The 72,089-nt window shown below is 40.7% G+C and overlaps 1 protein-coding gene across 4 annotated transcripts; it reads right to left on the minus strand.

Moving 5' to 3' along the window:
• Positions 1-22,765: 22,765 nt before the first annotated feature.
• LOC133754841 (nucleoporin p58/p45-like) lies at positions 22,766-59,855 on the minus strand. Of its 4 annotated transcripts, none has more exons than XR_009865305.1 (8): positions 59,719-59,855; positions 56,983-57,103; positions 55,122-55,180; positions 48,864-48,950; positions 47,086-47,133; positions 32,328-32,529; positions 24,178-24,273; positions 22,768-23,058 (listed from the first exon to the last, which is right to left on the minus strand). XR_009865305.1 is itself a non-coding variant. In XM_062185225.1 (7 exons), exons 5-7 carry the CDS (start codon positions 32,494-32,496, stop codon positions 22,889-22,891), a joined length of 435 nt encoding a protein of 144 aa, XP_062041209.1. In that variant the 5' UTR covers positions 32,497-32,529; positions 47,086-47,133; positions 55,122-55,180; positions 56,983-57,078; positions 59,719-59,855; the 3' UTR covers positions 22,766-22,888. The 4 variants fall into 4 exon arrangements, 1 of the variants encoding a protein (XP_062041209.1); XR_009865306.1 differs by having other exon boundaries at positions 22,770-23,058; positions 47,092-47,133; positions 56,983-57,078; XR_009865304.1 differs by having other exon boundaries at positions 22,771-23,058; positions 56,983-57,078.
• Positions 59,856-72,089: the final 12,234 nt, after the last annotated feature.

Here is a 72,089-nt window from a genome sequence, read left to right on the forward strand (position 1 = left end):
GGCACTCTACATTTTTAAGAAAGAAAAATCATGCAAATTTCCCACACTCACCCAGAGTGGAAATAACTGAGAAACATTTAAAAATTGTTTTGGAAAGCAAGATCAACTTGCAATTGGATCAGGACATGAAATTAAAGAGCATCTCTTTCATAGATTAAATGTTGTAAATAAAATATTATTATATGCATTATACTATACATGGAAACACAATAGATCAATAATAAGTGAGATAAAAATGCATGAATATTTACCATTCCCAAATAAATCATGGAAATCTTTCATGTATGAAATGTAGGTAAAAATTACAAGAAAGCCATGTGTTCATTTAAATATTTAATGAAATATTACATTAAAAATAATGAATTCCTTAATCCAGTCAAGTTTATCTAAAATGAACATGCAAAAATTGATACAAGATCAATGAATACATTTTTCTCTGAGTGGACTCAAAGTTCCTCTCCTCATTAACTAACTTCCGCATAGAACTGAAAGTGTAGTCATGGAACCAACAACAAAAAGGAAATGCAAAAAGTAAGGCTCTATCTTTGAGCAACCACACATGTGTATCACACCATTATACACAAAGATAACCTGACAATATCTAAACAAAATACAATAATTAAGCAAAATTGACCCAAGATCAATAAATAAAACTAACAGGATTACTATATACCACCAAAGAAGCAATGGAACTATATTAAAGAACAAAACAAAAATTAGGAAGAAAATATCTAAAAGAAAAATGAACCAATAGAAGATTAAAATATGTAATATTGTTCAACATTCTTAAAAACAATATTTTTGGGGGCTGGCGCTGTGGCACAGTGGGTTAAAACCCTGGCCTGAGGCACTGGCATCTACAGGGGCACTGGATCTAGTCCAGCTGCTCCTCTTCCCATCCAGCTCTCTGCTATGGCCTGGGAAAGCAGTAGAAGATGGCCCAAGTTCTTGGGCCCCTGCACCAATGTGGGAGACCCAGAGGAAGCTCCTGGCTCCTGGCTTTGGACTGGTGCAGCTACAGTCATTGCATCCATCTGGGGAGTGAACCAGCAGATATAAGACCTCTCTCTCTATCTCTACCTCCCTCTGTAACTCTGTCTTTCAAATAAATAAAATAAATCTTAAAAAAAACCAATATTTTTTAAAAAGACCTGACAGATGGGGCCGGCACCCTGGTGCAGTGGATTAGTCCTCTGCCTATGGCACAGGCATCCCATATGGGCTCCGGTTCTAGTCCTGCCTGCTCCACTTCCTATCCAGTTCTCTGATATGGCTTGGGAAAGCAGTAGAAGATGGCCCAGATCCTTGGGCCCATGAAACCACATGGGAGACCCAGAAGAAGCTCCTGTCTCCTGGCTTCAGATTGGCACAGCTCTGGCCATTGCGGCCTTTTGGGGAGTGAACCAGCAGACAGAGGACCTTTCTCTCTGTCTCTCCCTCTCACTATCCCAGATTGGACTTACCAACCCAGGGACTCAGGGCTACAGATCTAAGACAACATGATCTCATGCCTACTGGTGGCTATGGATAAGAACAGCCATAAACAGGTTAATTATAAGAAGATCCAAGAAGTTACTCAGGAATCCAATGATAATTCTGCTCTGCTTATGTCCTGTCTTACAAAGGCAATGATAAATTATATTAACACCAATCTGAATTCCCTGAAACAGTTATTTTAAATTTCCATTTTATGTCTCAGTCAGCTCCATATATCTATCACAATCTTGACAAATTATAATATGGTTCACAAACCCCTCAGAGGGGCCTCATAGATGTGGCTTTTTATATTTTTAACATTGGATTTCAGGGATTAAGTATTCAGAAGGAAATAGAAAACTAAAGTTTCAGATGCTTGCCTCTGTAATCCATCAAGATCCCAATTGTCAGCTAAGTCCCAGCCCTCAGGGTCCCTGTTATCAATGTTGCAATGCTGGGCAGTGAGCAAAGGCCTGCTCCAACTCAAAGACCACCTTAGTTAAAGGATCTAGCTCTCCTGGGGCCTGTATTAAGTGTGGCAATACTGGACATTGGGTCAGGAGCTGCCCTATCCCAAGGCATTCCCCTGTTTGATGTTCCAAGTGCAGACAATGAGGTCACTGGAAGATTGACTGCCCCCAGAGAGGGAGACTCCCCATTTCTAGAACAGCCCTCTGCTCAAACCCCTCTGGCATAGGAAAGCTCATCTCAAACTTAACAGAATAAAGAGGCCCAGATTCCACAACCTCCATCACAAATGAGTCCAGGGACTGAAGAGTAATAGGGACAGTGTCCAGCAAGTGAGTTTCTTTCTTGGTGGAAATTTGGGCTAATTTTTTAAAAATAAATATTGTGGTCCACTCCTTCCTTCCTCAATCTCTATTGTTGGCAAGAAAGTCTTAATTGAAATGCCTAATAGACCTCCTTTATATTGCTCCTTCTGAGATGTTACTCTCCTGCATTCCTTTCTCATCCTTCTTAACTGCCCCACCCTCCTTTTAGGCAGGGACCTTCTCCAATGCTTGAGGTCATCTATATCCATTTCCACAGGGATAAAGCACGAGCTTTTATATTTCACATTATGGACCTTCCTCTCCCCATCTCTCCACCCCCAGATTCCTTCCCTTCCCTTGGTTAATCCTGTAGTGTAGGATACCTCCCACCTAGTAATTGCCACTCCAAATACCCCCATTCACATCTTTCTACAAGACCCTATAAAAACTATTGTTGCCCAATATTCTTTAAGCCCAGAAGGCCATAGAGGTCTAAAGTCTGTTATAGATCACCTCATCCAAGCTTCCACACTCATTCCCACCCACTCCCCCATAACACACCTATACTTTGAGTTAAAGAATGAGATGGCTCAAAGTAGGAGGTACCTTTCTCTGAAGGGAGGAGAGAACTTCCACTTTGACTATGACCCTGTCGGAATAAGATCGAAGTCGACGAACCCTAAAGGCTTCCATAGCCTTGGCAACTCATGACTAGAGCCTAGGGAGATTGCTGACACCATAAACAAGAGTGTTAAATTGTTAAATCAGCATCAAGAGTCACTGTGTACTTACGTCCCATGTGGGATCTGTCCTTACTGGGTTGTCCAATGTGAAGTAATGATATAGCTAGTACTGAAACAGTATTTTTATACTTTGTGTTTCTGTGTGGGTGCAAACTGATGAAATATTTACTTAGTATATACTGAATCAATCTCCTGTATATAAAGATAATTGAAAATGAAAAAAAAAACTTGGTGTTAAATTGGAAATTACATAGAAAATTAGTCAATTTAAAAAAAAAATCATGTAGGATCTCTGTCATTAATGTGCTGTACACTGTGATTTAATGCTATAACTAGTACTCCAACAGTATTTTTCATTTTGTGTTTTTTTATTTTTTATTTTTTTAAATTTTTTTATTTTTTATTTCATAAATGTGAATTTACAAAGTGCAACTTTTGTATTTTTGTGGCTCCCCCCCCACCTCCCTCCCTCCCATGGCCCTCCCCTCTCCCTCTCCCTCTCCCATCCCGCACTTTATCAAGTTTCATTTTCAATTACCTTCAATACTGAAGATCAACTTAGTATACACTAAGCAAGGATTTCAACAGGCTGCATTCACAAAACTGCACAAGGTATAGGGTATTGTTCAACTAGTAGTGTTTTTAAGTTTCATAGTAAAACACATTAAGGACAGAGATCCTACATGGGGAGCATGTACCCAATGACTCCCATTGTTGATTTAACAATTGGCACTCTTATTTATGACGTCAGCAATCACCCAAGACTCTTGCTATGAGCTGTCTAGGCTATGGAAGCCCCTTGAGTTCACCGACTCTGAACTTGTTTAGTCAAGGCCGTATCACAGTGGAGGTTCCTTCCTTCCTTCAGAGAAAGGCGCCTCTCTCCTTGATGGCCTGTTCCTTCTGATTGGGTCTTTTTAACCAGGGTCTTTCATTTAGATTGTTTTTTGCCACCATGTCATGGCTTTCCATGCCTGTGAGACTCTCATGGACCTTTTAGCCAGATCTGAATGTCCCAAGGGTTGATTCTGAGGCAGGAGTGCTGTTTTGGGCATTTGCCATTCTGTGTCTGCTGTGTGTCCTGCTTCTCCCGCAGGATCATACTCTCCCTTTTAATTCTATCCTTCACTGGTCTTATTTGTGAAATCTCTTCAACACATACCCTATCTTTTTGATCATTTGTGTATTTATACTTATCACTTTACCAAGTGCGCTGGCATTGGTACCTGCCTCCTTGGTATGATTGAGTTGAAATCCCCTGGCACATTTCTAGCTCCACCATTGGAGGTAAGTCTGAGTGAGCATGTGCCAACCTATATATCTCCTCCCTCTCTTATTCTCACTCCTATGTTTAACAGAGATCACTTTTCTGTTAATTTTAAACACCTAAGAATGATTGTGCATTGATTACAGAGTTCAACCAGTGGTCTTATGTAGAACAAACATAGCAACAACAACACCACCACCAACAACAAGAATACTAAAAGGAATAAAATAGTCAGTTGTTCCTCAACAGTCTAGACAAGGGCTGGTCCTGTCATTGTCTCTCATAGTGTCCATTCACTTCAATGGGTATCATTTTAGATGCTCGTTTAGTTGCCATCGATCAGGGAGAACATATGATATTTGCCCCTTTTGGACTGGCTTATTTCACTCAGCATGATGTTTTCCAGCTTCCTCCATTTTGTTCTAAATGCCAGGATTTCATTGTTTTTTACTGCTGTATAGTGTTCCATAGAGTACATATCCCATGGTTTCTTTATCCAGTCATCCGTTGATGGACATTTAGGTTGATTCCATGTCTTAGCTGTGATTTGAGCTGCAACAAATATCAAGGTGCAAATGGCTCTTTTTTTCTCCCCTTTAACTCCATTTGGGTAAATTCCAAGGAGTGGGATGGCTGGGTCCTGTGGTAGTGCTATATTCAGGTTTCTGAGGACTCTCCAAACTGTCTTCCATAGTGGCTTCACCAGTTTGCATTCCCACCAATAGTGGATTAGTGTCCCTTTTCTCCTGCATCCTCGCCAGCATCTGTTGTTGGTTGATTTCTGTATGTAAGCCAATCTAACCGGGGTGAGGTGAAACCTCATTGTGGTTTTGATCTGCATTTCCCTGATGGCTAGGGATCCTGAGCATTTTTTCAAGTGCCTGTTGGCCATTTGGATTTCCTCTTTTGAAAAATGTCTGTTAAGGTCCTTGGCCCATTTTTTATTGGGTTGTTTGTTTTGATTCTGTGGTGTTTTTTGATCATTTTATAGGATTTTAGTTGTTAATCCTTTATCTGTTGTGTAGCTTGCGAATAACGTCTCCCATTCTGTCAGTTGCCTCTTCACTTTCTTGACTGTTTCCTTTGCTGTAAAGAAACTCTTCAATTTGAGGTAATCCTATTTGTTTATTTTATCTCTGATTACCCATGCCTCTTGGGTCTTCTCCAGGAATTCTTCTTTGCCTGTTCCAATATCTTGAAGGGTTTCCCCTATGCTCTCGATTAGTTTCATGGTGTTGCGGCGCATCTCTAGTTCTTTGGTCCACGTTGAGTGGATTTTTGTATAAGGTGTAAGGTAGGGGTCTTGCTTCATACTTCGACATGTGGACATCCAGTTTTCCCAGCACCATTTGTTGAAGAGGCTGTCCTTGTTCCAGGGGTTGGTTTTAGGTCCTTTGTCGAATATGAGTTGGTTATAGATGTTTGGATTGATCTCTGGTGTTTCTATTCTGTTCCATTGGTCTATCCATCTGTTTTTGTACCAGTACCAGGCTGTTTTGATTATAACTGCCCTGTAGTATGTCTTGAAGTCTGGAATTGTGATGCCTCCAGCCTTGTTTTTATTGTAAAGAATTGCTTTAGCTATTCTCGGTCTCCTGTTTCTCCATATGAATTTCAGCATCATTTTTTCTAGGTCTTTGAAGAATGACTTTGGTATTTTGATTGGTATTGTGTTGAACTTGTAAATTGCTTTTGGGAGAATGGACATTTTGATGATATTGATTCTTCCAATCCATGAGCATGGCAGGTTTTTCCATTTTTTTGTGTCATCTTCTATTTCTTTCTTTAGTGTTTTGTAATTTTCATCATAGAGGTCTTTGACATCCTTGGTTAAATTTATTCCAAGGTATTTTATTGTTTTTGGGATATTGTTTATGGGATTGATCTTAGAAGTTCTTCCTTGGCCCTGGCATTATCTGTGTACATGAAGGCTGTTGATTTCTGAGCGTTGACTTTGTATCCTGCTACTTTACGAAACTCTTCTATGAGTTCCAATAGTCTCTTATAGGAGTTTATCGGGTCCCCTATATATAGTATCATGTCATCTGCAAATAGGGATAGTTTAACTTCCTCCTTTCCCATTTGTAACCCTTCAATTTCTTTTTCTTGCCTGATGTCCCTGGCTAACACTTCTAGGACTATATTGAATAGCAATGGTGAGAGGGAGCATCCCTGTCTGGTGCCAGTTTTCAATGGAAATGCCTCCAACTTTTCCCCATTCAATATGATGCTGGCCATTGTTTTATCATAGACTGCCTTAATTGTGTTGAGGAATGTTCCTTCTAACCCCAATTTGCTTAGGGTTTTCATCATGAAAGGGTGTTGTATTTTGTCAAATGCTTTCTCTGCATCTATTGAGATAATCATATGATTTTTTGTTTCTCAATTTATTAATGTGATGTATTACATTGATTGACTTTTGAATATTGAACCATCCCTGCATAACAGGGATAAATTCCACTTGGTCTGGGTGAATGATCTTTCTGATGTGCAGTTGGATTCGGTTTGCCAGAATTTTGTTGAGTATTTTTGCATCAATGTTCATCAGGGAGATAGGCCTGTAGTTTTCTTTCTCTGTTGTGTCTTTTCTGGGCTTAGGAATTAAGGTGATATTGGCTTCGTAGAAAGAATTTGGGAGGGTTCCCTCCCTTTCAATCATTTTGAATAATTTGAGAAGAACTGGGGTTAGTTGTTCTCTAAATGTCTGGTAAAATTCGGCAGTGAAGCCATCCAGTCCTGGGCTCTTCTTTTTCGGTAGTGCATTTATTACTCATTCAATTTCTTCCATGGTTATGGGTCTGTTTAGATTTTCTTTTTCTTTTCTTTTTTTTCTTTCTTTTTTTTTTTTTTTTTGACAGGCAGAGTGGATAGTGAGAGAGAGAGACAGAGAGAAAAGTCTTCCTTTTTGCCGTTGGTTCACCCTCCAATGGCCGCTGCGGCCGGCGCATCCCGCAGATCCAAAGCCAGGAGCCAGGTGCTTCTCCTGTCTCCCATGCGGGTGCAGGGCCCAAAGACTTGGGCCATCCTCCACTGCCTTCCCGGGCCATAGCAGAGAGCTGGCCTGGAAGAGGGGCAACTGGGATAGAATCCGGTGCCCTGACCGGGACTAGAATCTGGTGTGCCAGTGCCTCAAGGTGGAGGATTAGCCTGTTAAGCCACGGCACCAGCCCTGTTTAGATTTTCTATATCTTCATGGCTCAGTTTAGGAAGGTTGTATGTGTCCAGGAATCTATCCATTTCTTCCAGGCTCCCCAATTTGTTAGCATACATCTCTTTGTAGTGGTTTCTAATGATTCTTTTTATTTCTGTTGTTACATTTCCATTACTATCTTTGATTTTACAGATTTGGGTCTTCTCTCTCCATTTTTTGATTAGTTGGGCCAATGGTGTGTCGATTTTGTTTATTTTTTCAAAGAACAAGCTCCTGGTTTTGTTGATCTTTTGTATTTTTTTGGTTTCAATTCTGTTTATTTCTTCTCTGATCTTTAGTACTTCTTTCCTCCTTCTTGATTTGGGCTTGATTTGCTGCTGTTTTTCTAAATCCTTGAGGTTCATGGAGAGTTCATTTGTTTGGTTCCTTTCCAGCTTCTTGATGTAGGCACCAATTGCTATAAACTTTCCTCTTAGTATTGCTTTTGCTGTGTCCCACAGGTTTTGATAGGTTGTGTTATCATTTTCATTTGTTTCTAGAAATCTTTTGATTTCTCTTTTAATTTCTTCAATGACCCACTGTTCATTTAGGATCATGTTGTCCATTCTCCATATATTTGCATATGGTGTAGCGATTCTTGGGTTGTTGATTTCGAGTTTCACTGTGCTATGGTCTGAGAAGCTGCATGGTATAGTTTCAATTTTTTTTAATTTGTTGAGGCTCCCTTTATGGCCTAGCATATGGTCAATCCTAGAGAATGTTCCATGTACTGAGGAGAAATACATGAACTCTGTGGCAGTGGGGTGGAAGGTTCTGAAGATATCTATTAGGTCTATTTGGTCTATAGCGTCAATTAGCTCTGTTGTTTCCTTGTTGAATTTCTGTCTGGTTGATCTGTCCATTGGTGAGAGTGGGGTGTTGAGGTCCTCTGTTACTATTGTATTTGAATTTATATCTCCCTCTAAGTCCTTTAGTAATTCTTTCAAGTAGCCAGGTGCCCTGTAATTAGGTGCATATACATTTATAATAGTAATGTCTTCATGTTGGATAGATCCTTTAATCATTATATAGTGCCCTTTTCTGTCTCTTTTAATAGTTTTTATGTTAAAGTCTATTTTGTCTGATATTAGGATGGCCACACCAGCTCTTTTTTTATTTCAGCTAGCTTGGAGTATCTTTTCCATCCTTTCACTTTCAGTCTGCGTGCATCTTTGCTGATAAGGTGTGTCTCCTGAAGGCAGCATATAGATGGATTCTCTTTTTTGATCCAATCAGCTAGTCTATGTCTCTTGGTTGTAGAGTTAAGACCATTCACATTCAGTGTGACTACTGTTAAGTACTGTCTTTTCCCATTCATGTTTCCTGAAATGAGCTGTTTATGTATTTTGAATTTTGTATGTTACTCTACATTCACTTTTTTTTGTAGTGAAGTTCTTGTTTTTGTATTTCTGTGTGCAGCACGTCTTTGAGCAAGTGTTGTAGGGTTGGATGCATGGATACAAATTCTTTCAGTTTCTGTCTTGGAAAATTTTTATTTCCCCTTCATTCATAAATGATAGCTTTGCAGGGTATATTCTAGGTATATTCTAGGTTGGCATTGTTTGTCTTTTAAAACTAGAAATATATCATGCCATTGTCTCCTTGCCTGTAGCATTTGCAATGAGAAGTCTGGGGTGAGTCTAATTAACTTACCCCTGAATGTGATTTGTTGTTTTTCTCTGGCACATTTTAGGATTTGTTCTTTGTGTGTCACTGAGTTGAGTGTTGCCACAATGTGTCGCGGTGAATTTCTCTTCTGGTCTACCCTATACGGAGTCCTGGTTATCTGCTGAATTTGGGTGTTGTTATCCAGCTGCCTTTGTTTGAAGTTTTCTGATATTATTTCATTGAAAACACCTCCCAATCCATTCTCTCTTTCTGCCCCTTCAGGGACTCCTATTATCTGAACATTACACCGTTTGATTGAATCTTGTAGGTCTCCTACCATATTTTTTAATTTTTTAAATTTCTTCTTCCTGTGTTTGAACTGACTGTATTATTTCTGGAAGTTTGTCTTCAAATTCTGATATTCAGTCTTCTATTTCATCTGTTCGATTTCCAAGGGATTCCGTGGTATTTTTTATATGGTCAATTGAGTTTTTCATTTCTAGTATTTCATTCTGGCTTCTCTTTAGGATCTCTAATCCTTGGGCCTGTTTTTCATTCAGCTCTCAACATTGTTTCTCATTATTTCTAAGTAATCTGATTATTAATTTTCTGAATTCTTTTTCTGGCATGGTTTCAAATTCTTCTTCTTCAGCCTCTGTTATGGTTGGTTTAGTCTGCTCCATTGGCGAGTTTATATGTTCTTCTATATTCTTATTGTGGGTTTTTGTTTTGTTTTTTGGCATTCTGTCTGGGTGGTTTTTCAGGTTGATTTTCCTTTGCTATAGACTGCTGTGAGTCTGTACCAATATTCAATGTAAGCAGGCTGCTCTGCCTTCTAGAGTTTGTTTATTTGTTTTTTTTATTTAATTTTATTAATTAATTAATTAATTTATTTATTTTGTAGCTTGTGTGAGTTGGTGTCAGGGCTTTGAGGTGCCAATCTTAGCCCCTTAGGGGCCGGTTTCCTTGTTCCTATGTTCGCCCTTACGTGTCTGTGCCTGGGGTTCATTGGTCAGCCACTCTCTCTCACTGCACCTCTGGCGGGAGGAGTGTCAAGTAGCTCCAGACCACCTTTGGACTCCGCCCCTGCTGCTTTCCCCTTTGGAGCAGAGGCCAGCCTCCTTTAAGCCTGAATGTAAACAAACAGGATGGCTGCACTCTGCCTGCTGCAGCTCTGATTGTGGGTTGGGCCCTTCCTAAGGATCCTGGCGTTTTTGATCCCTCAGTTCACCCCTTGGATCCTGCTCTCTTCCCAGGGGCGCTACTCAGATTTTTTTTTTCTGGTAACTTGAGTAGACTGGCATCAAGGCTTTGAGCTGCCCTCCCTCACTGCCTGCCCGCCCCTGGTGATGCTCCATTCCACCTTTGGGCTCTGCCCCCGAAGGTTAGTGTGGTGGGGAAGCAGCTCTCCTTTAAGCCTGAATGTAAACAAACAAGATGGCTGCTTCCCGCCCGCTGCAGCTCCGATTTGGGGGAGGAGGGGATCCTGGATTGTTTAGTCCCTCAATTAGTCCCCCTGAATTGCACACTCTTTCCGTAGGTGCTACTCACTCTGCTCCATTTTCTATTTCCTCCCCCACTCGGTCGTGTGTGTCTCAGTGTCCGTCCCAGGGTGGGCTAGGGGAAGGGTGGCAATGGCTGGTGCAGCAGTGCCCAACGAGCAGCGGCTCCCAATGAGCGGCGGCTCCCAACAAGTGGTGGCTCAGCGGGGCTGGGCTTCCACGCGGTGGGCGACCTCGTTCTCCCCATAGGTCCTGCGTGTCACATCCACTAGATCCGGGAGAGTTTCCTCTGCAATTTTTCCCTGAGCCTTTTCCTGAGGCTACAGTAACTCCACTTTTATTAAACTATCTTTTCCCAGACTATCGGTGTGCGCCCTCACTATTCCACCATCTTGGCTCCTCCTGCTGTTCATTTATCGGTGATTTTGTTTTAGTATATAATCACTCTGGTTAAATTTAGTTATTTGTTTTTATTTTTTAAAGATTTATTTATTTATTTGAAAGTCAGAATTACACATAGAGAGGAGGAGAGGCAGAGAGAGAGGGGTCTTCCCTCCACTGGTTCACTCCCCAGATGGCCGCAACAGCTGGAGCTGTGCCAATCCAAAGCCAGGAACCTCCTTTCGGGTCTCCCACATGGGTGCAGGGGTCCAAGGACCTGGGCCATCTTCTACTGCTTTCCTAGGCCACAGCAGAGAGCTGGATGGGAAGAGGACCAGCTAGGACTAGAACCGGCACCCATATGGGATGCCGGCGCTTCAGGCCAGGGCATTAACCCACTGTTTTGCCTTCAGGACTTTGAGTCTCAGTACAGTTTTCCAAGCATTTGCTGCCTTGATTTGCATCTGCTCTGCACATACATGGTCAGGTACTTTATTCTCCAAATGGCCGCAGCAGTCAGGGTTGGGCCAGATCAAAGCCAGGAGCCAGGAGCTTCCTCCTGGTCTCCCATGTGGGTGCAGGGGCCCAACCACTTGGGCCATCATCCACTGCTTTCCTAGGCTATTAGCAGAGAGCTAGATCAGAAGTGGAGCAGCTGGGACTTGAACTGGTGCTCATATAGGGTGCCGGCACTGCAGACAGCAGCTTTACCTGCTATGCGAGACCCCTGTTGGACTTTTAGTCAACTGAGTTGTACCAGTCAGGTATTGGGGATTGGCCTTGGGGAAAAACATTGAGGGAAAAAAGTGTAAAAGCAAGGAAAAATCATCCCCCCCCAAAAAAATGTGGGAAATAGCCCCTGTGGAGTTCTGTAAATTTTGACTGTCTTCCACAATCTGCCTGTTAAAGACAATTTTAAAAATCCTCAATTAGTTGTTTTTGTGTTTTGTCCAGAATTTATATTTGTAATAAGCAGGAGAGATGGACTACTGGAGGGAACAGGCTGAGAGTCTCCCCCTCTCCTGATACTGCTCTGTAGCCTGGTCTCCCATCTCAGCACTGCAGCCAGCTGCACTTCTCAAGGTGAACAGTAAGAAGTTCTCTCCTCCTTAACAGTTAACTCCATTCTATTTCTCTCTCCTTGGATGGTTTAGGTCTCCGCATGGCCCTGATTTTTCCATGATGGAAAGTCCCAGAACTTTGCTAAGTCACTCCTTTGTTGATCATCTTGCCTAATGAGATTCCCAAATTTTTATCATTACCTTTTTCTGAAATGCAGTACTCAACATGCCTACTTGTATGTCTAAAGATACCTTAAACTTCACGCGTCTGATCACACTCATGATTCTGCAGGCTTCTCTCCACTGATTCCTCCATCAGTTTAACCCTTTTCAATTAATCCCAACTCCATTTTTTCTCAACAATTAGACAAATGTCCTTGAAATCATCACTGAACCTTCTCTATCATTACCCTACATTTCATATCAACAATTTCCATCAACTCCAATTTCAAATGGGCAAAAAACATAGGATAGTAAAAGAATGTTTACAATTCTTAGTCATTAGGGAAATGCAAACCACGAGATACTACTTTGTACCTTCTAAGATGGCTATAATAAAATAGATCCAAAATCAAGACATGGAGGAGTTCGAACATTCTTATATGACTGGCAAGAATGTAACAAGAAGAATCCACTTCAGGGACCATTGACAGTTCCTCAAAATGTTAAATATAGTGTTGTCATCTGATGCAGCAATTCTATTCCTGAGTATATACCCCAAGATAACTGAAATAATTTGAACATACAAAAATCTGCACACAGCAATATTACTTATAAAAGCCAAAAAATGGGAGCAATGTAAATGTCCATGAGCTGGTGAATGGATAAATTAATAAAATAAAGTACTGTTACATGCTGCAATATAGATGACCCTTGAGCTCATTATGCTAAGTAAAAGAAGGCACGCACATTCACATGAAATACCCATAGTGGGAAAATCTATAGAGAAAGGGCAGATTAATGGTTACCTATGACTTAGAGTGGTAGTGATAGGGAACAGGGAGTGAGTGCCAATGAATACAATTTTCTTGGGGGTGATAAAAAATTTTAAACCTAAACTGTGATGAGACTGTATATAAAACTTTATGAAGATACTTAAAACCATTGTATACTTCAAATGAGCGAATTGCGCAGTATGTAAATTATATCTCAACAAATCTATTTTAAAGTGAATTGTATAATTAAAACAAACAAATGTTTAATTAAGTATATTTGGTCAATTTTATTTTTTATTAATTTTTCCTACTCCATTTGTGAATTCTCCACAATAAACAATTGTGTAACTCTGTTACAATTCACAATTGTATAACTCTGTGTAACTCTGCCTTCTGAATAAAATAAATAAAAATATTTTTCAAAAAGGTCTCAGACAAAAGGAAAAAAATCTGTGGTATGAGAATGTAATGGTATGTGGTATGTGGTAATGTAATGGTAATGTGGTATGGAATGCAATGTGGTATGAATGGGGGTAGTATTCCAGATGGCCTTGGAGTGTGAAAATATCAGAAGGGGTGGATAGGAATACTAGAAACTGGACTGTGAGTTGCCTTCTATATCATGCTAAAGAGTTTGGAACAAAGAACTCCAATAAGTATGGACTCGATATAATCCTATTTGTATTTTGAAAAGATAACTACAAGAACTCTGATGATGCATCAGGTAGAGACAATGAAATCTGAAATACCAGATAAGAGGCTGTCTCAACAGATGACATGAGATTTTTCTTTATAAGAAGCAAATAAAATATCTGCAATTTATGGGGCCAGTGCTGTGGGTTAAAGCCCTGGTTTTATATGCCGGCATCCCATATGGGCGCTGTTACTAGTCCCGGCTGCTCCTCTTCCGATCTAGCTCTCTGCTTTGGCCTGGGAAACAGTAAAAGATGGCCCAAATCCTTGGGCCCCTGCACCCACGTGGGAGACCAGGAAGAAGTGCCTGGCTCCTGGCTTTGGGTAGGTCCAGCTCTGGCCATTGTGGCCATTTAGGGAGTGGACCAGAAGATGGAAGACCCCTCTCTCTGTCTCTACCTCTCTTTCTAACTCTGTCTTTAAAATACATAAAATAAATCTTTTTTAAAAAAAACCTCAATTTATTTAGATAAGCTATAAATGATTTCAGGTCCATGGACAGCACTGTGAAAAGCCGTTCCGTCAGAGAGCCACATATAAAATTTCAAGTTTTATACTAATTACATTAAAACAAGTAAAAGAAACTAGTGAAATTAATTTCATTTTATTTTACAAATATATTATCATTCCAACATGACAAACATAAAAATAATAATGAATTGTTTTGCATTTTTTCTTGCACACTAAATCTTTGAAATCCAGAGTAAATGTTATATATAGACAATTCTCATTTTGAATGCTAATTTTCCTTGAAACTACCTGACTTAGATTTCATGTAGTCTCACACACCATGTTGTTCCAAACATCCACAAATGTTGCCATATTTTATATGCCCAGTCACTGCCTATGTTAGACAGCGCAGATTTCACCACCATCCAGCTAAGGCAGAATGACTGCCCAAACACCCCTGGCTGGCTCACTATTGGTATCCGCTCAGTATGTGTGCAATTATCAGTGGGCACAGGATTTTAAAAGTAGGGAGTCACTAATTCTAAACCAACTGAAAATAAAACACAGGATATAGGAGCAAAAGGAATCCTGAGACCAGAGGAATAGATGCCAGATGCATTATTAGTTTTGGCTGAGTTATTGAAAAGAATATTATTCTTGAGATTGATTCTTTGTTCAGCTAATACAGAGGTAAACAATGACCTGAGTCATTCTCTTCGTATTAATGCACTATAAATACACCCATTGTAGCCCCATTATAGAACTGTAATTAAGGCCTTCTGTTTAAAGCTATGTTTGGATTAGAGCACAGCCCTGCTACAAAACACCTGAAGATGATGAATACAATTTGTAAAAACACTTTTTAAATGCATATTTGTGTTAGCAAAAAAAAAATAAGGTAAATTCTTGGAAGCCAAAAAGGAGGTGAAAGTGTGAGGAAGGCAGGACACTGAGACTGGTGGCTGCTAGTAATCAAATGCTTAGATGTTCCAAGAGGTGCTCTGAAGACCAGCCAAGATCCAGGCTACTGGGCCAGTCTCCTTAGCTGTTCTCCCGGTAAACTCTCTCCTTCTTTGCATTATAAGTTTTAGAAGAGTACATAATATCTGTCAAAAAGGCATTTCCCAGCCCTACTTGAAGTTTAAGACTTAGTTCTGGCCAACATGATGTAAGCAGAAATGAAGTATGCAACTTCTAGATGTTATTCTTAAAAGGAAAGGTGTTCTCACCTTTTCCTTCTTCCTGTGAACTAGAATGCAAATACACCTGGTCATTCAGACAAGGACATAACTCTGAGAATAGACGATCAACACTATTAGAAGTCTAGGCTTAACACTTAAGATGTTTTAAAAATTAAATAAATGGCTCTTCATAAAAAGTTATGTTCATATTTATTACAACTACCTATTTTTAAATTTTTCTAAGTCAAGTTAATCTTTCCTTGTACATTAAAGAATTTCCTTTGTATGTTCACCACATCAGTCAACAAGAACTCTCACCTTCTAATCTGCATTTGGGAAGAGTTAAAAGACTGGCCTCTATTTAGATGGCCTTGCTTGAATCTGCATCCATCCACTAACTATGTGAGGGACTATTATGTTCCTTAACATCTGTGTGCCTATTTTCTGTCTGTAAAAAACGAATAAAAAAGTAACCACCTCCCACAACTGAGAGTTAAATGAGTTCACAGGAAAGTTCTTAAGAGTAAGTCCTGACAACAGTAGTCACTGTTCACTTGCTCTCCAGGTAGAACCTCTGTTTCTATTGAATAGTAATATGAGAATCGATTGCAAATTCTCTCCCCACACTGTACTCTTTATGTTGTGTGTGGGCATGGGGGCAAATTGTTGAAATCTATGATTAACATAGAATTGGCCCTCTGTATATAAAGTCATACTGAAAATGATCCATAATAAAGAAAGAGATGAGAGGGAGTGGGAGGAGGATGGGAGCTGGGGGTGGGGGGCATGGGGGAAAGAATGACTATATGCCTAAAGTTGTATCTATGTAAAAATGTATTCATTAAAGAAAAAAAAAAGAAAAAAAATGGAAATAATGAAAGTTTTATAAATGAAAAAGACTCCACAACAACTGATCTGCAGTTCCATAGTATCTATCAATTTTTGCCCGTGTATATCTAATTCTACTTGCACAGTTTTAATTATAGCATAGGATACGATGTTATTTCTAAGTAAAATTTTGACAGATCTCATGTTTATTAAATTCATGAATTTACAAAAGTCTGGTTTTGTGAAAGGATGTAGCCATGTTTATAAAGAATACAATTTTTTAAAAAAAGAGTAAGGCCTGGCTCTCAGCACTAAGTGCTAGCTAACATTATCAAGTGCAGACAACATCCTGCCCATATTTATATTCTCCTAAGTGTCTAGAGGTGGTTTGCATACAGCAAATGATTAAGGAACATTTACTGAACTCAACTGACTTGCTAATGGGTTGCAAAGGGGAATTGGAATGACAAGTATTTCTAAGTAAAACCACTGTGAGTCTGACAGGCTTTTGGTTGTTAATTGACAAATAACTTAGGTAGAAGAGGAAAAATGCATTAGAATGAATGAGTGGGAAAAGGCAAAAACCATTCTGGACCCTAACCAATTTTTCCTATAACCCCTGTTCTTTCCTCTCTGCTGTTTCTCAGCACCTGAAGCTTCTTGCCTTTGTTCCACTGTTGTCTCGGGCTCTTTAAGGGATTGGTCAGTTTCCTCTCTGTGTACTGGCAAGAAAAATATCTAGTCTCACTGAGCCTGAGCACACGGTACTCCTGGGTTACAGAATTTAGGCAAACCTTCCTAGGAAGGGTTCTTTGTTAAACAGTTCCTAAGGTTCCCGCCTTATTCTTTCCAGCACAGGGATGGACACTCCCCACCCCTACTTGCTGAGATGAGTGGTTGTCAACAGTAGAAGGTCAAAGACAAGTTGCACCAACTGGCTCTTACTTCTTCATGAAGTCCTTTACGCTGTCAACATTACTTTCCCTCCTGTGATGTCCATAGCTCTTGGTACTCACCTTCCCTTGCCCTGCTCTGTGGCCTATTGTGTATTTACTCCCCCATAAAAACTGCAACCACACTGCCCTCAGAGCCTTTGTAGGCACATGAAAATGTGCTATTCCTGTATCACAGGTAGGCAGTCTAACTGCACATTGGCAGATGTGGGTTCAAACTCAGTTCTGTGATTCACCAACTAAATGACCTTGAGTAGCTGTTTAACCTAAGCCTCGGTTATTCCATCCATGAATTAGGGACTTCTGTTTTTTACATATTTAGATTAAATATGATCAAGTACATAAAGTACCAAATATGGTATCCTGAATTGATGACGCACTCAATAAATGGATATGTTGAGATGGGCAAATAGAATTGTCAATTAGATTTAAAATAGGTTGTTCACCTGATTTTCCAAACACTGGTCAGTGTTGGTGAGCCTCAGGGACTTGTCACCCAAGAGTCCTGTCTTGGTGTGTGCTTCCCAGAGTGCAGTGAAACCAAGTTTATTCACAGTAAGAGACTGAGGTGCCAACAGAGGAACAGGAATGCCGAAGCAGAATTTTTTTTTTAAGATTTATTTGTTTATTTGAAAGTCAGAGTTACACATACAGAGAAAGAGAGGCAGAGAGAGAGAGAGAGAGAGAAAGAGAGGTCTTCCATCCACTGGTTCACTCCCCAATTGACTGCAATGGCCAGAGCTGCACTGATCTGAAGCCAGGAGCCAGGAGCTTCTTCCAGGTCTCCCACGTGGTGCAGGGGCCCAAGGACTTGGGCCTCTTCTATTGCTTTCCCAGGCCATAGCAGAGAGCTGGATCAGAAATGGAGCAGCTGGGACTCGAACCAGAGTCCACACAGGATGCTGGTACTGCAGGCGGTGGCTTTACCCACTACGCCACAGCACCAGCCCCTGAAGCATATATCTTGACAGACCACTCAAACCCAAGTATTTCAAAGAACACGCTTGCCATATCAGTATTTACAAAGGTACCATTCAAGTTCTCTTCTTGCAAAAGACATTCGGGATTAGGAGATTAACTTGTACTTACTCTATTATCACAAAAGGACAATTAATTGGCATTTGTAATAATGCAAATGAACATCTATCTACTGCAGGATAAAGATCCACACTCAGAAATAAAACCAAGATGCTGCTAGGAAAAAAAAAAATCAAATAAAAGCCACAAAACCTTGAGAATAAAAGACCTAACATGTACCATGCTATACGTTTTTAAAATGTCAATTCTCAAGGTGGATGTTCTGGCAGAGCCCGCATCCCACATCAGGATGCTGGTTCGAGTCCTGGCTACTCTACTTCATATCCACATTCCTACTAATGAGTCTGGGAAGGAAAGAGATGATGGCTCAAGGGATTAAGAACCAGACAGAGTTCCTGGCCCCTAGCTTTAATTTGGATGAGGCCTGGCTGTTGTGGGAATTTGGGAAGTGAACCAGTAGATGAAGATCTCTTTCAACCTTTCCAGTAAATGAAAAGTAAGTTATTTTTTAAAATGTCAGCTTTCTACAGATCACACTGTTTTGTAAGAAAATGCAATCAAGGTTCCCACAAGTTTTTTTCTTTTTTTTTTTTTTTTTAAAGCAAATCAAACTTCATAAAATAGGTACTAAAATTCACCTTAAAGAGTAAGAGTCCTGGAGCTGGCCCTGTGATGTAGTAGGTTAAGCCTTCACCTGCAACACCAGAATCCCATATGGGAACCAGTTTTGAGTCCCAGGTGCTCCACTTCTGATTCAGCTCTCTGCTAATGGCCTGGGAAAACAGCAGCAGATGGCCCATGTGTTTGGGCCCCCGCGTCCATATGGGAGACCTGGAAGAAGCTCTTGGATCCTGGCTTCTGATTGGCCCAGCTCCAGTCAGTGCAGCCATTTTGGGAGTGAGCCAGTGGAAGACCTTTCTCTGTCTCTCCTTCTCTCTGCCTCTCAAATAAATAAATCTTAAAAAAAAAAAAAAAAAAAGAGAAAGAGCCCTAGAACCACCACTTTACACAAAACAAACAAAATAATGTACAGTTCCTTCCCTCCCAGGTACCAAAATAAGCAACTGGCTACAATGATTAAAGCAGTGGAGCACTGGTACAGGACTAGCAGATGCTGTAGTGTGTTCAGGGTCATGCTATCCAAGTGCTTTACAGTGGATGGTATTATCAATACAACTGCCCATGTAACATTTTAAAAATTATGAGAGGAAACGTCTTCTATTTGTTGGTTCACTACTCAAACGTCTGCACCAGCCAGGATTGGGTGAGGCCAAAGCCAGGAGCCTGGAACTCAATGGAGCTTTCACCTGCTGCCTCCCAGGATACACATTAGTAGAAAGCTGTACTGGAAGCAGAGGCGGGCCTCAAACTCAGTCTAATAAGGGAATGCAGGTATCCCAAGTAGCATCTTAACCAACGTGTCAAATGTCTGTTCCTATCCATGTATCTTACCCTGTTTGGGAATGATGATACCAAGATTTTAAAAGGTAAGTAAACTGCCCCAGGTCAAATATGGCCAAGGCAGGGTTCTAAGCCTGGCTGACTCCAGACTTATCTCCCTGAACAAACAGTAATGTTCATTACTGACAGAGTTCCTATACAGCACAGAGTTCCTATACAGCATTACGAAAGAACCCAGGACTGGTATTGCAGCACAGCAGGCTAAGCTGGTGCTTGCAACACTAGCATCCCTTATGAGCCTGGGTTCAAGTGCTGGCTGTTCTACTTCCAATCCAATTAGCTGCTCATGTGCTTAACAAAACAGAAGATGGCCCAAGTCCTAGGTCCCCTGCTAACCACAGGGGAGACCAGATGGAATTCCAGATTCCTGGTTTTGCCTTGCCCAGCCCTAGTAATTGTTGCCATTTGGGGAATGAAGCAGTGGATGGATAGAGTATCTGTCTCTCTCTCTAATTCTGCCTCATCAAATAAATAAATAAACCTCTTTAAAAATGATAGGTATATTAAAAAAGAAAAAAAAATCCCTAAAATAACCTGGTATAAAAATGGAAAGTATGTAACATGCAAATACATTATTAATGTGCAAACACTTTATACATACGTTAAAAAGCTCATCCTTGCAAGTACTTACTATTAGTATGTTAATAAGTAGGACTATAGAGAATGCTAGAAAATGATATTCATACATGCTGATAAGAATGGACCTTTACAAAGCATTTTTGGAAGACAATCTGATATCAAAACCTATGATCTATATATCTTTCCAGCAATTCTTCTAAACACTGAATCTTAGCACAAAAAGTCACATACATGACTACTCACTCCAAGCTCTTCCACAAAATCAAAATAATGGGAAGAACTTAACTGTTCATCAGCAGAGGAGTCGCTGGAACAGATCACTGTAAATCCATTTATAAAGTATTATATGAAAAGGAAATCAATAAGGACTGACATGGAAAAATGTTGAGGGCATACCATTCAAGGGGAGAAAAGAAGTTATAGAATCCATAGGTTTAAAATATTCATTTGGTAAAAGAAAGGGAGTATCTAAAGGTGAATGACAAAAGACAAATAATACAAAAGAAAATGAGAAAGAGAAATGAACATGCAGATACACATATTGAAAAAGACAATTTTTATAGAGTGGACACTCTAGGGATAGAAGTGGGATTGGGGCCTACGAGTTGAAACAGACATTTGCATTTTAGTTAATAGTTTTCTATAAAAATGTGCAGTGTTTTTGTAATTTTGAGAAAGCAAATGCAAGTGACAAAGAAGTCACTATTTTGTGTTTAGTCTTTTGTTTAGAAAAATAGCAAGATGGGTAAACACTAAATGGCAAAACACTAAAGAACAACCAGAGAGAATAAAAGAGCAGTACTAAGAATGTTACAAATTAAGAATAACCACTGACACCTACATTCAACTCAACTGACACAATAAATTTTATTGTTTCTATAATAATACTCTGGACAAGGTAAAGAAAATGGGCACAATAACAACACATGTAAACTCCTGTCACAAATTAATCTTATATATTTCCAGTGGTTCAACACAGTAAATGTAAGATACATAAAGAAAAAGACAAGAAATACAAATATTCAGATTTTATGGCACAACACAATGCTTTCTAAAAAAAAGTTTGTCATAACTGTTTATGTAATTCTGACAGTAATTCAAAACAACAAAAATTACACCTTTCTCCTAACCTTCCCTACAATCTGGATGTGAGGACTGTAGTATTAAAGAAATATGTAAAAATAAGTTTAGTGCTCAGAGACAAATAATTTTCCTAATTTTAATGCATCAAGGTGCAAAAATTTCAATTAAAAAAGCCAACCATTCATTACCCTATGCAGATAAATAAGAGACTTGACAATACTTTTATAACAAAATCCAACCAACATTATACTATAAATACATGTGTGTGTATTTATATATGCAATACCTATTTTTAAAAAGATGATTTAGTGAAAATGACTCTGAAAATATTCATAGATGCATATTATGTACAAACCCTTCTATATAAAAAATTAAACTATTTTTAATGAAATCTCATGTTCACATGCACCTGAAAATTGTACTTGAAAGATAAATAGGTCTACCTAATGGTTTCTTTCTGAAATCATGGCTAAGGCAGTTCTTTCCAAGGGTTCTACCCACTCAACATCACTAATACTAACCAGTATAGACAAACAATACACAGATTCAGCCTGACATTTCTAAGCATTATTTCCTGGAGCTCTGCTCACTGCTAAAAGAGGGGAGAGTTTATTGTTGTGCTACAAAGAATATTTTTGTTTCTTAAAATATACAGTTTCTCTATTCCAAATGAAGCACTTACTTAAGACATTAAGAGGCTAAGAAGCCACTCCATTTGGTGTCACTATGAATATCCCTATAACAAAGAACTCTGTGTTGGAATAACTAGAAACGTTCTCACTAAAGTAATAGTGCATCCTTCACCTGCATAGAATCCATTTGGCTTAATCACTCTTTGCCCCCCAGAACACCAGTCTGGAGTTCAAATGCGCTCCTGGAAGTCCATCTCAACTACGAAAAAATATTTCACAGAAACCATCTGAGGATATATAGGATAATCAATAAATCTGTTTGATGAATCTTAAAATATTAAGGTTAAGATGGAGTGAAAAATGGGAAAGAGTGGGGGCAATGAAGTTGGGCCGGTCAAATAACCACTTCTCTAAGTCTTTAAACAAATAGCTGCAAATATCTAGTTCCTCTAACTTTTTATTCTACTAGAACTGAGGATCTGAAGGTTTTAAAAGGTGAAAAGTTGAATACCCCTAAAGAGGGAACAGTCTGAGGCAAAAATTGTAGATCTTTAAATATGTTTTATGTGTACACACAATTGTGTGTATTACTCTGTATATATTTACATGCATATTCACAAGATGCCCTGCAGTGTAGTTCAAAAGGCCTTTATCAAAAATCAGTTTCTAATATAGGCCCTAGAGTTCATACCACCTGTACAGGAAACAAATGTGCATATATTCACATATTGTAAGCCTTATCAACAAAAAACATTTCTATTAACACTAGGTTAAATAGGTTAACTGTTTCTTCTATTATCAATCAGTGATGTAATTAGAACATTTCTAATACTGAGAATCAAAATAATGAAAAAAATACAACTGAGTCTTAAATTCACAAGAAAAAAGATACTAAGTATGGCAAACATGAACAAAGTTGAAATTCCAGAGTAGGGAAAATATCAAAACTTTATAAATCTCTTGGGATGCAGTTTAATTACCGCATCACTAGAAAAATAGACTCATCAAATTAACAGCACTGCTATGGATTCTCTCAACATTTCAACCCATATGTTTATCTTTTTCCTCTTTTGTTTCCAGCTGGAGGTTTCTTCAACTGAAGGAGTTGTCCTCCTGTTCCAAAACCTGCAGAGGCAGGATTGGACGCCCCAAATGTCAAACCAGCTGATGCCGTGATGCCAGGATTGCTGAAGGTAAACCCAGATGTACTTGAGCTGCCAAAGCCTTATGATTAGGGAAGAAAATATTCATATCAGAAGTTAAATCACAGAAACAAATACAAAAACTGGGCTGAGTGGTAAAATTCTATCTGAAAGAATACATAATTTGTAAGACCAGCAAGTAACTCAGCTTTCTGAATTTCTAACATGGAATTTTATAGGCAAATAGTTTAGCCAGCAATCAAGTGGCACCTTGAAAGACAGAAGTTTAGTGATGTAGGCCAGAAGAGATACATTAGTACAATAAATCTGCAACAAACTTCAAGTTACCAGGAGCTTTGCTGTTAAACATATCAAGGCACCTTCCTCCTCAGCCCTATGGAAAGATCTTAGCAACACCCAGAAGACACTCTCATGACATCCTGGACCCAGTCCTGCAACCCCAGGTCCTCGAAGAAAGCCTCAGCTTACAAGGCTCTGGACAGAGGACACAAAGAGCAGCACTTTCTGTTTTGAATTCATAAAAGCCCTTGCAAAACTAAGATCAAATCCTACTTATGCAGTATTTAGATTATAATCCTGGTATCACTGAATTCTGTTTTCTTACTCTGCTGGAGATGTTGGTTTTCATTTAATATTAATTCTCTAAATTTAAACATATCTTAACTATTACATCATCATTTCAGACATGCTACTTATCCTTAAACATTGCACATTAAAATAAGCTGTTATCTAAAAATAGAACAAATGCAAGCAGAGACAGAATCTGGAATTTTCTCCTAGAGGAGTCAAAAGACAGTGCCTATTTCAAAAATAAACAAGGAACTCAACCATCACTTGTAAGGTTGTAGAATTCTTAAAGCCAGAGGAACTTGGAATAGAAAAGGTTCTCCTTCATCAGTAATGATAAAATCTTGGTTAAATGTTCGTCATTATGGGTTCATTTTTCCAATAAGGAAGAAAACATTGAACCGTGAAGCTAATCACTGGGTTCAAAATGAATCTCTACTAGTTAAGAGAAGATACAAAAACTGTATGATTATGTAGGTTTGCATGCTTCATCTAGGAAATATAAACTGAAGTAGGAATCTTTTTGAGTTACTGGAATAATAACACTTATACTTTCAAATAAAATAACTTGAAACTTTAAATTTGCCTGAAATTCAGGCAGAAAAACACAAACCTGCACTAAGACTTCCTGAGGGCTTATTTGTTGTTCCAAATCCAAATGTTGAGGCCCCTGTGGTGCTGCATCCAAAACCGGAGCTAGTTCCAAATCCTAGTGGAAGGGTAATAGAGAAATATACAATGGTACATAAAACACAGGTTAAAGGATGCTTACAAATAAGATCAAATTTATCAAAGGTATAATAAATACAGTGTTGAACAACATGACTTCATTAAGGAAATCTATTTGTCCTGTTGCATAAGACTTCTGTAAGAACAAGATTAATTTTGAAGTAACACATAAGTATTTAAACTAAGTTTATGACCCTTCAATAATTTTTAAAGAAGGCCATATAAAAATAAGACGATAATAGCAGTGCTTCTTCTAAATGTGAAATTTTATTGAACATTCAAGAATGATTTTTGAAAAAATTATAAACAGATCTACTTGAGGAGTATTTCATTTTACAAAACAAAGATTCACTAGGTTAATTAATAAACATGACATGTACAGCAAGGTACAATAGAAACATACAAAAGATAATTTTATTCCGCTCTTTACTAAACCATTTTGGCTAATCAAAAATCTTTACCATTGAAAAACTGCATAACCACATAATAGTCAATTTCTTTTAAACTATTCAATAACAGTAGATTCCCACTACACTACCAGCCAATGCAACAATGAAATATTGGGTTTGAGGTGTTATGTCTTTCCTCTTAACAGATTTTCACAATTGGAAAAAAACCCTAAGTATTTTTCATCACATAGAGTTCATAAATATAATTCTCAGTGCTTGATGACTGGTATCCAAGATGCTCTTGAAATAAAGGTGAAATTCATTTTAGAATGTTGCTTTACAACAGCTTATATAAAATTACTGAGTTTGTTAGTCATAGCCTGTTACTGAGGAATACATGGCAAACTGGATTACAGATTGCGAGAGTTATACTGTCTGCCATGATTCTTGTAACTCTTAGTGAAGAGCAAACTCTATAATAAATAACCAAAATACTTTATATGCTTCCTTCTTCTTTTAGTAGAAATAAATAAGAAAGTCTTACTCATCCTGCTATAAGGTGCTTGGCAAAACATAACCAACTCTCAATTATCCATACCAAAGGATTGTGAATGTATTTGTATTTAGCAGGGTGTTTTCTGCAGAGGACTTACCTTACCAATTATAGTTAACTTTGAAGCTATTAAAATAAGCTTAATTACTTATAGAGACAAGTATAGATATAGGCAAATAGGCCAAAAATACTTAGACATGGACAGAAGGTGTTTAATTTATAATAAAATCATTTCCCCATTTAACATGCTTATTTTCAGAGAAAAAAATATGATTATCCATGGAACAGTTTGGATTCCAAACTAATATTAAGACTAACACTTTTTATACTTTTAATTACACTTGTTAAAACTAATTCTCAAGTTCATATTTCAGTATATTGCTTTGAAAAGAAGAATATCCCTACCACTTATTTTTTAATACTTTTTATATTTACTATTCATAGAAGGAATGATCCTTTCAAGTTTGAAATCTAATATGAGAAAGCAATGACTATGTTTAGAGAATCATTTTTGCAAGATGGGAACTTAACTTTCCAAAATAGCGGCAGATCCTCTTAGAAATATTTTTAAAGCCTAGTATCAATTCAAGTGTACTAATAGTTCAATGAAATATTAGAAAAGTTAAAGTGTACTTCCAAGGCTTGAAGAACCTAAGCCACTTGATTGCAAGCCAGTGTCAATACCTGAGTCGAATGGCATTCCAAAACTAACTGCCAGAGATGGTTGTGGCCCTGGTATAAAAACAAATGGGGGGGAAAAACAAATTTGCCTTACTCTTTCAAGATTAAAGTTTCTTTATGAAATTATTTTAAATGAACAGTGATTACTTTTAACAAACTCCATTTATTAAAACTGTTTTCAGGATATCTCTCCAGACTAATCTGTCCCAAATGATTTACCTAACCAGTAAAAAAAAAAAAGTTAATTAACTTTTTCAGAACTAGACGTTAAAAGAGACTTACCACAGTGAAAGATATTAGTTAAACCTACTAAATAATTTGAAATCTTTAATGTATCATAAATTCTATTTGTTTTAGATTTACTTCTAGACTTATTTTAGATCTCCCCACTTGTTTCCTGAGTAAAATCTCCCCACTTGTTTCCTGAGTAAAACTATTTGGTGCAATCAGTAAAGGGGTTTACTTTAAAAAAAAAAAAAAAAAAAAACCTTCTTAGTTGTTAGAGTCAAGTCTCAATTGATCAAAAGAGACTGAGACTAACATGGGAAAACTATCATGTTACTTCATAAGAGTTAATACCCAAAAAACTAGGCAGCAATTTTTTATAAAATATAAATGATAAATGCAATAAATAGATAAAAACAAGACAATGTTTTATTTTGTTAAATTTATTGTTCATTTTAAAGCAAACCAATTACACAGTAACATGACAATTCCAACTTGTTCACAAAAAGTGATAATTGAGTTCTCTTCTTAAGCTCTGCTACATTACACCACTTATCACCTGATTAAATAAGATAGATAATGAACATTTACAAAGGCATCGCTGTATACCTTGATAGATTCAATACATTCAATATTTCAATTCAGAACTTTCTTCCCAACATTTTGGAAAATGTATTTAGATGCAAAATGATTAGCCATCCTTTTCCCATTGATACTTTAAAGATTTTGGCTGAGTTTGTTTGGCAAGAATAGCATCAAACTTACTAGCCTCTCTTTCTATCACCTATTTTTTTTAAACTAAGTAGAATACAAAAATCTAAAAATCTCTCATTTGATAAATAATTTATGAAAATTAATAAATTTCATAGTACAATCTTCAGTCTTGTCTTTTTCAAGCACAGTGATCAGTGCATCTCAAAATTGAGGGAAAACATAATATGCATATTAAAATTTAAATTTGCAAAGAAATCAAAGCCTTCAAGTTGTCCAATGAAGAATGAGGTTTATATATTCAAATGGTAGTGTAAAATTATAATAAAACATTAGAAAAAACTGAGGAACTACATTCTACTACACTGGGACAGAAACTGGACTTTTCAAATAGCTTCTACCCAGAAAGTAAAGGGCAATAACTAATAGCAGCCAGAGTTCGTATACTATTATCAAAATAAAAATAAGGAAATTAAAAAAGGATTTATATTTTTATATCCAGTTTGAGGTCAATTTGAGAATAAAATATCTGCCTAGCAGCTCTTTTGTAAAATGTTACCATAGGAAAAAGAAACTAAGCATATTACTTTCTTACTTCTAACAAAAAGATTTTAAAAACACACATCCAGTTTCTTTAACATTGAGAGACTTAAGTGTTACATTTTAATAGGAGGCACTGCTGGTGGAAGACCCAAAAGAATAATCCACACCACAGCCCTCAGCCTTCTAAGTCATAAGAGTTTACTCAAATAGCATGTTTTTGTTGTGTGTGGGTCTGTTTGAAAAGAACAACAGAACATAATTTCTCTAATCATCAATCTTCAGGATATAGGTAACCAAGAACTCATTATCTAGTAATCATAAGACTTTCCATTGCACAACAGATACATAATTTGAGTTTTGTACCTTCACACAAATTCTGAAGGCAATATCATTTATAAAACTAGTAGGCAAATGTATAACATTTTTAAATAGTAAATACTCATGATAAATATCTCTAATGCCAAAGTATCACCATATATTACACTCTGGCCACCATATCTATTAGTTTCATGGTTAGAAAGCAGAATCTATGGCCAGCGCCGCTGCTCACTAGGCTAATCCTCTGCCTTGCGGCGCCGGCACACTGGGTTCTAGTCCTGGTCGGGGTACCAATCCTGTCCCAGTTGCCCCTCTTCCAGGCCAGCTCTCTGCTGTGGCCAAGGAGGAGTGCAGTGGAGGATGGCCCAAGTCCTTGGGCCCTGCACCCCATGGGAGACCAGGAGAAGCACCTGGCTCCTGCCATTGGATCAGCGCGGTGCGCCGGCCGCAGCATGCTACCGCGGTGGCCATCAGAGGGTGAACCAACGGCAAAGGAAGACCTTTCTCTCTGTCTCTCTCTCTCTCTCTCTCTCACTATCCACTCTGCCTGTCAAAGAAAAAAAAAAAGTTAAAAAAAAAAAAAAAAGAAAGCAGAATCTAAACCCTTCAGGCAAAGTTACCTAAACAATTCAAGAAGTCTGCTATGAAATCTTCATGAATTCAATGAGAGGCTTAGTTCCATAAATAAAAACAAGTCAGTAGTAACAGATACCAATGATTGCCAGTGAAATCCTCATGTAGAGTAACATTTTACAAAAGTTACCATGTGATATGTTCACACAAAACAAAAATCAAGTTTAGCTCTGTAATTTATATTTACCAAAATAAATTCTACTTTTTGAAAAGTAAAACTGTAGTCACAGGAAAAGGACTGAAGTGCTAAAATTTTTATAATTTTCCATGATCACTCAAAATGACTAATGTAATTAGTATGGTTAACTCCTAAATCATATTTTAAGGTGATGATTTAAAAAAAAAGAAAACCAAAAAATGCCTTTTGCCCAGACTGAAAAATTTTACTTATTCTGATTTAATGGGGGAATGTTCCTTTGGTTATTAAATACACAAAATCACAGAACCACAAGAAACTGAGAAAAAATACTTAAGGTTTCCTATTTCCTACATCTTAAATGTCCAAACCTACACTAAAGCTATAAAAGAGGAATTCCTAACAAATGTCTAGGCTCTCTTTTTTTTTTTTTTTTGGACAGGCAGAGTGGACAGTGAGAGAGAGAGATAGAGAGAAAGGTCTTCCTTTTGCAGTTGGTTCACCCTCCAATGGCCGCCGCGGTTGGCGTGCTGCAGCCGGCGCACCGCGCTGATCCGATGGCAGGAGCCAGGTGCTTCTCCTGGTCTCCCATGGGGTGCAGGGCCCAAGGACTTGGGCCATCTTCCACTGCACTCCTTGGCCACAGCAGAGAGCTGGCCTGGAAGAGGGGCAACCGGGACAGAATCCGGTTAGGCTCTCCTTTAAAACAGCAGCCAAGTCACATGAGAAAAGTCTTACTATGTAAACATCAACAACTTTAACCTAAGTGTCGAAACACAGTAGCAAAACTCAATCCCAAAACAATGATCCAAAAAAAAAAAAAAAAAAGAAAGAAGGAAAGAAAAGTAAAGAGCAAGAAAGAAAAAGAAAAAATCTAAAAACTTATCCTAAATCTTAAGGAAGCATGGGAAGCTCTGGTGGAAATGTGTACTCAAGCTCTGCCAGAACAGAAATGATACCTGCATGACATTCATTTCATACACAAGGTTTTTCAACAATTCTCTCCAGTATTTAGGTCCATTCCTCCACCTCCAAGAAAGACTATATAGAAACCACCTTCAGAAGGTAGCAGTCTAAGAAACTAGCTGACCTGTGCCCATATTTACATAAACACAGTCAAGAATCTATACACCCATAAAAGCAAAAAACTGAAATCTGTACAAGTCCACAGTGAAGTGTGTAAGTAATGTACAATATCTAGCTTCTTATAGATGGTATAAAACTTATAATTAGCACTTTAAAAAGATTTCATGTTACAGAGCATAAGGGATAACTCACTGAATACAAAACAATGCAATAAATAGGGACACTGTTAGCCTGTTTGCCCAGCAGTAATTTGTGAAATCATTACATATGTATATAACAGAACTCATAAATCTCACATTCATGATGATAATTAAAGACTAAAATGCTAAAGATTCTGACTGGGGAGGCAGAAAGAAATGGTCTACAGAGCATAAGAGACCTTTTAAGAACAAAGTGGAAAAGGGAAGACAATGCAAAATTGTTATCACTATTGGTTAATGTCTCAGTTCTAAAAATATTGTACATTACTTTTACACTTCACTGTGGACTTGTACAGATTTCAGTTTTTTTGCTTTTATGTGTGTATAGATTCCAAATGAAAACACTGTAAGATTCTTAGACTGATAAATCACAACCTGCCGCTTGGTTAGAAAACCCTCATGTGGACTTCAAAAACTGCAAAGAACACTAAAAGCAATCAAAATTTCCCCTGGCAAAAAAGGCTTGGCAGAAGTCAGACAAAGCACATGAGCAAAAGGGGTCCTTGGCTTGATGACTCTGAGTTAAGTTAATGTTCTCGACAATCATAGAGGTCAAAGACCAAATCTAGGTTGTTTACCTTCCTATCCTCTCAAGCATAGCACATAGTAGGAACTCTTATTTATAGAATGAACATATATTATCACATGTCCATGATCCCAAAATACATGAAAGTCCACAACTTCTCAAGACTGCCTACATAAGAAAGTAAAACAAACAAACAAAAAAACAGGTCGCTTTGCTTCAAGTTTACTTATTTACCATACTCATTTACAGTGAACATTTTAGGTAACTGACTTTTTTCAAGTTTTATTTACTACAGTGGAAATCAACTATACTTAAAGAATACTTAACCACACCCACACTTATCTTAGCTACTTCTTTAGGATTAATACTGGCTCTAAAATGAAAACTGGTACTATGATTGGTTTGATTAGCTGGTTAAATAATCATGAGAACAAATGGTTGTATCACAGGATTGATTCTTCAGAGGAATCAAACTCATGACTTTTCCCCTCTATAACTTGAGATTGCAACCCTATACTACAGCCAACTCAAAGCTTCTAGACAGTGCTTATGTGAACCACCAGTCACTAGGGTCCAGCCATGGATTATGGCTGGTTTGGCATAAATCCATCAATTCTTTTTTTTTTTTTTTTTGACAGGCAGAGTTAGATGGTGAGAGAGAGACAGAGAGAAAGGTCCTCCTTCCATTAGTTCACCCCCAAATGGCCACCATGGCCGTTGCGCTGCACCAATCCCAAGCCAGGAGCCAGGTGCTTCCTCCTGGTCTCCCATGCGGGTGCAGGGCCCAAGGACCTGGGCCATCCTCCACTGCCTTCCCGGGCCACAGCAGAGAGCTGGACTGGAAGAGGAGCAACCGGGACAGAACCAGCAGTGCCCCAACCGGGACTAGAACCCAGAGTACTGGCGCTGCAGGGGGAGGATTAGCCTAGTGAGCTGCAGCGCCCGCCAATCCATCAACTCTTTATGGACAGCAAGTCGATTCTGTCATCTCCAAATGTGAAGAATAATTTTCTAAACTGCCAATAGGGAAATCCAGATTGCTTCCCTAATAAAAGCAGCCTAAATGCAATCTAAATACATACTTTCTCCCTTTTTGCGTACTATAATTTCCTACTGGACTCTATGGAACTCTCAGAAAAAACATATACTATAGCATAACCAATAAGCATCACTCAAAAATTTAGGAATGATGAAACAAAAATCTATATCCATTAAGGCTATCCTTTTCTATGATAAGTCTCAAGCCTGATAATAGGTACTGGATGAGTAAGATGACAAGGCATAAGCTTGGAAATACCTCAGGAAATACTGTAGAACTAGACCTCAAAAATGTTCCTCTGATTAGAAGTGGAATTACACAGGTGACTAAAAGGTTCTGCTTTCTAGTATTTCACTAAATATTTTCAGCTCCCACATCTCAAAATATCTTGTTTCTGCTCTTGCTACCGGTCTGTTTTGAGAAGGTACAAACAACTTTAGCATGCGTCTTCAAATTATTAAGAGAGCCTGTATATTCTGTTTTCGGTCAACACACAAACAAACCTACTGATCTTCAACATACCTTCAGTCAATAAAAACCTACTACATCCTGAAAGAGGGTACTTTGCAATTTTTATATTTGAAGGAAATGAGAATGCACCATCTATCAGTATCATACATGAAAAATGCAATGTTTGGACTGATGATCTCTGACTTTAAAACAATAAATGATACAATCATGATTTTAGAATCTGATATTCTTAAGTGTAATTCAGTAGTGAAACACCATATTCTAAAGGGCATTTATAGCAATACAGCAAATAACATTTAGTTCACAATATTCAATATCTAATTGATATATAATTATTGCTAAACTACCCTGTGTTTTTTTTTTTTTTTAGGTATGTTTCTAATTGTGTCCATCACAATTTCTAGATTGGAATCTCTATTCATAGAAATTTTTTCAGTGCTCACACAAAAGGAAGACTTATGAAAATGCACATAAATGTTCTGCATTTGAATGGTAAGAAGCTATAACTTGAATGCATTCACACCTGTAGCAGGCTGTTGCTGCTGTGTAAGTGTTGCAGCCATGATAACAGCTGCTGCATTTGGCATGGTGCCGAAAGGGGTGGGTCCAGTAGTAACTCTGGGTGCATTCTGCCACTTCTTGGCTTCTGCTCGCTTGGCTTCAAACACATCTACTGCATCTCCCAAGAACATTTTCCTGTAGCCAAGGTACTGTTCTTTAAGCACCTAAAGGAAAGCAAAAATAAGTAAGTACATAAACAACAACAATAACAAAAAATGGCCAATCAAGCTCTCTGTTGACTTTTATAATATAACTATGAAATAAGTTACCAAAGACAGAAAAGACACTGTCAATATTATATGAACAAAGTTCATAGTTCCAGAGCAGGAAGAATCACAGGTTCATAAAGAGGTCTGGTTTATACAACGCAATATCTGCCTTGATTAAAGTATTAGTAAGAATTATTCTATTTTAAACCAGAATTGTTAAATACTTTATTTAGCCTAATTTAGACAAGTTTCATGAAACTTTTTTTCAAGAGATACAGTGTTTTCATATTTCCTACCTTTCTTAGGAGAAACCTATAATTAAAAGCTATTTTATCCTTTGATATGGATGTCAGTATTTGATGTTTTAGCTCCAAATTTTGCTACCATTATAATAAACTAAGTGGGCTTGCCATGGACTGAAAACCAAGGAAAGTGTGGAGTCAAAAACAGGATATACAATGTAAGAAAAAAAATCTAAAACATATTGTTCTATCTCAAATCCATTCTACCTTCTCCTGTGCAATTCCATGCCACAGTCATATACTGTTTGGCATCAGTATCCCACCCATTTTAATTTTAGCTCCACTTCACATAATGGGAAATAAAGAACTAATTCACTGACTCGAAAAATAAACCATTAAAAAGACCTGATACCAGCCATGATTATTATAACTAGTTGCTAAAATTAACAAATTTGTTAATGTTACTGAGGTCTGGCTGTCTAAACAGATTATCTAGTGAGAAACAAAACAAAAAAAAATTTCCTGTGTTTTTTTTTTGTAAGTTTTTTTATTCATTTATTTGAGAGGCACAGTTACAGACAGAGGAGGGAGAGAGAGAGCGGTCTTCCATCCTCTGTGCAGATCGGATCGCCGCAGCTCTGGCCATTGCAGCCATCTGGGGAGTGAGCCAGCGGATGGAAGACCTCTCTCTCTGTCTCCATCTCTCTCTCTGTAACTCTGCCTATCAAATAAATAAAATAAAAATCTTTAAAAAAAAATGGATTTAAAAAAGATTTTAAAAAATCTTAAAAAAAAGGTTCACTGCCCACATAGCCATATTGGCTGGAGCTGGGCCAATTTGAAGCCTGGAGCCAGGAGCTTCCTCCAGGTCTCCTACCTACATGGTGCAGTGGCCCAAGCACTTGGGTCATCATTCACTGCTTTTGCAGGCCATAAGCAGTGAGCTGGATCATAAGAGGAGCAGCCTGGTCACAAACCAGCACCCATATGGAGGCTTAGTCTACTGTGCCACAGCGCAGGCCCCGAAGTTTCTTTTAAAAAGGGACAAGCCTAGAACTTAGTTTGCAGGGCTGGTGCTGTGGCACAGGGGGTTAAAGCCCTGGCCTGATGCTCCGGCATCCCATATGGGTGCTGGTTCTAGTCCTCGCTGCTCCTCTTCCGATCTAGCTCTCTGTTATGGCCTGGGATAGTAGAAGATGGCCCAAGTTTTTGGGCCTCTGCACCAATGTGGGAGATCTGGAAGAAGCTCCTGGTTCCTGGTTTCAGATCAGCACAGCTCCAGCTATTGTGGTCATCTCGGGAGTGAACCAGCGGATGGAAGACCTCTCTCTCTCTGTCTCTACCTCTCTCTGTAACTCTGTCTTTCAAATAAATAAAATAGATCTTAAAATAAAAAGAATTCAGTTTGCTTACTAAATTGAGGTGAAAACAAATGGTAACATTAAATCTGATCACAGAATATCTTTGATTCTTGAGAAGGTATTAACAAAAATTAGGTCAAAATTTCATGTTAAATTTATTCAACATAATCTAAGATTGTTTTATGGGACTCTCAACCTCATGATTTTACAGTTACTTACATTACCAAAAAATGGTATTTTTTAAACCAAGAAGAGAGTATCATTGGATAAACATGTGCATTTACACATTTATACCTGCAATTTACTTTAAAATACTTCAGGAGAACCAAGGCATCCCTGGGTGAAGAATGGATAAAACAGACTCAGCAGGGTCTTGATAATGGTTGAAGTTAGGCACCTGGGCATTCATTACAATAGTGTTCTACTTTTGTGTATATTTGAAAACCATCACAATAGAAATTAAGGAGGAAAAATATTCACACAGCAGACTTCAAAGGGCCAACAGAGAATCATCTCTAACAACTGGAAAATTAAAGTACCATTTATTAGACTAAATTTTCCAGAAAATCTGATAAAAATCCCTCCTTTAAAACAATTATTTTAAAGCAGAAGGTCTAAAGTGTGCACGATCATTTCAAAAATGGTGTCATTTAACTTTTTAAAAAAATTTAAATTCTATTTAAAAGCTTAGTTGAATTAAAAAACTTTTTAAATGGAAGATTAAAAGTGAAACTATCAATAATCTTGATTTAACTAGATTTATTTTAATTCAGGTTTGGCTACTTTGAATTTTAAAGGTATCTGTTAGAAGTCTACATAATTCTGGGGCTGCCACTGTGGCTCAGCGGGCTAACGCCCTGGCCTGAGGCGCTGACATCCCATATGGGCGCTGGTTCTAGTACCAGTTGCCCCTCTTCGGATCCAGCTCTCTACTATGGCCTGGGATAGCAATGGAAGATGGCCCAGGTCCTTGGGCCCCTGCACCCATGAGGGAGACCTGAAGGAAGCTCCTGGCTCCTGGCTCCTGGCTTCGGATCAGCACAGCTCCGGCCGTTGCGGCCATTTAGGGAGTGAGCCAGCGGATGGAAGACCTCTCTCTGTGTCTCTGTCTCTCTCTGTAACTCTGCCTGTCAAATAAATAAAATAAAAATCTTTAAAAAAAAGAAGGAAGTCTACATAATTCTATGAATTTCATCACTAATTTATTTTATTTACATTAATAACTTTGCATGTAGGTGCCTTAAATTCTCCAATTAAAAGATACAGAATGACTTTAAGGAATAAAAGAACAAGACCCATCTATTTGCGGCCTACAAAAAAAAAAAAAAAAGAAAGAAAAAGAAAAAAAAAAGAAAAAAACCTTATCAACAAAGATACACACATACTGAAAGAGAAAGGATGGAAAAAATATTTCATGTTACTGGAAAACAAAAATGAGCATGTATAGCCATCTAAATGTCAGAAAAAATACACATGAACACAAAAACTCTCAACAGAGACAAAGAAGGACAATTTATAATGACTAAGGGAACATGTGACTATAGTAAATATATATTTACAAAATGCCAGGGCACCTTGCTATTTAAAACTAATGCTAATAGATAAAAAGAGAGACAGAGTTCAATGCTATGATATTGGAGGACTTCAACACCCCACTTTCATCACTGGACAGATCAACTAGAAAAATAATAAACAAAGAAACAGAGATAATCTAAACTATGGACTAAAAGGACCTAATTAATATCTACAGAACATTCCACACCACAGCTGCAAAATACACATTCTTTTCAGCAGTGCATGGAACTTTGTCTAAAATAAACTATATGATAGGACATAAAGTAAGTCTCAACAAATTCAAAAATAATTGAAATCATAGCACTATCATTTCTAACCACAACGGAATGAAGCTGGAAATTAACAACCTAAGAAACTAGAAAATATACAGCAACATGGAGACTGAAGAACATGCTCCTGAATGAACATGGGGTCATAGAAGAAATCAAAGGGAAATTAAAAAAAAAATCCTAGAAGTAAATGAAGATGATGACACACATGTCAAATCTTATGGGATACAGCAAAAGCAGTGTTAAGAGAGAAATTTATATAAATTAGTGCCCACATCAAGAGATTAGAAAGCCATCAAATAAATGATCTAACAATGCATCTTAAGGACCTAGAAAAAATAACAACAAACCAAATCCAAAATTAGTTGGATGAAAGAATTAATTAAAATTAGAAAGCAAATAGATAAAATTTAAAAAATACAAAATATCAGTGAAATGAAGAACCAATTTTGAAAAAGAAAAAAAAAATGATGTACCATTAGTCCAACCAATCAAAGAAATGAAGATGTAAATTAATAAGAGATGAAAAAGGAGATGTTACAACAGATAACACAGAAATAAAGGAATAATCAGGAATTACTACAAACAGCTATATGCCAACAAATTGGAAAATCAAGAAGCAATGTATAGATTTCAGGACACATAAAACCTACCAAAACTGACTCATAAAGACAAAGAAAACCTAGACAGACCAATGAAAAAGAAGGAGATTGAATCAGTAATAAAAAATAACTACACATTTCATGATGCTCTGAAATATAAGTCCTTACACCAGGATGGTGCTCTCTGACCCTGAGTGGGCCTGAGCATTAAAGGGAGGAATGTGGTAGAGGATTTCCTGAGGTGAAATAGAAAAAATCCTATCCTAGGAATGATCAACATCTGATTGCAATGTAACTAGGATTCTGCTTGCTGGCACAAAGTGATGATGATAACACTTGCCATACAACATATAGCTCAGTATATGTGTAGAAAAAACAATATTAGCAACCATGTATGTATGCACAGTATTGTATGTGAAATTAGAATATCCAATGAAATGTATTTGTGTAGCTAAATATGGGAGAAAAAGAAACTAAAATGATATATGAGAAAATGTCCCTCTTTGGGGCACAGGCTTTGGATAAAAATCCAATTGGAGGGGGCCGGCACTGTGACATAGCAGGTAAAGCCACTGTCTGCAGTGCCAGCAACCCTTATGGGCACCAGTTCAAGTCCCGGCTACTCCACTGCCAATCCATCTCTCTGCTATGGTCTGGAAAAGTAGTAGAAGATAGCCCAAGTCCTTGGGCCCCTGCCCACTGCATGGGAGACCCGGAAGAATGTTTCTGGCTCCTGGCTTCGAATTGGCCCAACTCTGCCCAATGCAGCTATCTGGGGAGTGAACCAGTGGAAAGAAGACCTCTCTCTCTCTGCCTCTGCCTCTATGTAACTCTGCCTTTCAAATAAATAAAATAAATGTTTAAAAAAATCCAACTGGCCCTTATGCTGACATAACAGTAATAATAATAAAAGACTGCTTCCTGCCTTGATGACTCATCTATGTTCAAGTACCACTGCAATCCACTCATAATTTATCACTAGAAGGGAATTTAAATTGGGCCCAAACAGAGTGGCACAGTGGGCTAAGCCACCCCTTGGGGCACCTGCATCCCACATTAGTGTGGTGGCTCCTGTCCCAGCTGCTCTGCTTCTCATCCAGCTTTCTGCTGATGTACGTTAGAGATAGCAGATGTTGGCTGAAGCATCTGAGCCCTTGCCAATCATGTCAAAGACCCAGAAAGACTTCCAAGCTCCTAGCTAGGTCCTCACCCAGCCACAGTAGCTGCAGGCATTTGGGGACTGAAACAGTAACTGGAAAATCTTTCTGCCACTCTGCCCTTCAAAGAGATGATAATAAATGAACTATTTTACAAAAGAAATATAGACAGATCGAGAAACTTAAAAATAAATTCATGATTAACTTCACTATTAACAACTCAATTTTGATAGTGTGGTATTCTTAATTTTATATATGAAATAAAAAGTAAAAGATTTGCTGTATCCTTGTAAGGAGTTAAGCAAGGAGGCAGAAACAGAGAGAGAGAGAGAGAGAGAGAGAGAGAGAGAGAGAGAGAACAAGAGAGAGAAAGAGAGGTCTTCCATCTGCTGGTTCACTCCTCAGATGGCTGCAATGGCCAGAAGCTACACTGATCCAAAGCCAGGAGCCAGGAGCTCCTTCTGGATTTCTGAGGAGGGTGCAAGGGCCCAAGGACTTGAGCCATCTTCCACTGCTTTCCCAGGGCATGGCAGAGAGCTGCATTGGAAGTGGAGCAGCCAGGACTTGAACCAGCACCTATATACGATGCTAGCACCACAGCCCTGGCCCCAACTGCATTTTTTAAAAGATAGCAACTGATATAAATAAGGGCTTCAAAAATTTACTTCAAAAAACATATATTTTCCATAAATGTCTGGTAGAAATTAAACTTGTATTAGTGTATTTATATAATTTGTTAAATAGTATAATTATATTTTAACTTATGTGTCAAAATCTCTCAAGCCATTGGGTGCAAATAGTTAACTCCATAGTTGGTGAAATTTTTATTACCTATTAAAAGCACCCTACCTGGGCCAGAACAATTCATTGTAAGTGAGTAGTTTAATGTCCAATATCCCTTTATCTGGGTCAACAGTTATAGATAGGGCTTTCCAATTTCTTTGTATGGTTGCACCCAACCCCTCCTGGCCATCAGCTTAAAATTGCCCTGGCACAGCAGCTTAGCATGCTGTGCCACAACACCAGCCCCTCTGTTCCTTTAGTAACTCTTAGTATGTACCAAGTGTTCAAAATAGTACCCAATCTCTTTATTGCATGGTCTTTGAGCAGTACTTAATGCCATCATTTTGGTTCACTCTCCCCTCCAAAGTGTTTAAAACTATTAAAAATGATTAAGCATGATAATTTTCCAGACTAGAAAAAAATAATTGGTAGGATTGTCTTCAAAACATAATCTGCCTGGAATGTATATGTAAAAGAAAAAAGGGTGGGGATAGGGAATAAACATGCCCAGAGAACTGTCATCCAAAAACAATAGTTTTGAAGTAAACATGCAAGGTATTGACATTTGTTATGTCACCTGCTCCAGCACCCCTGTAGATAATGGAAAACAAAGTAGATGTGCTTCAGTTAGTAACAAAGTCTTCCCATCCAAACAATTGAGGTAAAACAGCCATTCCTGAGCTAGCCATCACATATTTTATCTTTCTAAATAATATATATTTTTAAAGTAGAACTGTAGAATTAGACTTAAATAGAATAAATTTATTTAAAAATCCAAAACGAGGGGCCGGCACTGTGGCATAATGGAGAAAGCCTCCTCCTGAAGTGCCAGCATCCCATATGGGTGACAGTTCAAGTCCTGGCTGCTCCACTTCTGATCCAGCTCCCTGCTAATGCACTTGAGAAAGTAGTGGAAGATGGCAAGTACTTGTACCCCTGCGTGTATATGAAGACGCTCTTGGCTCCTGTCTTCAGCCTGGCCCAGCCCTGGTCACTGCAGCCATTTTGGAAGTGAACCAGTGGATGGAATCTCTCTCTCTCTCTCTCTCTCTGTCGCTCTCTCTTTCTGCCTCTCAAATAAATAAATCTTTAAAACATTCTCAAATCCAATAATAGATTTTGATATTTACATTAATTTTATTCTATCAGTCAGCCTATCTGACACCTGACCCCTGCCTCATATATAGCTGAGGTCTGTCCCTTTACATGAGTAGTAAGTAAGGTATTCACTGCCTTATTGCATTTCCACAGTGAGAGGGAAGAACCAAAGAGAATGCCCCACAATAAAGCACTTTAGGGTGATCGCTGATAGATAACATGGTGAGTGCAATACTGACAGAAGCTTCCCACTGGGTGAATGGGAAGACTAGTTAAGGGCATCCAGAGTTCCAGAGGAAGGGGATACTTTGGTTCTTTTCACATCGCTAAGAACAAAGGGCCCAGGACCACCCAACAGAAAGAACAGAACTTCATAATGCCCTCAGCCTTTCAGCAATAATACATCTGTTGATCCTGAAACTTCATAAATATATCTGGAAGACATGTGGAGGAAAGCAGGCTGAGTCACCCAAAAAGGAGCCATAGAAGGGCAGTTCCAGTTGTCTGATAGCTGAAGGGACCACCATGGATGTCTTCAAGTGACTTCAGACTGCTGTCACCAGTGGTTTGACTTGATGTCTGAAGATTTCCACTCTATGTGTACTACATACTCTGTGATCAACACTTGGGCCTCAATTAAAGTCATATTATGACATGACTCAGTCTTGCACAATAACAATTTTTTAAAAAATTTATTTATTTGAAAGGCAGAGTTAGAGAGAAGGAGAGAAAGAGAGATCTCCTTTCTGCTTCATTCCCAAATGGCCACAATGGCTAGCGCGAGGCCAGGTCAAAGCTAGGAGCCAAGATTTCATCTGGGTGTGCCATGTGTGTGCATGGGCCCAAAGACTTGGGCCATCCTCTGCTGCTCTCAGGGAGCTGGATTGGAAGTGGAGCAGCCAGGACTCTAACCAGCACCCACATGAGGTGCCAATGTTTCAGGCAGTGACTTTACCTGCTATGCCACAGCACTGGCCCTCACAATAACAATCTTAATGATATCCATGTGAAGGACATAGGTGAAGTCACTTTTAAACAAGAGGGTGGAGAACAAAAGGGGAATACTAAGAAGACGGGCCAAGACACAGGGAAGGTTGGGGCAGAGAAGAATCACCCTGGAGAGGATTGTGCAGTATTGTGGAGAGAGCTGCTTAACACAAAGGCTTTTCTCCTACAAGCATGATGCTGAGATGTTGAGCCCCTCACTTGGTGGCATGAGTGGCTGGCATAGCACAGGTGTTGAGACTCTAGGGTCCCCAAGAGAACCCTAGCCCTATCCCATGCACTGGATCTGAACTTCCCAAAGAGCAGTTAGCATCCTTGGCAAGGAGGTGTAGCCTTATGGAACTTCCCCAAACTTCCCAAAACTGCTGCTATGCTCTCACACCTTTTACCACCACTTCAACCACTTCTTTCCAACTGAGCCTCCTACTCATTTTACACTTTGCTTCCTTAGGAAAAGAGTGTCCTGAAAAAGGAGACATTTGCCAGTGCTGCAGCTTAATAGGCTAATCCTCTGCCTGTGGCGCTGGCACACTGGGTTCTAGTCCTGGTCAGGGCACTGGATTCTGTCTCGGTTGCTCCTCTTCCAGTCCAGCTCTCTGCTGTGGCCCAGGAGTACAGTGGAGGATGGCCCAAGCGCTTGGGCCCTGAACTCACATGGGAGACCAGGAGAAGCACCTGGCTCCTGGCTTCAGATCAGCATGGTGTGCCGGCCTCAGCATGCAGGGCATAGTGGCCACTGGGGAGTGAACCAACGGAAAAAGGAAGACCTTTCTCTCTGTCTCTGTCTCACTGTCCACTCTGCCTGTCAAAAAAAAAAAAAAAAAAAAAAAGAAAGAAAAAGGAAAAGAAAAAGAAAAAGAAAAAGAAAAAGGAGGGATTCCCCCAGAAACTTAGGCCTCTAATGTGGTTCCTCCACCCCTTACCCCTGTAATGCAGCAAGCAGAAGGAAGGCAATGGAGGGCACAGGACAGTTTGAGGCAAGAAGTGAATTTCAGCAGCTTCAATGAGCAAGAGGCACAGTACAACTCCTGACTGTGACTGTGACTGTCTATGAGTCAGAGACAAGGAGCAAGAGTGTAGAGGGCAATGGGACTGTGGCACCCATAGAGGGTAGAGATTCCTGCTGTGTGTTACAAGAAAGGAGAGGGATGACTTGCAAGGGCAGGGAGGAGGTGCATGTTTTACAGCTCACTGAGTATTTGGCCATCTATTACGAAGCGGGTTTGAAAATTGGCTCCTGGTTTAAAGAGACTTTGGAAAGCAGCACTGAAAATGCAACACACTGTACACAAAGGGACCTCCAGAAGACTGTCTCTGCAGGCCAGAAGGTGATGGTGTGGTTTATTCAAAGTCCTAAAAAAAGTAAAGAAGAAAATTGCAAACCAAAATACTGTATTAAGTGATTATGTATTTCAAAAATGATACATAGACAAACCTTCCCGGAAAAACAGGTCAAGGTGTTTATCACCACTCGCTATTCCTGCCTTATATAAATACTAAAGAAAATTCTTCAAGTAAAAGGAAGAGAATGGTAACTGAATAAGGAAATCATGTGAAAGTAGGAAGTTCATCAGCACATGTGCATACAGTGTCAAATTCAAACCACTAATATCAAGGTAATATCAATTGCATTAGTATAAATGTTAAAAGACAAAACAATGAAAAACAACTATGGCAGCAATACTTTCTGAATGATATAAAAACACAAAATGTGACATCAAAACATAGATCGTTGGAGGAGAAGAAGTAAAGGGATAGTTTATATGAATTACCAAAATTAAGGGTATCAACTTTTTAAAGGAATTATTTATCTATTTGGAAGGCAGAGTGACACACACAGGGAGAGGCCTTCCAACTGCTGGATCCCTCTCAAAATGCCTAAAATAGTTGGGTGTGGGCAAGGTCAAAGTCACGAGCAAGAAACTCAATTCTGGTATTCCAGGTGGATGGCAGGGGCCCAAGTAGCTGGCCACCTATTGCTGCCTTGCCAGTCACCTTATCAGGAACCTATAGCTGGGACTTGAGCTGGCACTCAGATCTGAGACGCCAGCATCACAGGCAGTGGTTTAACCTGCTGTATCACAATGCTGGCATCAGATTAAAACAGCATGTTATGAGATGTTTTATGTAAGCAGAAGTGCAACTACTAGGAAGAAATCTATGAGAGATCTCTTAAAATTCAAGGCAATATGTATTTTCAAAAAAACATGGGAATATTTTAAAATAATTTTCACCAAAATAACCTAACCTTTTAATTCCAATGTTTTTGAAACATCCTCATAGACAACCAAAAGCTTTTTGGGGGCTGGCATTATGGTGTAGTGGTTAAAGCTGCTGCCTGCAGTGACAGCATCCCACATGGGCACCTGCTCAAGACCTGGCAGCTCCACTTCTGATCCAGCTCTCTGTTATGGCCTGGGAAAGCAGTAGAAGATGGCCCAAGTGTTTGGGCCCCTGCACCCATGTGGGAGATCCAGAAGAAGCTTCTGGCTTCTGGCTTCTGGCTTCAGATCAGCTCAGCTCTGGCCATTGCAGCCATTTGGGGAATGAGCCAGCGGGTAGAAGACCTCCCTCTCTCTTTCTCTTTCTCTTTCTCTCTCTCTCTCTCTCTGCCTCTCTGTAACTCTGCCTTTCAAATAAATTAATAAATCTTTTTTGAAAAAGCTTCTTTAAAATATTCAAAATATTCGATACAAAGTAATCAAGTCACAAAGGACATAGAAATGAGAAGAAAAAGTTGAATAAATTTACAAAACAAGAAATGTTAGTAAAATCTTAGTAATAAATCCTTTTTTTAGTGAACAGTTCTCTTTTTTAAATATTTATTTATTTTAAAGTCAGACCTACAGAGAAAGAGGGAGAGACCAAGAGAGAGAGGTCTCCCATCTGTTGGTTCACTCTCCAGATAGCCACAAAGGCCCAGGGCTAGGCCAGACCAAAATGAGGAGCTAGGAGCCTCTTCCAGGTCTCCCATGCAGGTGGCAGGAGTCCAAACACTTGGACCATCTTCCACTGCTTTTCCCAGACTATTAGAAGGGAGCTGGCTAGGAAGCAGAGCAGCCAGGATACAAACCAGTACCTACATTTGATGCTGGCATCACTGGTGGCACCTTTACCCACCAGGCTCAATTCTGGCCTGAGCAATAAATTTTTAACTATTAATAATTTTTTGGAAAGTAAATGAGTTAAATTTTCAAAACAAAAGCCATGGAGTGGATGCATGAATAAAACAAAACTAAGATATGACTATATGTTGGATACAAGAGACTCATTCACTCTAAATCATACTGACAGAATGAAAATGAAAAGACAGAAACACAGTTCAATTGAACAATGCATGAGAACAAATGGGTCTAACAGAAATATACAAAACCTCCATCCAAAAGCAGCAAAATGAAAATTCATCTAATGTGCACATGGAATATATGTGGTCACACATTAGGTCACAAAGCTAGTCTTTTCCTTTCTTTCTTTCTTTTTTTTTTTTTTTTTGTTGGACAGGCAGAGTGGACAGTGAGAGAGAGAGAGAGAGAGAGAGACAGAGAGAAAGGTCTTCCTTTTGCTGTTGGTTCACCCTACAAAGGCTGCCATGGCCAGCAAGCTGCAGCCGGCACACCGCGCTGATCCGAAGCCAGGAGCCAGGTGCTTCCCCTAGTCTCCCATGGGGTGCAGGGCCCAAGGACTTGAGCCATCCTCCACTGCACTCCTGGGCCACAGCAGAGAGCTGGCCTGGAAGAGGGGCAACTGGGACAGAATCTGGTGCCCTGACCGGGACTAGAACCAGTGTGCCAGCGCCGCAGGCAGAGGATTAGCCTATTGAGCCATGGCACCGGCCCACAAAGCTAGTCTTAAAAATATAAGACTAATATTATGTCAAATATAATTTCAAATCAGTGACATGAAAATAGAAACCATTACAGGTAGTTTATAAAATTTATAAATATGTGGGAATAAAGCAATATGCTCTTAACAACTATTGGTTCAAAAAACACTTAAAAATGAAGTTAAAAATATCTTGAGGCATGGCCGGCACCGTGGCTCAACAGGCTAATCCTCCGCCTAGCGGAGCCGGCACACCGGGTTCTAGTCCTGGTTGGGGCGCTGGATTCTGTCCCGGTTGCCCCTCTTCCAGGCCAGCTCTCTGCTCTGGCCCGGGAGTGTAGGGGAGGATGGCCCAAGTGTTTGGGCCCTGCACCCCCATGGGAGACCAAGATAAGCACCTGGCTCCTGGCTTCGGATCAGTGCGGCCTTTGGAGGGTGAACCAATGGCAAAGGAAGACCTTTCTCTCTGTCTCCCTCTCTCACTGTCCACTCTGCCTGTCAAAAATTAAAAAAAAAAAAAAAAAAGAAACAAAACATAAACAAGCTTATAGAATGCAGCAAAACATATCACAACATCACTCCAACATAAAAGATCTGGAGGCCAGATCTAAGCTTACACCTGTAGTGCCAGAATCCTATATGGGCACCAGTTTGGGTCTCGCTGATTCTCTTCCAATTCAGCTCTCTGCTATGGCCTGGGAAAGCAGCAGAAGATGGCCCAAGTGCTTGGGCCCCCTGCAATCATGTGAGAGACCCAGAGGAAGCTCCTGGCTCCTGGATTCAGATCAGCCCAGCTATGGCTATTGTAGCCATCTGGGGACTGATCCAGTGGATGGAAGACCCTATTCTCTGTGTCCCCCTCTCTGTCTGTAACTCTATCTCTCAAATAAAATCTTGGGGCCAGTGCAATGGTGCAGCCAGTTAATACCCTGGCCTGAAGTGCCGGCATCCTATATGGGCGGCGGTACTAGTCCTGGCTGCTCCTCTTCCAATCCAGGTCTCTGTGATGGCCTGGGATAGCAGTAGGAGATGGCCCAAATCCTTGGGCCCCTGCATCTACATGGGAGACCCAGAAGAAGCTCCTGGCTCTTGGCTTTGGATCAGCATAGCTCCAGCCATTGCAGGCATCTAAGGAGTGAACCAGTGAATAGAAGACCTCTCTCTCTGTCTCTACCTCTCTCTGTAACTCTGTCTTTCAATAAATAAATTAGATCTTTAAAAAAATAAATAAAATCTTAAAAAATAAAATAAAAATAAAAGATCTGAAATAATCTAGTAACCTAATGGTATCTATAACTCAGTAAATTAAGAAAAATCTAAACATAAAGTTAGCAGAAAAAGAAGCAACAAAGATCAAAACAGTAATAAAAAATAGATCATGAAATAATAGAGAGTAAGCATATTCTTAAATCTTGACAAAACTGACAAATTCTTACATCAAATAAAAAAAGCGCAAATAAAACCAGATATGAAGAGATGCTATGATTGATAGCAGTGCAAAGGATCATTACACATTAATATGAATAATTATGCATCAATAAAATTGATAATCTAGGTGCCCATGCTGTGGTGCAGTGGGTTAAAGCCCTGGCCTGAAGTGCCAGCATCACATATGGGTGCTGCTTCTAGTCCTGGCTGCTCCTCTTCTGATCCAGCTATCTGCGATGACCTGGGAAAGCAGTATAAGATGGCCCAAGTCCTTTGGCCCCTGCACCCACATGGGAGACCCAGAAGAATCTCCTGGCTTTGGAAGGGTGCACCTCTGGCCACTGCAGCCATCTGGGGGTAAACCAGTGGATGGAAGACTTTTCTCTCTGTCTCTACCTCTCTCTGTAACTCTGTCTTTCAATAAATAAAATAAATCTTCAAAAATAATAAAATAAAATTGATAATCTAGGGGCCAGCAAGTGCTGTGGTGTAGTGGGTAAGGCCACCATCTGCAGTGCCTGCATCCCACATGGGTGCCAATTTGGGTCCTAGCAGCTCCACTTCTGATCCAGGTCTCTGCTATGGCCTGGAAAAGCAGTGGATGGCCCAAGTCCTTAGGTCCCCTGCACCCACATGGGAGACCTAGAAGCTCCAGGTACCTGACTTTGGATCACTCCAACTCCGGCCATTGTAGCCATTTTGGGAGTGAACTGGCAGATAGAGGTTCTCTCTCTCTCTGCCTCTCTATAACTCTGCCTTTCAAATAAATAAAAAGAAATCTTAAAAAAAAAAAAAAAAGTAACAGGGGCCAGTGCTGTGGCATAGCAGGTAAAGCCACTGCCTGCAGTGCCGGCATCCCGTATGGGTGCTAGTTTGAGTCCCAGCAGCTCCACTTCTGATCCAGCTCTCTGCTGTGGCCTGGGAAAGCAGTAGAAGATGGCCCAAGTCCTTGGCCCCCTGCACCCATTAGGGAAGACCTGGAGGAGGTGCTTGGCTCCTGGCTTCGGATCAACACATCTCTGGCTGTTGAAAAAAACTTTCAAGAAATTTGGTATAAAAGAAATGTATCTCAACACAATAAATGCCATTAACAAGCTCAAATGTAACACCATAGTCAGTGAAAAGTTGAAAACTTTCTCAAAATTCAAAAACAAGATAAAGATACCCACTCTCACCACTTCTAATGCATCTAGTCACATGACCTCCAGTCCAAGCATCTAGGGAAGAAAAAGAAATAATGACACGCAAATAGAAATAAAGAGATTAGATTTTCTGTGTGCTGAAAACATAGCTTTATATATGCAAAACCAAAAAGATCAGTTACCACAATTGAGTGGTAAAACGGAAGCATGGTTAAATATATACAAATCAATAAATGATTCATCACATTAACAGAACAAAGGACAAAACCTATATGTGTATGTAAATAATATCTACATATGAAGTGAACAAGAAAAAAATGTTTAAAAATATCAAATCCCAAAATATAAAGCTGAGGAAAAAAACCCATGTGATCATCACATCAGATGCAGAAAAAGCATTTGATGAAATTCAATACATTTTCATGAATAAAAGGACTCTCAAGATTAAGTGTTCAGGGTCCACTGCTGTGGAATAGCATGTAAAGTTGCCACCTGCAGTGCTGGCATCCCATATGGGCACCTTTGAGATTCCCAGCTGCTCCACTTCCAATTCAGCTCTCTGCTATGGCCTGGGAAAGCAGTGGAAGATGGCCCAAGTCTTTAGGCTCCTACAACCATGTGGGAGACCTGGAAGAAGCTCCTGGCTCCTGGATTCAGATAGGACAAGCTCTGGCTGTTGCAGCCATTTAAGGAGTGAACCACCAGATGGAAGACATCTCTCTCTCTCTCTCTCGGCTGTTGCAGCCATTTAAGGAGTGAACCACCAGATGGAAGACATCTCTCTCTCTCTCTCTCTGCCTTTGCCTCTCTGTAACTTTGCCTTTCAAATAAATGAATAAAATCTTAAAAAAAAAATTAGATGTCGTCCTAGAAATATACCTGAACACAATGATGGTCATACATGAAAACCCCGCAGCTACCACCAGAGTCTTAGTGAAAATCTGAAAGCTTTTCCTTTAAGACTTAAAAAGACAAGGATATGCATTCTCATCATATCAATTGCATATAGTACTTAAATTTCTAGCTAGAATGATTAGGCAAGAAAAAGAAATAAAACCACATGAAAGTGCACAGAAGTAAAATCATCTGTTTGCTGATTACACTATCTTACAAGATGCCTAAACTATCTTTAAATATATTGCAGTATTTAAAGAGCGATATAAATATAATATAAAGGGGGGCTGGCACTGTGGCATAGCAGGTAAATCTACTGCCTGCAGTGCCAGCATCCCAAATGGGCTCCAGTTCAAGTCTCGGCTGATCCACTTCTGATGCAGCTCTCTGCTGTGGCCTGGGAAATCAGTAGAAGATAGCCAAAGTCCTTGGGCCCCTACACACACATGGGAGACCCAGAAGAAGCTCCTGGCTCCTGGTTTTGGATCGATGCAGCTATAGCCATTGCAGCCAATTGGGGAGTGAACCAGTGGGTAAAAGACCTCTCTCTCTCTGTGTGTCTCTCCTTTTCTCTCTGTGTAACTCTGATTTTCAAGTAAATAAATAAATTTTAAAATAATAATAATATAAAGGGTGATAGACAAGATTACCAATAGGAAAGAAACACAGGAAAAAAACCCTGCAATTTAATTTCTATAGCTATAAAATCGAGTAACTATAATAAAAATCCACTTGTAAGCTAAATAGTTCAGAATAGGAACAAAAAATTAATAGAATTTGAAATACGGTCTGATTCCAAAAGCATATGTCAGGAACCTGATCCCCAAGGCAATAATTTCAGTTCTTAGGAACAGATTAACACTAGTTTTAAAATGGCCTGAGGCTATGAGATTTTTCTCTTACTCTCTCACCATGTAATGATGTTTGTCATATTAGGATGCAGGAATATGGCCCTCTTCAGGTGGGTCTTCTTGGCCTTGGACTTCCCAGATTCCAGACTATAAGAGATAATTTTTTCATTATAAAACTATCCATTTTATGACATTTTTATAACAACACAAAATAAACCAATACATACTTTCTAATCTCTTAAAAATGTTTATTTATTTTGAAAGGCAGCGTGATAGTTAGAGATAGAGAGAGAGATAAGATCTACTATTTGCTGGTTTATTCCCCAGATGACCACAATGGCCAGGGCTGAGCCAGACAAAAACAGCAGCCTAGAACTCCATCTAGATCTTCCACATGGGTGGCTGGGCCCAAGTACGTAGATCATCATCTGCTGCTTCCCTAGGTGCATCAGGTAGGGAGATGGGTTGGAAGAAGAGTAGCCAGATCCAAACCAGCACTCCAATATGGGATGCCAGCATTGCAGTTGGTGGTTTAACCCATTGCACCTCACTGGCCCTGATATTTCCTCATATTTATGAAAGAGAGAAGGGAAATGCAGAAAGCTTTAGCAAACCATGAAACCAATATACTAAGCTAAAGTACTTCAAAAAGTTTGCAGAAAGTGGAAGTAAACATAAGCTCACTTTGGTGAAAACATTTTTAAAATCATATGGAATCTTTAAAATTTTTTAAAAAGATTTATTTATTTGAAAGGCAGAGTTTACAGAAAGATAAGAAGACAAAGAAAAAGATAGATTTTCCATCCATTGTTTCACTCCCCAAATTGCCTCCATGGCCAAGCTGCGTTGGTCTGAAGCCAGGAGCCAGGAGCTTCTCCCAGATCTCTCACAAGGGTGCAGGGGCTCCAGGACTTGGCCCATCCTCCATTGCTTCCCCAGGCACATTAACAGGGAGCTGGATCTGAAGTGGAACATCAGGGACTCAAACCAGCGCCCACAGGGGATGCTGGCATTGCAGGTGGCAGCTTTACCTGCTATGCCACAATGTCGACCCCTGAACTTCTTTTTGTCCAAAAAATATTATCTATTTATTTTATAGGCAGCATGCTAGACAGAGATCTTCCATCTACTGGCTCAAAAAACAAATGTCGGCCGGCGCCATGGCTCACTAGGCTAATCCTCTGCCTGCGGCACCAGCACCCTGGGTTCTAGTCCCGAGTGGGGTGCCGGTTCTGTCTCATTTGCTCCTCTTCTAGTTCAGCACTCTGCTGTAGCCCGGGAAGGCAGTGGAGGATGGCCCAAGTGCTTGGGCCCTGCACCTGCATGGGAGACCAGGAGGAAGTACCTGGCTCCTGGCTTGGGATTGGCGCAGTGCACCGGCCGAAGGGGGTGAACCAATGGAAGGAAGACCTTTCTCTCTAACTCTGCCTGTCAAAAAAAAAAAAAAAAATTCTGCAATGGCTGGAACTGGTCTAGGCTGAAGCCAGGGACCAGGAACTCTATCCAAGTCTCTCACACCTTTGGAAAAGCTCCAATTGCACGGAGCTGGAGCAGAACTGGAGCAACTGGTAACTGAACTGGCAGTATCAGTGTCCCTATTGGTGACTTCATCTGCTATGCCACAAAACTGGCCCCATCAATGAACTTCTTGGAAACTCCTAGTGTGAGCACTTCAAACAAAAATTTTTGCATTAAAATAACCTTATCTTTTATTTCAGCTCTCCAAAATCTGTTTGGAGTATCCTCATACATGCAATTGGAGCTTCAGGTAGAAAAAGAGAATGAGTAAATCACAAAATGTATGTGTAGTCATGTGAGCACTGGGTCACATCCTGGGAGGTCCACTTCCAATCCAGCTCCCTGCTAATCCACCTAGGAAAGCAGCAGAAGATGGCCCAAATATTTGCACCCCTCTCACCCATTTGGGAGACCTGGATGCAGTTCCAGACTCCCAGCTTTGGTCTGACCCAACCCCAGCCATTGTGGCTGTTTAAGGAGGGAATCAGGGGATAGAAACTCTTTCTTTCTTTCTTCCTCCCTCCCCCTTTTCTCTATAACTCTGCCTTTCAAATAGGTTTTTTTTGTTTGTTTGTTTTCAAATAAGTTTTTAAAAATAATAAACCTTTGGGGCCGGTGCTGTGGTGTAGCGGGTAACGCTGCTTCCTGTGGTGCCAGCATCCTATATGGGTGCTGGTTTGAGACTTGGCTGCTCCACTTCCAATCCAGTTCTCTGCTATGGCCTGGGAAAGCAGTAGAAGATGGCCCCAGTCCTTGAGGCTCTGCACCTACATGGGAGACCCAGAAGAAGCTCCTGGCTCCTGGCTTCAGATCGGCACAGCTCGGGCTGTTGTGTCCAATTGGGGAATGAACCAGTGGATGGAAGACCTCTCTCTCTCTCTCTCTGCCTTGCCCTCTATCACTGTGTAACTCTGACTTACAAATAAGTAAATAAATCTTTAAAAAATAAAAATAATAAACCCTCATAAATTTCCTAAAATACATGGCTGAAAACAAGCTGAGGAATAACTAAGTAATGAATTTACTGGAGATACATTCACTTTCTTTTGTCTTAGAAACATGTACAGGCCGGCGCCGTGGCTCAACAGGCTAATCCTCTGCCTTGCGGCGCCGGCACACCGGGTTCTAGTCCCGGTCGGGGCACCGATCCTGTCCCGGTTGCCCCTCTTCCAGGCCAGCTCTCTGCTGTGGCCAGGGAGTGCAGTGGAGGATAGCCCAAATGTTTGGGCTCTGCACCCCATGGGAGACCAGGATAAGCACCTGGCTCCTGCCATCGGAACAGCGCGGTGCGCCGGCCGCAGCGTGCTACCGCGGCGGCCATTAGAGGGTGAACCAACGGCAAAGGAAGACCTTTCTCTCTGTCTCTCTTTCTCTCACTGTCCACTCTGCCTGTCAAAAAAAAAAAAAATTAGAAACATGTACAAATCGCTGGAATCATATCTGGAAGAAAAGGTATGGAGGGAGTTCAAAGAGAAGTGACTGGGCTTGATTCTAGATTCTACCGTGAAAAGCAAGATCATGATAGAAACGACTTGAGAATAGTGGACACATCAGCTAAAAAAAACAAAATCAGATTCTCCACAGGGGAAGATTTCCTTCTACATAGAGAGGCAGGAAAATGCTCCCTGAAAGAGCATTCATAATTCTATCACTCAGTAGAGATTAAATACATTATCTAAAGGTTAATGAAAACATTTATTTGCTATTGATTTTTTATAAAAAATCAATACTACTGCAAAGAAATGCTATAATTTTGAGAATTATTATTTAAATAAATTGTAGTATAACAAAGAAACAATCAACATGGTGTGACTAAAATTCATGAAGGAAATACTGGGTAGAATTAGCAATTTTTCTACTGATACAAGTATTCCATAAAGGATTCCCTATTAGTGCTTCCCATAGAACTTCTATTGCTTTTATACATCTAATATTCCATAGAAAGTATGACTCTTACAATCAATGTGTGTTTTTCCAGGAGCCAGGAGCTTCTTTTGGTCTCCCACATGGGTGCAGGGGCCTAAGCACCTGGGCCATCCTCCACTGCTTTCCCAGGCACATCTGCAGGAAGCTGAATCAGACATGGAGCAGCTGGGACTCAAACTAGTGCTCATATGAGATGCCTGTGCCACAGTTGGCAGCTTTACCTACTTCACCACAGTGCTTGCACTACTACATTTTGCAATTGCTCTAAACAGCATACCTCTTTTATTTACACTTTTATGTATTTCTTCCCTTCAATGTTGGCTTTGTCATTTTACTTGCTTTAGCCCATGGAACATCAGGAAAGATGATACAAAGTTTTAATAATTAACTGCTTACTGGGATTTGCTTTACTGGACATAATTACCTTGTGAAAAAGCCTGGGAGTTGCCTGTTGGAGACACAGGATCCAGCTGAGATATAGTGCCAACCACCAGACACATGAGTGAAGCCATCTGCAAGGCACCAGCTCCAGTACAGGCCCCAAATGACTTAACCCTCATTTGTGTGCTCACTTCAGCAGCACATATACTAACGCTCATTTGTGATCCCAGGCAACACCCACAGAGGAAGTACCTACCTGAGCCCACCTTAAAATGTTGAATCAGGATTATAAATATAGTGGTTATACTTTAAATTTGCATTTTTTTTGTTGACTTGTTGAAAATAAAATGCTGTTATGTACTGGTGAGAAAAAAACTGATTTACATGCCAAATACAATGATTAAAACTTCATGATCACATGCAGATATATTAATGAGCATGAGCCACGCCAACCAGAGGGATGTCAGCAAGGTCACTGCCACATGATAGTCTGGAAATCATAGACTATGCTCCAGGGGCTGGTGCTGTGTAGCAGATAAAGCTGCCTCTGCAGTGCCAGCATCCTATATGAGCACTGGTTTGAGTCCTGGCTGCTCCAATTTCAATCTGAGTCTTTGCTATTGCCTGGGAAAGCAATAGAAGGTGGCCCAAGTCCTTGGGCCCCTGCCCCTACATGGGAGACCTGGGAGATGTTCCAGGCTCCTGGATTTGGATCAACACAGCTCTGGCTTGCGGCCATCTGGGGACTGAACTTGTGGATGAAAGACCTCTCTCTCTCTGCCTTTGCCTCTCTGTAACTCTGCCTTTCAAATAAATGTTAAGTTTTAAAATGACTATGCTTCAATTTTTTACATATATTTTGCATTGTATGTCATTTCACTTGTATTTATCAAACCATTAATAAAGGGATTGATTGCCATTTTAAACATTTGAAAAAAGTTTAATATTAAATGTCTATAGAATTTATGACTATCAACCATTGATAACGAATTAAGTGAGAAAAACTTGAATTAAAAACCTTTGGGGCTCACACAATCCATATACAGTATGGGGAGAAAGGATAAAGACATCCATGGTCAAGCCAAAGTCTCTTTAAACAGTTCTAGATTGACTGTGACTCCTAAAATCCATCTCAAAACTAAACATGAGTTTTGAACTAGCTGCGGCAAGACAGCACTGCTCAAAACTGAGAGGGCCTGATATCCACAAATCATGTGACACTGTTCCACTCACTTATCTCCTAAAAATCTGTTCCTTCTCTCTTATAGGCAGGTGGATTCTTACCACCTCTCTTGTCCTGCCAGGAAGAACTCTCAGGACAGAGGGGGCATCATCACATCTCTATACCAACTGTGGTTATAGACTAGGCTTCAGAGAGCTCCACTCTGGAAATAATGGAAGCATAATGAAGTACTGGGAATGAGTTTGGGGGCAATATAGATAGACTCTCAAATAGGACAAATTACCCCCTCCACTGCAGGCAACACCTTCAACACCCTTCCAATAAGTAATATTTCCTAGGGCCTTGCTTCTCATAGATCATACAAACTTTCCAAAGTCACCTGGTCTGTAGTAGCTTATGCATGAGCTAAGATATCATCACTCAGATCTCTGGGCAGTAGGATGCATGGTTGCCTCAGCCATACCATGCTAGGATTCTCCTTTAAAAGGGATTCATTTGTTCGCCTGTGAAGCACTAAGCTGGTGTGGACCAAAGGGTTATCCTTTAGGTGGATTTCCATTCATGAAATCATTCTTCCATACAGCAAACTACTTTTTTCTAAAGAAAATAGGATCATCCTTCAGCACTCTAATTTCCCTTAGAGATCCAGTATTCTTGGAAACTAGCATCTGTGTGACTATAAACCCATACATTGTTATGGGCAGGATACACAGGTACAGCATGGGGCAGGAAGTTTCACTTGCTGAGGAGACACAACAAACCCCACAAATACAACTACACTCTTGTGAACAGGCTGCACACACTTCACAATGATATCTCTGGGAAATCAGGGCTATGTCACTGGTACTGGGAATGCCTTCAGGTTACAGATGGATAAACCAACATCATATAGGTCAGTAACAGGATCCTCTAGGGGCTGAGCTGGAACTAGACTCACTCCAAACACCTCCTGGCTCATACAATCTGCAGGTGCTCCTTGTCCCACTGCCATCTTGGATTGACCACACCATTGTGGAACATGTGAAATCAGATTCTGCATGATGGAATAATACAGGCCTTCTAGCAAAGCACCTACCTCCAGCAGAGTAATCACTCGAAGCTCAGTCCATGGTGGGCTTCCTCACCCTCAGACCTTAGGTTTTAATGACTGCTCTCCCTCACAGGCCCAGAGCTGTGGCAAGCATCTCTCTATTAGGCCTCACCCACCTGAGAACCACGGATGCTTCTGTTCCTAAAAAGAGGAAAACACATGTTCCACTCCCCAGAGACCCCCGTGGTCTGTGGGCCGCATCTTTCCCTCTGGCACTTACCTTCAGGAACACAGAATACAGTCAGTGCCTTTGAATCAGCATCAGGACAGTTGCAGAGTCTAGAATTTCAGGGAAGGAGAGGACAGGAGTGAGCAACATGACCTGCACTGATATAGACCTGAAAAATCCCTTCCCATGGACCTCTGCTGGTGCTGTCATGGAAGGGAGAGACTTCATTTCCCCTAGGCCTCTGCACCCCTTCACAAAGAAACAAGAAAATGATGTGTCTATTTCCTGGGCACTCAGCCCTGCTACCTTGAGACCAGATGTGATGCATCAGAATTGGCCTCTATCTGCCAACCATGTAGAATACTGGTGACTAATTTATGGATTCACAAGCTTACATTTTAAAGGAATGTGTGAGGAATAGAGAAATTATACTGTGGACAGTGGTGATCACTGTCATAATTATTTTAATTTTTAGTTCAGACAATTGCACTGTATTTATAGAACACATATGTTTTTAATACAGATCTTCCATAAAGCATGGGAAAAATTGCAATGAGTATTTTACTTTAAGATATTTGAACAAGAAATTGATATTACTATGGCACTCATGTCTAACCTTTAAAAAGATGTTTGCTTTGCAGAGATGGTAAGAAATGTAGACAAGAAACCAAAAAAAGCTAAAAATGATGACCATGAGAAGACAAAGAATGAGAGAAAAGTGAACAGTTCTAGAAAAGAGATAGATATCACAAAGTGAGGGATCACACTGAGCTAAAAACTAAAGGTAAAATTCACAGGCTGCTTCAGGAGTACATTTACATAGCACTTAAATGTTGCATTTAAATCTTATCTCCGTATGAGATTGCTCACTCAGATTGTACCACCTTTTACATTTTTACTACTGGTGGTTTGCAGAACAATAAATCCTATGTTTTGTTGCAGTGTGTTCTATACCAGTGCTCACCATTCCTCCTTCAAATTGACTGTACATAGTTCTAGGAATTTTATAGCTTTTAAAATTTTACATCGCTATATATCCAAAGATTTGTTTTATTAATATGCAATAAAGGCTTAGAAATTAAAAAATAAATAAATAAAAAGATGCTTGCTCTACTCTATTAAAGTAATTTGTGAATCTTCCATGGATCATATTTGAGAGTTGGGAAAACTCTTCTATTGTATACACTGGAATAAGATATGAGGTCCTAAGGTGTGTGCCTCCCAAATTCATTGTACAAATACAAAAATTACAATGTCTGATAGCTACTTGCCTAGGAACTCCTGAAATCCATCTGTTTATCTGTGTCCCTTACACTTTTGAGAGCAGGACCTCAACTTTCCCTGACATTTGCTGCTTTGTGCCACCCACTAGACAAGGAGGTCAAACAGAATTTCATGGATCTCCCACTACTTAAGAAGCTCCTCTCCAAATAGAGATGGGCATGGCTCCTGTGGTCAGGGCTGATATGTTCTTGAGTGGGAGTGTGATGTGCTAACTCTTGGTTAACAACCTACCCATGGTTTCCTCTATACCTAAGATATCATTTGCACTGCTCAAATTCCTGTGGCTTCTCTGATTCTGCCCTTGCTCCACAGTGACTTTATTTCCACAAATTAAGGAATGAGTCTCAAACATTTAAGCCTAGGCCCCTGCATCTCAGACCAGAGAAGCAACTGTGCCATGAATATATAGATCTCAGTTATACTCCTTGAAACAGAAAATGAACTTGCAGGTATCAAAGAGCTAGTCTGTACCAAAGAGCATTTGGTCCTTATGTCCTTTCCTAGGAATGGTTCCTCCTATTTAGGTGGTCATACACCTCTGCCACCAGGAGCTTGCTCATACTAGGATTGGAGGTGTGGATTCTGGGAGACTTCCTGAGAAGAGAGAAAGTAGGAAGACCACACTCACTGAGAGTTTGCTGTCCGAGGCACTCATTTTCTCTGTGTCCAAGCTGTATACTCCATGCATTGGCTGGACTTCACAATTTGGAGGATTTATCTTTTCCTGTATGCAGAAGAATGAATAGTCCCTGTTATGAAGATACAGGGACTGACAATCAGGGAGCAGGATTGACAAATGCAGAATCCAACAAAGATTAAGAACTATGGACAACCTTTTCTGATTACTGCTACTAAAAATATTTAGTCATGTTCATGTGCAATCTGGCCATATTTGGTTTATATTTATTTATTTTACAAATATATTCTTTAAACAGATATTTACATAAAATTAATATCACCTTTCTTCACAACCCCTGTCCTCCTATCACTTTTCTCTTGTATTTATATCCACATGTCTCTAGAAATATGCAATGAAGGGAAGACAGATTTCATGTGGATTTGAGATTGGAATACTGCAATATTAAATATTGCATAAAACTCTGAAATAACCCAATACATACTTTTAAAAATATCAGAAATCATATAACTTTCTTATGTAGTATAATTGAGTCATCACTATAGCTCACTTATCATGGGATTCATGAACTAAAAATATACATACAATTCATTCCTTTCCAGTTCTTGGTAGCCATCTCTGCTACCAATTTAGAACATTTTAGCACCTCTAAAAGAAAATAGGAGGTGGGGGCAGTTGGCCTAGTGCTCAACATGCTGCTGGGGACACCCAGATCACATAGTGCCAGGGTTTGTGTGCCATTCCCACTGCTGGTTGAATTCAAGCTTCCTGCTAGTGGAAACCCTGGGGACACATCCAGCATGCAATGGCTCAAGTGATTGGGAACCTTAAGCCATTTTGAGACCTGGATTTAGTTCCCAGCTCTCAACTTTTTAAAAGTTGTTTTAAAAATAATCAATTTGTTAAAAAGAGAGAGAGGGAGAGAAAGACAGAGAGAGGAAGAGAGATTGTTCACCCAGTAGTTCACTCACCAAATGCCTACTACATCTAAGACTGGGCCAGGCTGAAGCCAGAAACCTAAGATCTCAATCTGTGTTTTCATGCAGGTTGCAGGAACCCATGTACTTACTAAACATCGCCTACTATGATCACCTACTGCCTCCCATGGTGTGCACCAGCAAGAATATGGAATTGAAAGAGCAAGGTTCAAACTCAGCTACTCTGATATGGAATGTAGACATCCCAAACAATTTAACTATTACACCAATCACCCATCTCAGCATAAAAAATTTATATTAGAGTATCAAGTAGATGTTACCTCTTTTGCTCTCATGGAAAACATTTACAAACAGAAAACAAACCTTTGAACTATTGATTTTCCATGGGAGAAAATGGTTTATAATGCGGTAAGTTTCAGGGTAGAAGTTGGCATCTGGCTACTTGGGGAGATCTCTGCATATTTATGGGTTTGTTACCAGACTCAGTGCTCTGGATTGGAAATGATTTGTCCCCTCTGAAACTCATGAGGAAATTTAACCCCAATTGTGAGATATTAAAAAGTGGGTCCAAGGGCCAGCGCTGTGGCCTAGCAGGTAAAGCCGCCACCTGTGGTGCCAGCATCCCACATGGGCACCAATTCAGCTCTCTGTTATGGCCTTGTAAAGCAGTAGAGGATGGCCCAAGTCTTTGGGCCTCTGCACCGGAGTGAGAGACCCAGAAGAAGCTCCTGGCTCCTGGCTTCAGATCAGTCCAGCGGGTTGTGGCCACATGAGTGAATCAGCGAATAGAAGACACCTCTCTCTCGTTCTTGTTCTCTCTCTCTTTCTCTCTCTCTGCCTCTCCTTCTGTGCCTAACTCAGACCTTCAAATAAAAAAATGAATCTTGGCCGGCGCCATGGCTTAACAGGCTAGTCCTCTGCCTTGCGGCGCCGGTGCGCCGGGTTCTGGTTCCGGTTGGGGTGCCGGATTCTGTCCCGGTTGCCCCTCTTCCAGGCCGGCTCTCTGCTGTGCCCCGGGAAGGCAGTGGAGGATGGCCCAGGTCCTTGGGCTCTGCACCCGCATGGGAAACCAGGGGCTGGCGCCTGGCTCCTGGCTTTGGATCAGCGCGATGTGCCGGCTGCGGCGGCCATTGGAGGGTGAACCAACGGCAAAAGGAAGACCTTTCTCTCTGTCTCTCACTATCCACTCTGCCTGTCAAAAAAAAAAAAAAAAAAGGAATCTTAAAGGGGAGTGGGGGGAGGTCCAGGTCAGACTTTGTAAGAGGTGATTAGGATAAATCCACTTATGTGATTAATGGGTTAATGGCTGATCTCTGGGGGTCTGCCATGAAATCCACTTTAATTGGCCTCTCTCTCCCTCCCTGTATTTGTCTCCGAGCCACCTCAGGCCTCTGCCAGACGCTGCTCAACCTCGGACCAAAACCTTGAGCCAAACAAACCGTTTCTACCGCCCACCGGCGTGGGACGCTGTGCTCAGGTAACAGGAAAAGGACGCAGTGCCCCAGAAAGAGCTACTCCGAGAGAACCCGGCGGTGTACCTGAGACTCCACTCCCCATGTAGTTAGAAAAGTCAGGGGAATCAGGGCACCCTGGGCAGAAAGAGGGGCAGGAGGACCCGCAGACCACAGCTCCTCCCCTCAGTGCAGTCCACGGTCTCCTGAGGGCCGTCCCGCCCTAACTGCACAAACAGGGCAGACCTGGGGCTGCGGTCCCTGGGCTGAGCCCGCACGGGCAGAAGCCCGGGTCCTGGCCACCAGCGCAGCTCCCACCCGGTGGGCCCCACACTCACCATTTCCTCGCTTCCAAGGCATTCTGGGGTCCTTGGGCGGCTCCTGAGGTGAAGAAGTTCACACAGCGCAGCCACTGAGGCACCCGAGCCCGCTCAGCAGCAGCACAGGGGACCCCTCCCAGCGCTGCCACAAAGCAAGGTCCCGCCGGGTTCCACAGGGTTGCCCTGACGTGCCTGATTGGACAGTTGCCGCAGCCGGCCGCGCGACATCACAGAAGGTGCAGCCAATCAGAATCCGCTAGGCTGGGGTGGTTCCTTGGGGCGGTGCCTGGTAACAGGGGCGGTGGGGCTCAGACTGGAGTCGCCGTCTTCTCCTGCCCGGGTGCTCTGGCAGCAGGGGGTGCTGTCCCTGCTCTGGTGACCTTGGCTTCTGGGCGCCCTCAGCTGTCTGTGGTCCTGCTGGATCCTGTGAGCCCAAGCTTGCTTCCTGAGAGCTGCAGTTCACAAGATGCTTGCTGAACGCTGCCTTTCCGGCAGTCTTGGCTTCTTGTTATTAGCTCACGTGAGGGTTCGTAAAGCTGTTTATCTGAATGTACTTAAAGACATCACATGGACTATTTTATCTTTGATTTCTCTTACAGGGATTTGTTTGTTAGTCTCTGTTTTGTCCTTCAAATCGTTTTCTGTTTATTTTCTGCTGGTCAATAGCAAACCAGTTGAGGGCCTATATTGACTTTCTACCCAGTAATCTTGTTTAATTTTGTTAATATTTTCTGTTATATATGAATTATGTTGGATTATCTGTTGATAGTGACATCACCCACATATATTGACAGTTTTGTTGCTTTAAAGTTGGTCCTTTCACCCAATATTTCCTTTTTATTAATTTATCTGACCAGAACTCATGTACAATGTTGAAGAGAAATAATGAGAACAGACAACTTTGTCTGGGTCTGCTTCCAGAGAAAAAGATTTAAATGTTCTGTGTCAATTATGCTGTTTTTAATAGGCTCACTATAGTAGGTAATCTTAGTTGGAATAATGAAGTTGCTATGATGTACTATTCTAACAGCTTCTTATTTAAGGTTAGATACTAAATTTGATTAAGTCTTCTAATCTAAGGGATTATGTAACTTTTTCTTGTATTTTTACTTACACGGATAATCGACACTCATTTTTAATTGTCAGCCACCTTTGTATCTTTTAGTATATCCGGCTTGTTATTAGTATATGACTTTATATATTGTTTAACACAGTAATTTTTCTTAGAGTATTTGTATTGCTTTTTATTCAAGAGATGTTCCTTAAATTCCTTTTTATTTCATGTCCTTATTTGATTATGCCATCAATAGAATATTGGATGTACAAGGGACGTCTTTACTGCATTATATGATGATACTACTATAGGCTTCGTAAGAGCAGGACAAGGTAATCTTTATTTTCCCAAAGAAACTGTTTATCTAATGAGTACAAATTTCATAAGTACAACCTTAGGAATATAGTAATTCTTCTGATCATGCTCACCCTTCACCCCAACTCCCACCCACATCCTCCTCCCTCTCCCATTCTCACCCATTCTCCATTAAAAAAAAAAAAAGAAGTCTTTCTATACAGTCAAGAAAAGTGCTGTTCAAGTCATTGCTTCTTAAAGTGGCAATTTCACTTCTACAGATTTCCTTTCAATTTATTTATTAGTTATCGCAGTATATTTCCCTTTCGGAATGGCTTATTTCACTAAGTATGATGATTTCCAGATTCATCCATTTTGTTGCAAATGACAAGATTTCATTTTTTAACCACTGTGTAGCATTCCATAGAGTATATATCCCATAATTTTTTTATCCACTTTTCAGTTGACACACATTTGGTTTGATTCCATGTCTTAGCTATTGTGAACTGAGCTTCAGTAAACATGGGGGTGGGGTGCAGATAACTCTTTTATTTGCTGATTTCATTTCCCTTAGGTAAATTCCCAGGAGTGGGATGGTTGGGTCATATGGTAGGTCTATATTCAGATTTCTGAGGTATCTCCAAACTGATTTCAATACTGGTTTTACCAGTTTACATTCCCACCAACAGTGGATTAGGGTACATTTTTTCATACATCCTGACCAGCATTTTTGGTTTGTTGGTTTCTGTATGAAAGCCATTCTAAATGGGTTGAAATGAAACCTCTTTGTGGTTTTGATTTGCATTTCCTTGATGGCTAGTGATCCTGAACCATTTTTCATGAGTCTTTTGACCATTTTGGATTTTCTCTTTTGAAGTAGGTGTTCCCGCAGGGGGCTGGCGCCATGGTGCGGGGCCTTCGCGTGTCCCTCTGCAGGCTGGCTGAGGCCCGCAGCAGATGCAGGGTCCTCCTGCCAAGTGGAAGCGTCCGCGGACTCCTGCGCTGGGCAGGCAGAGCACAGCAAGGCTTGGAGCTGGTGTGGAGGAGGCTCGAGTGTCCGCAGCTCGAGCTCGGAGAGCCTCCTGGGCCTTTTGTGTCCATGGGCAAGCTTGGCGGGCTGGCTCCCGACGGTCTTACCGGGTTCTGGGGCGCCTCTGTCGGTTCGCTCCTCCTCCTCCTCATCGTCAAGAGCAGCCCACAGCAGCTTTCAGGAGTGGCTTGGTTTCGAGCCTTGCTGAGCCAGCCCAGGGCATGGCTGCGCGCAAACCAGCTTCTTCCACTGGGCTGCCAGGTCCCTGGCCACGCTGCCCACGATCTCGTGTCTTCGCAAGCCCTTCACGGTGTTCCGCTCGCAGGTCTGTGCCAGAATGTCTGAGGTCATGGGCAGGGCCGAGAGTCTCCTCAGATACTTGTGGAGTTTCTGGGGGTTGGTGCTGGTGGCCAGGCATGCGTGCAGCCGCCTGACCTCTTGCAGTGGCCATTCTGCCTCCATGGCTGAGGGTGTCCCGGCTCGGGGACTGGCTCGGGGCAGCGGCTGGCTGGATGCGGGGCACCGGGGCCTTGCTGACTGCCGCTGGGCTGGTCTGTTCCTGGGCCCTCAGTTTGCAGGGCTGGGGGTTGCAGGCAGTGTGCTGTGCCTGGAGGCTCAAGCGCTCTGGCTGCAGACCCTGGCCTTACATAGCCCTAGATTCCACCCCCTGCAGGCACCAGTGAGCCACGCCCTGATTGACACCCTGTGCTGCCCCGCCCACTGCCCAAGGCCTTCACTGCTCCTGATTTGTTGGTTTGGCAGTACAGACCACCTTTAAGATTGAGTCTGCGCAAGGTCCCGCTCCACCAGTTCTGTGTTTCCCCCTTGGAGAGGAGAGGTGTGGCAACAGGCTCTGGGTGGTCGGGGAAATGTGCATGAAGTCCCCTAAGAGTTAGAGGTGATGGGAACCTGTACCAAAACTGAACAGCCCAGGCTCCTGTAGAGTCTCACCCTTGGATAGAAGCCAAGGAATTGGGGCCTCAGTGGAGGGGCATGTGTGCTGTCCACCAGATCAGTGCCTGAGGGCAGAAGTCGACCCTGTGTCTGGGTGTCCATCACCCCAATGTGGAGAAAGTGGGGCACAGATTCATTCTTCTTGAGGGAAAGGATTGGCCCTTCCTTCTCTCTGATGAACTGAGTGCTAGACCTAGAGCCTGATCAAGACCAAATCAGTCCCCTGCTCCTGTTTGAAAGGGAGTTTAGCCCTCTGCTTTCCACAGTGATGATGCAGCTCCTCTGCATCCTCTTCATTGTGGAGTTTTTTTGCAACTGGTTCGTAGTGTATGTAAGCGTGAGCTTTGGTAACATACAGACAAAGATTACAGTTCCTTAAGCTTTTTCAGTGTTTTAATCACAGACAGTGAAAGTGTGCTGTGTTTATTGGGCTGTACAGCCTGCTCTGAAACCTGAAATATCTATAGCTAATTCTATTTCTTATTTAAAACAAATGCCCCTTTGCATCTAGCACTTGTCCCTATGTTCCTGAGCATGGTTGATGAATTTTGACCCCATTTTATTTTATTTTATTTTATTTGGCCAGGCAGAGTGGACAGTGAGAGAGAGAGAGACAGAGAGAAAGGTCTTCCTTTTCCATTGGTTCACACCCCCATTGGCCAGGAGCCAGGTGCTTCTCCTGGTCTCCCATAGGGGTGCAGAGGGCAAATTACATTTGGACAAAATGTATCAGACAAACATAATCACAAATTAAGTAAGTGCATATTCCATATTGGAAGTAGAGCAGCTGGGACTTGAACCGGGACTCACATGGGATACTGGTATTACAGCTTAACCCACTGCAGCACAATGCCACCTCCAACTTGATTCTTCATATTCATAATTTAGGATTTTTTAACTCTCACTGAATAAAAGTCTCTCACAGAGCACAGGTAGGGATGTGCCCCGTGGTAATGCAATGACCCTTAAACACTTTTAATGCTCTCTTTCCTGTTATCAATTCAGTCCTTGAGGATGAACTGGAATTCTAAAAGTAGTCAAATCTGTTAAGAAATTTGTGTTGGGAAATTGGAAGAAGGATACTGTTATATGTATATATATATTTTTGACAGGCAGAGTGGATAGTGAGAGAGAGAGACAGAGAGAAAGGTCTTCCTTTTTGCCGTTGGTTCACCCTCCAATGGCCGCTGCGACTGGCACATCTCGCTGATCCAAAGCCAGGAGCCAGGTGCTTCTCCTGGTTTCCCATGCAGGTGCAGGGCCCAAGGACTTGGGCCATCCTCCACTGCCTTCCCGGGCCATAGCAGAGAGCTGGCCTGGAAGAGGGGCAACCGGGATAGAATCCGGTGCCCCAACCAGGACTAGAACCCGGTGTGCCGGTGCCGCAAGGCAGAGGATTAGCCTGTTAAGCCACAGCGCCGGCCATTTTTTTTTTTAACCACAGTTTGGTGTTCCCCAGATATCCTTGTGTTATGGGTTTATTAATGGATTAAGAATGAACTTACGCTGGCACCGTGGCTCAATAGGCTAATCCTCCACCCTGTGGCACTGGCACACTGGGTTCTAGTCCTGGTCAGGGTGCCGGATTCTGTCCCAGTTGCCCCCCTTCCAGGCCAGCTCTCTGCTATGGCCCGAGAGTGCAGTGGAGGATGGCCCAAGTGCTTGGGCCCTGCACCCCATGGGAGACCAGGATAAGTACCTAGCTCCTGCCTTCGGATCAACACAGTGCACTGGCCACAGCACGCTAGCTGCAGCGTGCTGGCCACAGTGGCCATTGGAGGGTGAACCAACGGCAAAGGAAGACCTTTCTCTCTGTCTCTCTCTCACTATCCACTCTGCCTGTCAAAAATTAAATAAAAAAAAACCTTGATCCAGGTGTGCTATTTGAAGGTGGGGCTCCTGGGAAGTGATTGGATTTGACTACATTGTGAGGGTGGAGCACATGATGGGATCACAGTGCTTTTTTATAAGGTGGAAGGGCGTGCTCCTTGCCTCTCTGTCTTGCTTCCTCACCATGTGATCCTTCCTCTGCACACATCCTGTCCCCCCATCAGAAGACTGTGAAACTTCAAATCTGGAATCAAAAAATCCCTTATTATTTAATAAACAGTAACAATTTGATCAATACACCTTTAAGTAACAGGACTGCAGCTGGTGTTGTGGGGCACTAAGTTAAGCCACAGCCTAAAATGCAGGTATCCTATATTGAAACTGATTTGAGACCTGTCTGCTCAGCTTCCAAGCCAGCTTTCTGCTAATGAGCCTGGGAAGTCAGCAGAGGGTGGGTCCCTGCCACTCGTGTGGAAGACCTAGATGGAATTCCTGGTTCCTGGTTTTGATCTGGCCCAGTCCTGTCCATTGTGGCCACTTGGGGAATGAACCAGCAGCTAGAAGATACCTCCACCCCCCATCTACCTTTCAAATAAATAAAATAAATGTTAAAAAAAAAGACTGGGGCTGGTGCTGTGGTGTAGTGGGTAAAGCCACTGCCTGCAATGCCAGCATCACATATGGGTGCCAGTTCAAGTCCCAGCTGCTCCACTTCCAATCCAGCTCTCTACTATGGCCTAGGAAAGCAGTAGAAGATGGTCCAAGTCCTTGTGTCCCTGAACCCATGTGGGAGACCTGGAAGAAGCTCCTGGCTCCTGGTTCAGATCAGCACAGCTCTGGCCATTGCAGCCATCTGGGGAGTGAACCAGCAAATGAAAGACCTCGTTCTCTCTCTCTGCCTCTGCCTCTCTCTGCCTTTCAAATAAATAAATAAATAAATAAATAAATAAATAAATAAATCTTACCAGGAAGGCAGTGGAGGATGGCCCAAGTGCTTGGGCTCTACACCCCCATGGGAAACAAGGAGGAAGTACCTGGCTCCTGGCTTTAGATTGGCCATAGCAGCAATTTGGGGGGTGAACCGATGGAAGGAAAACCTTTCTCTCTGTCTCTGTCTCTGTCTCTCTTTCTCTCTCTTTCTCTGTCTAGCTCTGCTTGTTAAAAAAATAGAAAGAAAGAAAGAAAGAAAGAAAGAAAGAAAGAAAGAAAGAAAAAAAAATCCAGGTTTTCAACCCACTCCACATTAAATCTTTGGGGGGAGATCTAAAGAGGGTGATCAAAATGTTTTCCTTTTTCTTTTGCCTTTATGCATTGTCCCAATTATTTACACAGGCAACATATTATTTTTGTAAATGTAGGCTAGGGGAAGACTGTGTTCATTAATCTACATTGCAAACACTTTTAAAATAGACCTTTGAGAAGTGTTTTCAGCAATAGAATAAGAACACTACCAGGCCAGCGCCACAGCTCACTAGGCTAATCTCCTGCCTGCAGTGCTGCCACACCGGGTTCTAGTCCCAGTTGGGGCACCAGTTCTGTCCTGATTGCTTCTCTTCCAGTCCAGCTCTCTGCTGTGGCCTGGGAAGGCAGTGGAGGATGGCCCAAATGCTTGGGCCCTGCACCCACATGGGAGACCAGGAGGTAGCACCTGGCTCCTGGCTTCAGATTGGCACAGAGCACTAACCATAGCAGCCATTTGGGGGGTGAACCAATGGAAGGAAGACCTTTCTCTCTCTCTCTCTCTCTCTCTCTCTCTCTCTGTGTCTCTCTCTCTCTCATTGTCAACCTCTGGCTGTCAAAAAAAAAAAAAAAAGAACATTACCTGCCTGGGGACTACTTTGAAGGGATAAACATCCACTTAAATATAGAGTAAGCCTTCCGTTTCCATAGATTCTGCATCTGCAGAAGATCCTGTATCTTCAAATAAAAATATGCAGAAAAAAACCTTCATCTAGACTGTGTGTATAGATTTTTCCCTTCATTGTTCCATAAACAAACCAGAACAGCTCTGTACAGTAGCATTTACACTGCATTAGGTATTATGATAATCTAGAGATGGTTTAGAGTGAACAGGAAGATTGTGTAGGTTATATGCAGGTACTACACCATTTAGTATATACGGGACTTGGCATCTGTGAATTTTGGTATCTGAGGGGTCACCAAGAATGCTAAGGAAGGAGTCTATTAGACTTGACATATTTGTTTAAGAGTCAGTCATTGCTTTTAAAAATTAGACTTTAGAGAACTTTTATGCTTATAGCCAAATTGAGCAGGAGAATACAGACTCCATGTGCACCTCTGCCTGATGCAGGTGCACTTTCTCCCACTGTCAACATCCTGGACTAGAATGGCACATAGGTTAAATCAATGAAGCTACACTGACACAGCATTATCACTCTAAGTCCAATTTACAAAAGGGTTACTCTTGGTGCTGTATACTTGGTGAAATTGCATAATGGCATGTGTATTTGTCATTACAGTATGATGTAGAATACTTTCACTGCCCAAAAATCTAGCAGTCTGCTTTTTATCCCTCCCTCACTCCATCTCAGCCCCAGGCAACCCTTGCTTCTTTGCTTGTCTCCATAGTTTTGCCTTTTGCAGATAGTCATAGAGTTGGAATCCTACTGTAGGTAGCCTTTTCTGATTGGCTGCTGTCACTTGATAAAATGTACCAAACTTTAAGTTTCTATAATGGAAAATGCTATTAATACAAATGTTTGAGAATTAAAAAGTCTAATGATTTTGTGTTACTAGACATGATAGTTATCTTAATGAGAAAGCCCCAGAGGCCTAAAGGGTTAAATACTTGTAAAATCCTACAGATGCTTTCAAAAATACTGTGAAGTAAGCAAGTGCCTCTTGTTGGTTGATGAGTTCATAATTTTAAACATGGCGACTTAAAGTCTTTTGTCATCCACAGTTATATATGATTTGCTACTCATAAAACTAAAGCGTTGTTGGTTCTGTGTTTAGCTGTCCTCCTATAGGTTCCTATGGACTTTTTCCAGCCACTTCTATTGTATTCAGTACTTTGGGATGGCTCTGTAAACAGATGAAGCCAATAATGTATTAACAGTACCAACTGAGAGAAAGTATGGTTAACTGAGGTTACTAAAAACAAAAAGCAATTCAAATCAATTGGCAATCTACAAAAAGAGTTAAAGATTTTAAAAGCTATTATTAAAATTGCTATATTGGTCTATTATGCTATGTTATATGTGTGTACATATTGTATGTCCACATGGGGAAATTTTATTAAAAGTTTTGTTTTAAATGGCTTATAGATAAGATTGTCCATAAATTTAAGCTGCTAAAATCAATCAAAGATACATTTTAATTTGTGTGACCTGAATCTGTGTATCATATGTTTTAAACTTGTTGGTAGAAAGAAACTAAAAACATTTTATATGGTTGTGCTTAAGTTTACTGGTTAAACAAACTACACCATGTTAGATATTTAAGAGGTGTTTTCAAATACATGATTCTTAAAATTTATAGAAGGCATTGGACCTTCTGGTAAATGTTTTCTTAAGTTGTTATCTAATGGTTGAAACTGTTTGCTAAGTATTCATGTAATATTGCTATTCTCAGCAAGCAATCTAGGACTTGCTCCCTCATTTCTCTATTCTAAGCCCAACTTGTTCTTTCATTTCTCTATTCTCTTCAAGGTAGGAAACTAATTCTATTATGAAGGAATCTGTAGGACGCACAATTTAACCTTTAGACCTTATAAAAGAGATGGCTAACACTTTTCTGTAATAGCATAGCCAAAATAAGAACTTAAATAATAATCTCATAGCTAGATTCACTTCGCCATCAGCGAAGTAAGCAGTAAGTAGAAAAAACCTCCCTTTCAGACCAAAGGGAAAGAAAGTTTTAAAGTGAGAATATAATTTTCCTCATGGGCATTGTCTACCTTAGAAAAATTACTACAGAGCATGCCTGTGACTATAGACTTGTAGTTCAGGCCACCAAAGATTAGAGATGGGATACGGCACTCCCTTGACTTGCATCCTCTGGTCTGCTTGAACACAAACCAGGAGGAAAAGAAAGCTAGGCATCAGAAGCAATGGGTGGCAGGCCTATTAATGGCTGATCCGTACAGTGATCTGCCCTCAAGGAGACCCAACAGGCCAGTCCACTGCAGTGACTTTCAGTGTGGTAAGCCTGGGCTTCAGCAGAAGTCAGCTTGTGAAGAGCCCTGGCAGCTCTGCCAAGAGTTGGATCACTGGAAATGGACCTGCACTGGAGTCGAAGGATGCCCAGGTCAGAGCCACAGATCTTATTGGCTCTAAGCTGAAAAGCCCTTCACTCAGCCCAACTTCCAAAGTGACCACTGCAGCTGAGGGGATGGTCAAGTAGGGTCAGCAACATTGCAGGCAGAACTGTAAATTTCTTGTTAGAGATGCCCCCTGCCTTTACCTGGCCAGCTCTCCTCCCAGGCCAGCCAAGTAATGAAAGTCAACAGAGTGCCTTCCCCTAGGAGGTTCACACCTCCCTTAGGATATGCCCCATGTGAAGAGATAGATAGGTCTGGGCCTCTTAACTTACAAGGCCTAAAGCCCACCAGATTATTATCAAGCCCCTTCTATCAGGTTCTACTTCCTCTCAATCAGAAAACTTAATTGTAGTTTAGACAGCACCTTTCTTAGCTCCTCTAATAATGACTCTGTCCTTTGTTCTAGAGCCTGTCTAGTGCACTTGGGCCTCATTCCTTTGTAATCATAACCTCTACTCTACCACCAATGGCTCTACTCCCAACCTGTGTGTACTGATGGTCCTCTTCCCCACTTAATTCTGTATAATTGTTCAAACCTGGTAAATGCCACTCTTAGGATCATTGGTTACTATCCTCACTCTGTCTTTTATGACCTTGTCTAAATATGATCAGAGTCAGCAAACTTGGAAGGCTTCCATAGCCTTGGCAACTCATGACGACAGCCTAGGGTGGTTACTGGCGCCATAAACTAGAGTGTCAATTTGTTGGGTCAACAACAGGAGTCACTGTGCACTTGCTCCTCATGTGGGATCTCTGTCCTTAATGTGCTGTACATTTTGATTTAATGCTATAACTAGTACTCAAACAGTGTATTTCACTTTGTGTTTCTATGTGGGTGCAAACTGTTGCAATCTTTATACTAAATTGATCTTCTGTATATAAAGAGAATTGAAAATGAATCTTGATGTGAATGGAAGGGGAGAGGGAGCGGGAGAGGGGAGGTTTGCGGGTGGGAGGGAAGTTATGGGAGGGGGAAGCCATTGTAATCCATTAGCTGTACACTGGAAATTTATATTCATTAAATAAAAGTTTAAAAAAATGTGCCTAAATTTCCTTCATGCTTTTTTATGTCCTATTAGCTGGGTTCTTTTAGTGCTGAGTTATTCCATGGTCAGAATCAGATACCACATTTACTTGTCCATTACCCTACTGAAAGATATATTGTTTCTTCCAAGCTTTGGAAATTACTAATAAAATGCATAGTGCTGGTTTTTGTGGACATAAATTCATTTGGGTAAATACCAAGGAATGTGATGGCTGCATCAAAAATATATTTAATATATTTTTAGAATATATTTAGTGTTGCAAGAAACTTCCAAACCACTTTTCCAAAATGGTGTACTGGCTTGCATTCCCACCAGCAGTGAATGAGCGTTTATCTTGCTCGACATCTTAGCCACAATTTAATTTGATCGTGTTTTGGATTTTCACTATCCCAATTTGTTTTTTTTTTTGTTTTTTTGTTTTTGTTTTTTGATAGGCAGAGTGGACAGTAGAGGGAGACAGAGAGAAAGGTCTTCCTTTTTGCCATTGGTTCACCCTCCAATGGCCGCCATGGTATGTGTGCTGTGGCCAGTGCACCACGCTGTTCCGATGGCAGGAGCCAGGTGCTTATCCTGGTCTCTCATGGGGTGCAGGGCCCAAGAACTTGGGCCATCCTCCACTGCACTCCCTGGCCACAGCAGAGAGCTGGCCTGGAAGAGGGACAACCGGGACAGGATCGGTGCCCCGACCGGGACTAGAACCCGGTGTGCTGGCGCCGCAAGGCAGAGGATTAGCCTGTTAAGCCACGGCACCGGCCCACTATTCCAATTTGTATGTAGTGGTATTTGCTGTTTTTATTTGCCATTCCTTAATTTCATTTGCTTATTTTTGATTTGTATATCATCTTTTGTGAAGTGTGAGTTGATGTTATTTGCCTTTTAAACTTGTTTTTTTAAATTGTCAAATTTTAAGAGCTCTGCATATTTTGAATAGCAGACTTTTATTAGATTTGACTTCTGCAAATTTTTTCCTAGTCTGAGTCACTACTGTTTGTGTGATCTGTGCTATAAATTCAAGGGTTGTAATATTCCTTCCATCTGTCTTTTCTTTTGTACTTTTGAGAACCCTGACTTTTATTTATTTTAGACTGAATTCAGAGCAGCAACTGCCTTTTTTGTTTTAAAATATATATTTATTTATTTGAAAGGCAGAGTTACAGAGGCAAAGAGTAAGAAAGAACGAGAGATAGAGGGAGGGAGAGAGAGAGAGAGAGAGGTCTTCCATCCCTTCTTTCACTACTCAAATGGCCACAATGGCTGGAGCTGAGATGATCCAAAGCCAGGAGCCAGGAGCTTCACCAGGATCTCCCACTTGGGTGGTAGGGCCCAAACACTTGGACCATCTTCTGCTGCTTTTCCCATACCATTAGCAGGAAGCTGAATGGGAAGAAGAGCAGCCAAGACTCCAACCAGTGCCCATATGAGATGCCATCATCACAGGCAATGACTTTACTGCCCATGCCAGAACATCAGCTCCTCTAATTTTGTCTCTTAACACAAGAAAAAACACATCTGAAGCAAAGGATCAGGGACAGGAATGGTGATATTATACCCATTTAAATTACCAAATTTAAAATAGAATAAAGACATTCTTTGGCATGTAAATTCTTAGTAACACTTATTTCTCATGAATCTTTACTCAAGAGAACATTTGCTATTAAAACAAGGGAGTTCCCAGGGGATCTGATGCAGAAAGGTGTCCACATATCTGACAGGTGTTAGTCAAGCTGTCTGTCATGGAGTAGAAGGGTGGCAGCTCCAGGAAGGCCACCCCTGTGCACAAAGATGTCATGAGCAACTTCTCTGATGTGCTTCATGGTATGGAAAGCGGTTTGACATGTATCAGTGTTATAACTAGCAATAGTAATCTGATAAAAAGGAACTAAGTATTCAATCCAAGAA

This window comes from Lepus europaeus, unplaced genomic scaffold (genome assembly GCF_033115175.1).
Source record: "Lepus europaeus isolate LE1 unplaced genomic scaffold, mLepTim1.pri SCAFFOLD_29, whole genome shotgun sequence".
Taxonomy (NCBI): domain Eukaryota; kingdom Metazoa; phylum Chordata; class Mammalia; order Lagomorpha; family Leporidae; genus Lepus; species Lepus europaeus.

Excerpts from the sequence above, each read along its gene's own strand:
- LOC133754841 (XM_062185225.1), bottom strand. The coding sequence starts at position 32,496 with ATGTTCTTGGGAGATGCAGTAGATGTGTTTGAAGCCAAGCGAGCAGAA. Across the intron at positions 24,274-32,327 it reads GCAGCAACAGCCTGCTACAG|GATTTGGAACTAGCTCCGGT; the intron begins GTGTGAATGCAT and ends CCCTTCCACTAG. Across the intron at positions 23,059-24,177 it reads CTCAGGAAGTCTTAGTGCAG|GCTTTGGCAGCTCAAGTACA; the intron begins GTTTGTGTTTTT and ends CCTAATCATAAG.